Genomic DNA, 72,089 nt, shown 5'->3' on the forward strand with positions numbered 1-72,089 from the left:
ATGAGACAGAAATTTGGAGAAAACATCGAAAAGTTGGCTTATCTGTGTTCCACAATGTCTGGGCCTTATCTAGGGAGACTCAAATGGTCCTACACTAGAACTATCAAAAAAAAAAAAAAAAAAGGATCTAAACATAACGTGTTCATGTAGCTTCAGTTCCCTCAAAGCATGGCGGCCTCAAGGTAATTGGATTACTTACATGGCAATGCAGCATTAAGCATAACTATTCTAGTGAACAAGTGAGAGGTACATAGCCTAATATGTACCTCACAAATCAAGCACCATCACTTCTCCATACTCTGAAAGAGTATGGAGACAGGAGATAGTGTTGTGGCCAAATTCAGAAACTAAAATCCTCTCTGTCAGTTTATCTAGAAATGAGTGATGAAAACAAAGTACTACAGGCAATACACACAATGACAGGAGGGAACACGAATGCTTGTAACACATGTGTTTTTTCTGTCTCTCAAAATCCTATTAAAATAACATGGAAAAAAATAACATGGGAAAAAAAGCCACTTTGGGTTCCTCATGCACTGAACAAAGAAGAAGAGTTGTATATATTGACTGAGGCGCCTGATCCAGCTTCTACTAGAGAACTAGGGTAGAAATTAAACAAGAGATGAGAAGACTATTCCCAGAATCCAAATGACTGCCTGTATTACCTCCAAGTGCTTCCTTATTGAATGGTAGAAGTTTAATGACAAACTAGGGAAGTCTTGTCTTGGCTGCAAAAGTAACTGCCCTATGATAAACAACTGGACACAAAACCTAGAGAACATATAAAACTGTTTGCAGGCGTTGCACAGCACCCATGGAAGGGCTACAATCCTTGAGAAAGGTAACATGCGTGATTCGTCCAAAATTATTTGAACCATGGGCAGGAAGTGAGGTCAAGCATGGAGCAGTTTTACTGAATTAAGGATGCAGAAATCAAAGGTCAAGCCTATTTATAGCAACTGGGATTTGTGTGCCACAGTTAGAGCCACAGAGGACGAAACTCAGAAGCCCGCATGGTAATTCTCCAGGTCCTCAGTGAACTCCTAGTCCACAAAGCTACAGGGCAAGACTCCATAGTTAGTGTAGCTATGTTAAGAGGTTGAAAGCTAAGAAGAGATTCTGGAGGCAACAGAGTGCTTGGGAGATTTTGCAGTTTGGGCCAAGCCAGAATAGAAGCACCCTGGAAAAACCACCCAGGCATTCAGTGGAGACCCCAGAAAAGTTATGCCATAGAAGATACAAAAAGCATGAAAACAAAATTAAATATATGTGCCCTTAAACTAGATCTTGATAAAATCCAAGTGATCCATTAGCAATTTAACCACCTACCAGAACAAAAATTTTAAATCTTAAGAGGATAACATAATCCAAAACTACAATATACATACACAGTGTCTTCCATGTAATTAAAAACCAGGGGAAGAAAGAGGAAAAAGCGACAGATAACCAAGAGAAATTATTAAAGTAGACATTAATGATAAAAACTCTCAAACTTGGACTAGAAAATATCTTCCTCAACCTGATTAAAGGTTAAAACACCTATCACAAATATCATACTTAATGGTGTAAGACAGAAGGCCTTTCTCCTAACATGGATGAGACATGGATGCCTGCTTTCACCACTTTTCAACGTTATACTGGAGTACTCTCTGCCAAGAAAAAAAAGGGGGAAAGGATCCAAATGGAAAGGGAAAACTTAAATTTTACTTGCATACAACATTCTATATGCAGAAAATCCAAAGAACTATACTCATACACATATAAATTAGAATAAACAAGTACAGAAAGGTTACAGAACACAAGGTTAAAATTCAAAATCAATTGTATTCCAGTAAACAATGAATTAGAGAATTAAATTAACAATATATTTCATGCAACAAAGGAAGAAAATATCTAGAAATAAAGAGTAAGAGTTTCAAGACTTGTGCACTAAAACTTACAAACATTGTAGATGGAAATTAAAGATAAACACACAGATATTCCCTGTTCATGGATTGGAAGATTCAATATTGTTAAGATAGCAAGTATCCCCTAAAGAATCTATAGATTGAATCAACTGCTGTAAAATCTAGCTTTTTTGTTTTTTTTAGAAATAAAAAATGATCCTCACATTCATGTGGAAATGTAATAGACCCAAAACAGCAAAAGCAATCCGGAAAAAAAGAGAGAGAGAGAGAGAGAGAGAGAGAGAGAGAGAGAACTTACCCTTTGATTTCAAAAATATTCCAAAGCTATAGTAATCACAACAGTGAAGTACAGGCAAGAGACTAGTCCCATACATCAACGGAAGAGAATTAAGAGTCCATAAATAAATCATTTTGGGTCAAGTGATTTTGCCAAAGGTTCCACAACAACTCAGTGAACACAAAATAGCCTTTTAAAATAAGTGGTGATGCCAAGAAGAATAAATTACCTAGGGATAAATCTAACCAAAGATGTAAAAGATCTGTATGCTGAAAACTATAGAAAGCTTATGAAGGTAATTGAAGAAGATATAAAGAAATGGAAAAACAGTCCGTGCTCATGGATTGGAAGAATAAATATTGTCAAAATGTCAATACTACCCAAAGCTATCTACACATTCAATGCAATCCCAATCAAAATTGCACCAGCATTCTTCTCAAAGCTAGAACAAGCAATCCTAAAATTCATATGGAACCACAAAAGGCCCCGAATAGCCAAAGTAATTTTGAAGAAGACCAAAGCAGGAGGCATCACAATCCCAGGCTTTAGCCTCTACTACAAAGCTGTAATCAAGACAGCATGGTATTGGCACAAAAACAGACACACAGACCAATGGAATAGAATAGAAACCCCAGAACTAGACCCACAAACATATGGCCAACTAATCTTGGACAAAGCAGGAAAGAACATCCAATGGAAAAAAGACAGTCTCTTTAACAAATGGTGCTGGGAGAACTGGACAGCAACATGCGGAAGATTGAAACTAGACCACTTTCTCACACCATTCACAAAAATAAACTTAAAATGGATAAAGGACTTGAATGTGAGACAGGAAACCATCAAAACCCTAGAGGAGAAAGCAGGACAAGACCTCTCTGACCTCAGCCATAGCAATTTCTTACTCGACACATCCCCAAAGGCAAGGGAATTAAAAGCAAAAATGAATTACTGGGACCTTATGAAGATAAAAAGCTTCTGCACAGCAAAGGAAACAACCAACAAAACTAAAAGGCAACCAACGGAATGAGAAAAGATATTTGCAAATGACATATCGGACAAAGGGCTAGTATCTAAAATCTATAAAGAGCTCACCAAACTCCACACCCGAAAAACAAATAACCCAGTGAAGAAATGGGCAGAAAACACGAATAGACACTTCTCTAAAGAAGACATCCAGGGGCGCCTGGGTGGCGCAGTCGGTTAAGCGTCCGACTTCAGCCAGGTCACGATCTCGCGGTCCGTGGGTTCGTGCCCCGCGTCGGGCTCTGGGCTGATGGCTTGGAGCCTGGAGCCTGTTTCTGATTCTGTGTCTCCCTCTCTCTCTGCCCCTCCCCTGTTCATGCTCTGTCTCTCTCTGTCCCAAAAATAAATAAACGTTGAAAAAAAAAAAAAAAAAGACATCCAGATGGCCAACAGGCACATGAAAAGATGCTCAACGTCGCTCCTCATCAGGGAAATACAAATCAAAACCACACTCAGGTATCACCTCAGGCTGGTCAGAGTCGCCAAAATGAACAAATCAGGAGACTATAGATGCTGGAGAGGATGTGGAGAAACGGGAACCCTCTTGCACTGTTGGTGGGAATGCAAACTTGTGCAGCCACTCTGGAAAACAGTGTGGAGGTTCCTCAGAAAATTAAAAATAGACCTACCCTATGACCCAGCAGTAGCACTGCTAGGAATTTACCCAAGGGATACAGGAGTACTGATGCATAGGGGCACTTGTATCCCAATGTTTACAGCAGCACTCTCAACAATAGCCAAATTATGGAAAGAGCCTAAATGTCCATCAACTGATGAATGGATAAAGAAATTGTGGTTTATATACACAATGGAGTACTACGTGGCAATGAGAAAGAATGAAATACGGTCCTTAGTAGTAACGTGGATGGAACTGGAGAGTGTTATGCTAAGTGAAATAAGCCACACAGAGAAAGACAGATACCATATGGTTTCACTCTTATGTGGATCCTGAGAAACTTAACAGAAACCCATGGGGGAGGGCAAGGAAAAAAAAAGGTTAGAGTGATAGAGAGCCAAAGCATAAGAGACTCTTAAAAACTGAGAACAAACTGAGGGTTGATGGGGGGTGGGAGGGAGGGGAGGGTGGGTGATGGGTATTGAGGAGGGCACCTTTTGGGATGAGCATTGGGTGTTGTATGGAAACCAATTTGACAATAAATTTCATATATTGAAAAAATAAAAATAAAATAAATGGTGATGTAAAAACTGGAAATCCACCTGCAAAAAAATAAAGTTATATCCCACCTCATACCACATACAAAAATTAACTCCAAATAGATCAGAGACCTAAATATAAGTTAAGATTTTAAAACTCTTAGGAAAAACTTTTATAAATATTCGCCATCTTGGATTAGGTAATGACTTCCTATGTATGACACCAAAAGCAAATGCAAAAGCAATAAAAATATGGATACACACTGGACTCCATCAAAATTAAATAATTTGTGTTTCAAAGGGAGATCAAAGTGAAAAGACAACCCAAAGTGGGGGAAAATATTTGTAAACCATATACAGGATAAGGGGCCTGTATCCAGAAACAAACTCTTACTACTCAACAATAAAGAGACAAAAAAAATATTAATGGTAACAATTTTTGAAAACTTCTATTTAAGGAAGATATACAAATGGCTAAGAAGCACATGGAAAGATACTCAATATCATTAGTGAAATGCAAACTAAAACCAAAAGATACATTTTCACATCCACTAGGATGGCAAGAATGAAAATGACAGATGAAGAACCAAGAGATGGTTCTTTGAAAATATAAGCAAAACTGATAAATCTTTAGCCAGACTCATCAAGAAAAAAGAGAACTCAAATGAAATGATAAATGGAGAAATAACAAACTACACCACAGAAATAAAAGGTAAGACTATTATGCCAACAAATTGGACAACCTAGAAGAAATGGATAGATTCCTAGAAGCATAACCTTCCAAAATTGAATCAGGAAGCAACAGTAAATTTGAACAGACCAGTTACTAGCAATGAAATAGAATCAGTAGTCAAAAAATCTCCCAACAAACAAAATCCAGGACCAGACAGCTTCACAGGTGAATTCTACTAAACATTTACATGATTTAAAGGATTTAAATTTAAAGAAGAATCAGTACCCATTCCTCTCAAATATTCCAAAAAAACAGAAGAGGAAGAAAGCTTTTAAATTCATTCTAGCAGGGCAACATTACCCTGAGACCAAACCAAACACAAACACTACAAAAAAAGAAAACTACAGGTCAGTATCTGTGATAAACGTAAAAAATTCCTCAACAAAATATTAGCAAACCAAATATAATACATTAAACAAAATCATTCACATCAAGTGCAATTTATTCCATATATGCAAAGGTAGCTCAGTATTCATAAATATATTCAAAATGATATACCACATTAAGAAGAGAGAATCTCAACAGATTCAGAAAAAACATTTGATAAAGTACAACATCCATTCATGATAAAAAATGTTCAACAAAGTCGATGTAGAATGAACACACCTCAACATAATAAAGGCCATATATGAAACATGCACAGCTAACATCATACTCAATGGTGAAAACTGGGACCATTTCCTCTAAGATCATGAACAAGGATGGTCACTCTCACCATTTTTATTTGACATAGAAGTCTGTGCACAGCATTTAGACAAGAAAAAGAAAAAGCATCCAAATTGGTAATGAAGAAGTAAAACTTTACTATTTGCAGATTATATTAAAATGTGTATAAGAAACCCCTAAAGACTCCAGGAAAAAAAAAACTACTAGAACTGTTAAATGAATTCAGTAAAGTCACAGTATACAAAATATATAGAAATCTACTTAATTACTATACACTAATAATGAAATAGCACAGGGAAATTAAGAAAACAATCCCACTTACAATTGTACCAAAAATACCTAGGAATAAACTTAACCAAGGAGGTGAAAGACCTATATTCCAAAAACTATAAAATGTTGATGGAAGAAATTGAAGACACAAACAAATGGAAAGATGTTCCATGCTCATGGATTAGAAGAGCCAACATGGTTAAAATGTTCATACTACCTAAAGCAGTCTATGGATTTACTGCAATCCCTATCAAAATAATCAACATTTTTTACATAACTAGAATAAATAATCCTAAAATGTGTATGGAACCACAAAAGACCCCAAATAGCCAAAGCAATCTTCAGAAAGAACAAAGCTGGAGTATTATAATCCTAGATTTCAATGTATGCTACAAAGCTATAGTAATTAAAACAGTATGGTATTGGCACAAAAACAAACACACAGATCAATGAAACAGAATAGAGAGCCCAGAAACAGACCCACACTTATATGTTCAATGAATCTACAATGCAGAAGGCAAGAATATATAATGGGGAAAAGACAGTCTCTTCAACAAACGGTGCTGGGAAAACTGGAGAGCTACATGAAAAATAATAAAACTGGGTCATTTTCTTACACCATACAGAAAAATAAACTCAAAATGGATTAAGGACCCAAATGTGAAACTTTGAAACCATAAAACCCCTTGAAGAAAACATAGGCAGTAATTTGATATCAGCCATAGAAATATTTTTCTAGATAGGTCACCTTGGGCAAGGGCAACAAAAGCAAAATTAAACTACTAGGACTACCCCAAAATAAAAAGCTTTTGCACAGCAAAGGAAACCATCACAAAGCAGACCACCGCCTATTTACTGAATGGGAGAAAATATTTATAAATGACATATCTGATAGGGGCTAATAACCTAAATACATAAAGGACTTCTATAACTCAACACCAAAAAACAAACAATCAAATTACAAATGAGTGGAGGACTTGAATAGAGTTTTTCTAAAGACAACATACAGATGGCCAACACACGAAAAGATGATTAACATCACTAATCAGCTGGGAAATGCAAATTAAAATCACAATGAGATATTACCTCACATCTGTCAGCTAACATCAAAAACAGAATAAATAACAAGTGTAAACAAGGATGTGGAGAAAAAGGAACCCTCATGCACTGTTGAAGGGTATGTAAATTGGTTCCACTACTAGGGAAAATAGTATGTAGGTTTCTTACATTAAAAACAGAATTACCATATGATCCAATGATTTCAGTACCAGGTATTTACCCAAAGAAAATAAAAACGCTAATTTGAAAAAGATACATGCACTCCTATGTTTATTTCAGCATGATTTATAATAGCCAAGAAATGGAAGCAACCCAAGAGTCCATCCATAGACGAATGGATGAAGAAAATCTGGTACATGTATCTGCAATGAAATATCAGTCACTCAAGAAAAAAAAAGGCAGCAATCTTCCCAGGTACACAACACAAATGGACCTAGAGGCTATAATGCTAAGTGAAATAGGTCAGAGATTAAGCCAAAATGAATTAAAAAAAAAAAAAAAAAAGACCTTAAATGGAGAGAAACAGTGGTTGCCGGTGCAGGGTGCGTGGATTTTAAAGAAAGACACAACATATTGACAAGGATATAAGGATACAGAGAATCAGCAAAACCTCCATATAGTCAATAGGAATATAAAAATGGTACAGTCACTTTGAAAAACAGTTTGGATTTTTTAAACATTAAACATGACTTTACCAAAAGACCCAGTAATTCCACTCTTAGGTATATATCCAAGAGAAATGAACACATTCACATAAAGGTTTGTACATATATATTTTTAGCAGCATTAATCCTAACAGTCAAAACTTAGAAATATGTATATTTATTCAATGAAATACTATTAAGCAATAAGAAAGGATGAACTACTGATACACACTATGATATGGATGTAGCTCAAAAACATTTTACTCAGTGAAAGAAGCCAGACACAAGAGACCAAATATCACGATTCCATTTATATAAAAAGTCCAGAAAAGAGAAGTGTTAAGGACAGAAATTAATGTTTGCCTGAAACAGGGAGTGGGGGTAGAAAAGGATATGGGAATTAACAGTAAATGTATGTAGGAATATTGAATAATAAGATGTTGTAAAAGTTTTTAATGGGGATAGTTGCACAACTTGTGACAAATACCAAACACTGAATTGTACATCTGAAAAGAGCTTATCAAAAAAGAAAAGAGCTTATCATATGATATGAAAATATGCCTAAAGTTAAAGATATTCAGAGGAAAACAAAAGCTGAGAAAATCACTGTTATTGGATCCAAATTAATATAAATAAAGGGGCATTAAAAAATAACCTAAAAAATGGACACACTTCAAAATATATGGGCTGCACCTGAAGAACACTTAAAAAGTTGTTTCTGTGGGTGCCTGGGTGGCCCAATTAGTTAAGTGTCCGATGCTTGGTTCTGCCTCAGGTCATGATCTCACGGTTCATGGGTTTGAGCCTGCATCAGGCTCTGTGCTAACAGTACGGAGCCTGCTTGGGATTCTCTCTCTCCCTCTATCTCCACCCCTTCCCTACTCTTCGTCCTCTCTCTCACTCTCTCTCTCTCTCTCAACATATAAACTTTAAAGCAGTTTCTGGCATTAAGCACTTCTACTACAAAAGACAAAGATCTAAAATAATAGCTACTTTAAGAAGCTAGAAAAAGCAAATCAAACACAGTAAAAGTCAAAGCAGAAATGAAACAGAAAATGGAAGAACCATGGGGAAAAAATGGAATTTCTTTCAAAGGAGAAATATAATCCTACATAAAAATTTTCAGATGATAGAGGAGACCTTTCCCAACTCATTCTGTTCCCCTGATACCAAATCCAGAGAAGGCATAACAAAGTGGGGAAAAAAGAACCATAGACCAATATTCCTTATAAACAAAATTCCTTTAATAACACTAGCACCAAATATAGCAAGACATTAAAAAGATTGCATAACATGCCTACATGAGACATCACAGAAATGCAAGGGTGTTTTAACATTCAAAAATCATATTTTGGTCTTCCCAGGAAGGTTTCCTATGACCAGCTGACAGAGGATATTTTAACAATCAAGTATGATCCATAAATTGGTCAACACAGTATGCCACTGCAAGCCAGCATGCACTACTGCCTGACTACATGCTCATTCAGGGACATCCCTGAAGGAACAATGCTAAGAAGAAACTTTCCCTTTGGGCACACCCTACATCCTTTCTGAATGGAAATGGAAGAAACCTAAGGTAACCACATATATACTGCCACACAGTGGTAACTGGTTAAGTTGGTTGGCTGGGGCTCAGAAGGTACAAGTATGGAAGACAAAGATAAGGAAACCTGCAGAAGAGGCATTTGGATGAGCCACTGGTAATGACCATGTGAATCTTGGCATATCAATCTTGGTGATTCATCTCAATGCTTATCATAGGCATCCTCCACAGGAGTAACACGCAACCAGATGAAGAGAACTACCCATCCAGAGGGTTTCATCCTACCTCTATTCTCTACCTCTAGTGTACAATGACCCAACAATTCCAGCAATGAAACCCAGACACATCCAACAGAAATGCACATACATGTTCATGAAATGGCACGCAGTTATTTCCCTTATTATTTGCAATAGTTGAAAACTAGAAAAATTGTCAAGAGTAGAATGAATAAATTTATACCCTACAATAAAAATTATTTATTCAGAAATGAAAACGAATGGGGTGCCTGTGTGGCTCAATTGGTTAAGTGTCTGACTCAGTTTCAGCTCAGATCATGATCTCTTGGTTCATAAGTTCAAGCCCACATAGGGCTCTGAACTGACAGCACAGAGCCTGCTTGGGATTCTCTCTCTCCACCCCTCCCCTTTTTGCTTGTGTTATAAATAAATACATAAATACCTAATTTTAAGAAATTAAAATAAATGAACCATAACTACACACACAAAAAAAATGGATAAATCTCGTACTTAAAAATTGTGCAAAAAGAAACAAAAACATACTACTGGAGTGCCTGGGTGGCTCAGTTAAGTGTCTAACTCTTGGTTTTGGCTCAGCTAAAAACTTAAATAAAAAAAAAACAGCATACTATCAGTTCCATATATAACCATTAAAAGAAAAAAGCATTATTTCTTGGTTGTTGGCAAAATTAGGTGGTAAAACTACTTTAAAGATACAAAAAAAGGAACATAGTGCCCCAAAAGTCAGGGTAGTAGTTCCTTTGGAGAGGAGGGCATATTTGAGAGGACAGGAAAAGAGCTTCTGGAGTCCTGGTAATGATCCATTTTTGCACTGTGTAGCAGTTACACAGGTGTTTTATCAGAAAGCCTGTAGCTATATATCTTGGTTTTGTACACTTTTAGGTCTACACTTAAAAATAACAAGGTTTAGGGGTGCCTAAGGTGGCTCAGTCGGTTAAGCATCCCACTTGGGCTCGGGTCATGATTTCACGGTTTGTTAGTTTGAGCCCAGTGTCAGGCTCTGAGCTGTCAGCACAGAGGCTCAAAGCCTGGAGCCTGCTTCAGATTCTGTGCCTCGCTATCTTTCTGCCCTCTCCCGCTCACACTATGTCTGTCTAACATAAACATTAAAAACATTTTTTAAGAAAATAACAAGGTTTAGGGGTGCCTGGGTGGCTCAGTCAGTTAGGTGTCCAACTTTGGCTCAGGTCATGATCTTACAGTCCATGAATTCAAGCACCACATCTGGTTCTACGCTGACAGCTCAGAGCCTGGTGCCTGCTTCAGATTCTGTCTCCCTCTTTCTCTACCACTCCCCCACTTGCACTCTGTCTCCTGCTCTCTCTCAAAACTAAACATTAAAAAAACTTTTTTTAAATAACAAAGGTTTAAAAATGCTAATAGCTAGTAATAGCTATTATTATGACCAATAGCTAATAATGACATGCATAGAATGATCTAGACTAAGGATGCCATTCTCCCCACCCTAGCGATCTCCTTTTTCATTTATTTTTTGGTTCTTGAGGTTTGAGATTTTATTCCCTTTAATTTTGAAATCCCTAAAGTAGATATCAGAATTTCATTACATTTCTCTGTTCTTCTCTAAACAGTCTCAAGGAATAGCTTATTGAATTCATAAGCTATACATAAGCTTCATACATGTAATTTTTAAGAAGCTTTACTGAAATATTCAGGGGTCATAAAATTCACCTTGTTCAAGTGTACAGATCAATAAGTTTTAGTATATTTAAAGAATTGTGTAACTACTGTCACCATTTAACTTCTGAACATTTTCAGAGCCCCAAAGAGAAACTCCACACCCATGAGTAGTCACTTTCTATATTCCCAACTCCCCTCAGGCCTTGGCGATCAAAACAAAATAGGGTGATTGTACTGAGTCAGTTGTGCGTGGCTGTACCATGTGGCCTCTAATTTCCTTCCTTGTAGGTCTAAGTTCCCTAGCATATCTTTGAAGAATCAGGCTTACAGGTCATTTTTTAAAATTGTTTTAGTGTATATTTATTTCTGAGAGAGAGACAGAGCACAAGCAAAGGAGGAGCAGAGAGAGGAGGAGACACAGAATCTGAAGCAGGCTCCAGGCTCTGAGCTGTCAGCACAGAGCCTGACGTGGGGCTCAAACCCAGGAACTGTGAGATCATGACCAGAGCTGAAGTTGGATGCTTAACCTACTGAGCCACCCAAGCGCCCCATCACAGGTCATATTTTTTATTTTTAAAGTCTTTTTCCAACTGGTCCCCCAATGCCAGGAAGTAAAGTGCACGGTCTTCTGTGGTCCTAAAGCACCTTATTATATACCTTTATTACATACCATGTACCATTCTTTGTTATAATTACTAATGTGCTTCCACCACTATAATGTAAGTATCTTAAAAACCAGAATTTGACTCATTTTTGTATCTCCTATATCTAACACAGTTTGATGAATGAATGTACCATATAGAAGACTGTAACAAGATTATAAAAGATAAGGTTTTAGTACTAAGGAGAAGATTTTCAGAGATTATCAATATGTTCAAGGACACAGAGACAAATATATTATGAAATAGCATTATAACATTAGTCAATAACTGATCACTTTGTGATTAATGAAAAATTATGAGAAAACTAAGAAAATACATTAAAACCATTACATAAGATGTTAATGTATCATCAAAGGGAACTTCTATAAGAATCTTAAATACTCTTAGTATGGCTATCATGATATAACCTAAGAAAAATTCTGGAAGTCAAATGTAGAAAATAAATATAATGCGGGAGACTCTTAAAAAGTTGAGAAATATATCCAAATTATAGGCCAAATAAAAAGATTTATAATTTTTAAAACTCCAGCATTCCTTCAAAAGTGAAAAAAAATGAGGGGCGCCTGGGTGGCGCAGTCGGTTAAGCGTCCAACTTCAGCCAGGTCACGATCTCGCGGTCCGTGAGTTCGAGCCCCGCGTCAGGCTCTGGGCTGATGGCTCGGAGCCTGGAGCCTGTTTCCAATTCTGTGCCTCCCTCTCTCTCTGCCCCTACCCCGTTCATGCTCTGTCTCTCTCTGTCCCAAAAAAAAATAAATAAACGTTGAAAAAAAAATTTTTTTTTAAAAAGTGAAAAAAATGAAAAATTAAAAACTGTTTTGAGAATTAGAAATACCTTTAAAGAGAAAAAAAATTGTGCCGAGTGTCTGAGTAAGGACTAATTTTGGTTAAAGGAAATGTTAAAGTGAATTCAATTTTTCATCACTATATGCACAAGGTATGATTCTGTTAATGCTATATTGCCCTTTTAAAACGTACTCATTGAGATTTTAGCAAACTATATTTATAATGTTTTACTGTGAAAAAGTAACTCAAAATACTCAATATACAAAACAAAAATAATTTCCCTTGAGCGTACACAACTAGAACAAAAGAAGTTTTTAAGCAATAGCAGAGTTAAATACACATATAAAAGTCAGAAAAAGTTATAGGGGTGTCCGGGTGGCTCAGCTATTAAGTGTCCAACTCTTGATTTCAGCTTAGGTCATGATGTCACAGTTCATGAAGAGTTCGAGCTCCACATCGGGCTTCGCACTGACAGCATGGAACCTGCTTGAGATTCTCTCTGTCCCCCCACCTCTTTCTGCCCCTCCGCCACGCTCAAAAGAAATAAACTTAAAAAAAATAAAAGGGGGGCATCCGGGTGGCTCAGCAGGTTGAGCGTCCCGCTTCAGCTCAGGTCACAATCTCGTGGTCTGAGTTTGAGCCCCACATCAGGCTCTGTGCTGACAGCTTGGAGCCTGGAGACCCTTCAGATTCTTTGTCTCTGTCTCTCTCTGCCCCTTCCCCACTCATGCTCTCTCTCACTGTCAAAAATGAATAAATGTTTTAAAAAAATTGAATACACACACATATTTGAATAATGCATACATGAATATTTTTTAAAAACCAAATCAATTATCATTTCTAAAGAATACTTTTTCTATTCTTATAAAATTTTACATGAGTTCAAAAAAATAACATTTTTTAATTTATAGGAGGTAAAGCAAAATTACAAATGAATTTAGGGGTGCAGTCAGTTAAACATCTGACTGGATCTCAGCTCAGGTCATGATCTCATGGTTCATGGAATCGAGCCCCACACAGGGCTCTATGCTGATATCATGGAGCCTGCTTGGGATCCTCTTTCCCTCTTTCTCTATCCCTTCCCTGCTTGAGCATGCACAAGTGCTCTCTCTCAAAATAAACTTAAAAAAATTATCAAGTATGTTTCTGAGAAAAATTTTTAAAAAATAAATTTAAAAAGTAAAGCTTAGCAATCCTCAACTTTGAAATATTTTAATCTAAAAATGTAAATGTGCTACTACTTCCCAAATTTTGAATCAATAGTCTATTGCCAACATTCATAAAATAACAGCTTCTACTAACTTAAATTCATACAAGTGTTTTAGAGTAGGAAAAAGCATTATTTTAATATTGACTTATCTGTAAAATCTAATAAAACTTAATCCTAAGAAAATATAAATTTTAAGATGAATACGCTATTTGTTTTTGCTTGAAAGTACTCTGAATAACTATATTACTATACATCCTCCATGTTGTAATTTTACAGTATAACAAACTAGCTAATGTAGAACAAAAATAATAATGTAGCTCCATAAAAAAGAGGAAAATGGTTTTAAATTAAGCTCTTTTTATCTTAAAAGGAAACAATTTTAATCCTTTCTTCAGTTACTTTCTAGATTGGGCTTCTGTCTAATAAAAAATCAGTTAGGAATTAACTGAAACGTAGTCTTGTAAAAACATTTTCTACAGTATTTAATAACATAAATGCTATAAATAAATTTGTGAAGTTTGTCTATTTCTAAACATAAAATACTGTACCTCAAGACACATAAATGAAATTAACAGAACTCTGAAAAACTGAAGAGGTATGAGGCCCTTCATGATAAAACTGGTACCAAAAAACACCCATTAATACTACTTTATCTTACTTTATTCATTTCTTTTGTTTAATTATCCAAATCATTAACTTTGCCATGTTTTATGGTAACAAAACAACAAAAGCAACCCAGTATTAAATAGTCACAGAAGTTGTATAAAGTGAATTCATTTTCTAATAGAAGTACTTTTCTAAATTGCACAAAATAATCTGTGAGATCTGGTGAAGTTTGGAGGAAAATGACACAAAAGTATTCAAAGAAATTCGATTGCAAAGAGTAAATATTAAATTCTCTGCTCTAAAATAATCACAAGCCACAGATTAATTTGGAGCGTAAAAATATGAAGCCTCCCTGCACTGAATAAACTTTCAAGATACCCAACTTAAACTCCTATATATTCATAAACAACAGCATTTCTGGAAATTACTTCCTAACCTCAAAAAAATGACAGTATTAATACATTCAATATACATGTACAATGATAAACTGGATTCTCCATACCTAGCTTAGGAAATTTCTAAATTTCCCCAAATGTTCTCTAAATCACCAAATCTCTATATGCATGCATAATAGAAAATAGATTATTAAAATGAAAACACACAAAAATAGTTGCTGTATTTTTACTCAGTTTTCTCCATATCATTCTGTATGTAGTCATTAGAAAGGCTAATGAAATTATTTATTTGTCCTATATTAATTTTAAAATATAACACAAAAGGTGAATAAAATATTATTTACTACAAAAAAAAATAAAAAAAAAAATAATAAATCACCAAATCTCTAGTTCTTCAAAACTATTTGGTGGACACTGACTCTTAAGTACATTTGCATGATTTTATGGTTCTATCCTGGCACCAAAACAATACTCTAAATTTGCTCAATAAATGTTTACTTGAAAAATAAATTCTAATTCACAGTTAAATACACTGACAAAATATCTACCCCCCCCCAACCAAACAGCAGTGTTCTTGAATGGCACAAATATCTACAACTAATGAACAACCAAAAGTGTAAAACCAAATTTAAAAAAAGGTATGACTGCAAAATAAAATGCAAGAAAAATCCCACTGTATGATCTAAAGAAAGGGAAGAATAGGATTAACTCTGACTTCTCTTCCATATCCTATTAATAAGTGCCAGTCCTAAAAGCACCCATATTTTCCTGGGAATGCAGTCCTATAGCCTTAACTCTCTATATATTTTCCATGATTTCAATGATGTCCCTACAAAGCAGCAACTGAAACAAAGGTTTCAGTCAGGAAAGACACTTGAAAAATACAGATAATGGTAAAATATTATCTAATGACTGTGGAAACACAAGCAAAGAATGGTTTATCAAATGTTTAAAATACTTTAGGAGTGAACCACATTTCCTAAGTAATCTACAAACAAATCATCACAATTCCTGGTCACATAGAATTTCTGTAGTATTCTAATCATTGTCTTCTAGGGAAATAATTTGAACAATCTAGATGCCTTGAAGATACCTTTAATATTAGAAATTGTCATATGCTTACCACTTTTATTATATATTTGGAGCATCTACAACAAAACAGTAATTATTCGGTATCCTATGTATTATTTGTTGCCAGACTGATACATAGAGGATCTGAGCTTTCATCTCCCTTCACTGAAACACAAGCAAAAAAAGTAATAATTAATATGCTGTAATATAATTTTCCAAGCATTATGGGTCTAATTCATAGTCAAGATTTTATTTTGAAAATACCTTCTATGAACAGAATTTTTTTAGTTAACAATTTCTAAAAGTCACAATTGAAAAAGGTAAAGGAGGAGTGAAGTATGGCATAATCAGATTACACATATACTATAATATATACATATAATTGTACATAACAACTGAAAAGATCTTTTCTTAAACAATCACTAATATATACCCATTTTGGAAAAAATACATATAGCCTGTTCTAATCTTTATTTAGAACTATAATTATCTCTATCATAGATCCTATCTTCCAAATAGAAATTTAACTGTTAATCTAACCATTGTACTATAAATATAGATATATAGATATAGATATAAATATAGATATAGATATAGATATATACACACACACACACACACACACTGCCCTACATATTTCAGTTTCTTGCAGAGCAGCATCAGCAATTTTTCAAATTGCAATTTCACAAAAGATTTACAAAACAAATACATTAGAGCTTTATTGGGATGGCTGATATTTCTAAAATTTCTGAGCACTTACTCTGCACCAGATACTAGTGAAAAGGTTTCACACATTTTAACTTATTCAGTCCTCACAAGAAGCCAAATGCATAGTTATTATTTCCATATTCCAGATGAAAAAACTGAGGCACAGCCATGTTAAAAAGCTTACCTACAGTTTCACAGTTAAGAAAGGATGAAGCAGGAATTCAAACTCAAGGAGCAAGGGGCCTCACTGACCTTACTTTTAAATACCATGCTACATCCGATGCAAGTGATTCATAAGTGTGTATCACCTACAAGTCTCGTATTTTCAAAATTCAGTCTAACATTTTACATGCCTGTCAGCCATTCCCCTTGGATGTCTAGGTGTATTATTTCAAATGTAAAATGTCAGACAAAATTCTCCTCTAAAGTTGGTTGCCATTCCAAATTTCTTTCAAAGGTGTCCTCCAGTTAAATAAGGAAGCATAGGAAGGTAGCACAAATCAACATAACGCAGTACTTCATTACCAAAGAGTGACTAGATACTTCTGTGCTTTTTGAAGGGTTGTTACATTCTTTAGTTCCCATAATTATCTATTCAAGGACTTCCAGGAAAAACAAACAAGCAACAACAAAAACCTGCAAAAACATCCTGGGAAAAGACTAGTAAGTTTTAAGAAAACAATCTGCAAACAAAACAACTAGTTTGAATATTTTAATACTGATATGTTACAGTAGGGTGAAACTAGGGGAAAGTTAAGCCAATTTTCTAAACATAAGAGGCAGCAACTTCTATAATTAAAACAATACCTGGGCAAGGCAAAATAAATGTATTATACTTTGAGGTCATTTCTAACATCGTGGCATTTTTACTATATTTATTTCAAATTAAGTTTAGCACAGAATTGCTGTAATTCACTATGTATAGTCTGGCCTCCAAATACAGGAGGAATAGATTTTAAGACTTTTCACAAAGTCCAGAATTGTTTTCTCTCACAAAATAATTCAGAAAGTTATCCACAATCGTCTCTAAAACAGTGGTTCTCAACCTTCTCTGTACATTACAATCACCCAGGGGGTTTTAAAATCCTCATGGAGGCGGTAGCCTGACCAATTAAAACAATCTCAAAGTGAGACCCAGGCATCAGAATTTTTTAAAGCTTTCTTTCTTAATGTCAGTGCAAAGTATAAATTCAACAGCATGGCCATTAGAGCCACTTTTCCAGTTTCCTTAATAGGCAACAATTTCAAATATTGCTAACTTCAACCAAGAACTAATACCATTTTGCCCTAGATTCAAAGCGCGTGCAGGCAATAGTAACAAACAGCAGTGGCTACTACACTACCACTGTTGGACGGGTAATCGGGGCTAGGAGTTTGGACAGTACACAAGGCAATGAAACCATTTGATGTTTTCTTATTTTTTTGTTTTACATGGATCATGGCAAGTGTATTAGAAAATTCTTAGTCCATGAAACCATGGTTCTTGTATTTGTCTCACTCAAATTTATGATTTTTCCCTAGTGAAGATTTTTTAATTTAATGTTTGGTTCTTTGTTTTCATAATAGCTACTTTTACTTAATTCACTTACTGGTTCACTCTGTACTAGGAATGCAGGAGGTAGGATAGAGATGGGGACCAAGAGTGGGTTCTTAAGGAAAAACAAAGACGGTGGAAATAAACACATGTAAAGTAACAACAGAAGGTACAGAAATGCCAAAGTGTATGGGCTGATGGTCAAAAGCTTATAGAAAACTCTTCCTCAAATATCTAACTCCTTTCCAAAAGGCAGTATCAGTAATTAATAAAAGACTTTGGATGTGGAAACATCAGAGTTGCTAGTAAACAAGGAACTGAGATTTTTCTCTTTAGAGCCATTGGCAATTTACTTAATTTCCCTGAGCATCATTCATAAAATAGTGATAATAATTTGGGGGAGGGGTGCTTCTTCCCATTCCTGGGGTTTCCTTCCATGTACAAGTATTCACGGGTGAGGTATTCTCCTAGCCTAATACTCTGGTTTGTTCACTCCCTTACTTAGACTTGGAGTAGGGCCATGCAGAAGGACAAAGGTATAGGTCAGTTTAGTCTCTTCCTCCTTCCCTCCCTTTCTTTTTTGGAGATAAACGCCTCAACCTGTAAGTTTTACATGGGTAGACCCCCAATATGAAGAAATTCGCCTCTGTGGGTAAGTCTAAATTGTTGACTTGGTGTTGGTAAACCCCTTTCCCATTGATACAAACCCACATCCATCAATACTGGTTTGGGGTGGGTTTTTTTAACATTTTATTTTTTGAGAGACAGAGGCAGAGCACGAGCAGGGGAGAGGCAGAGAGAGAGGGAGACACAGAATCCAAAGCAGGCTCCAGGCTCTAAGCTGTCAGCACAGAGCCCAATGTGGGGCTCAAACTCACGAATCGCGAGATCACGACCTGAGCCAAAGTCGGAAGCTGAACTGACTGAGCCACCCAGGTGCCCATTGGCTGTTTTGTTTTGTTTTTAATGTGATATTTTGCTCATCAATGGTTTCTCTCCTTGTCCATCTCTAAAATGGTTTAGAATTCAGGCAAAGAAATGGGTACTAGTTATTGGACTCCATTTAAACCTTAATATCCACCTACTTCATAGAATTTGGTAAGCTTTAAAAGACATCATACATCAAAAAATCTTAGCACAGTACCTAGAACATAGTAAGCACTCTACCATAACTGCTAATAACAAAATACTCAAAAATAAGAGGACCAATTTTACAGCCTTTATCAATTAACTATAAAACACCTCAATACGAATTCAAATGAAATACTCCTTCTAAAATACATCAATAAAAACAAGATCCCTCCCCTCATTGAAAGAATGTAACCGGCTATAATACTAGAGATAATATGGAATAATAGATTTATAGTCAGAACAAACATTCATTAAAAGCAGGGAACATTTATAGCCTATGAAATCCTCAGTAACTAATCCATACAGAAAATAAAATACAATGTGCATAAGCAAAATCAGATAACATAAAATATTAAAATTTATTATAGAATCAGTTTGACATCTAAAAAATTTAAGAGGAAATATGTTCAAGTCAGTTTATACTATAAATTTAACTTTATTAGCAATATGCTAAAAGTACACTCAAAAAATCTAAATAAAGATATATTTCATCTGATAAACACATAACAGAAAATTGGTTCTCCAAAATGAGCCCAGGAGCTCACTAATAGCAAGATTTATTAACTAGAGATCTATGGGCCTTTAGTTTTGTGAAACCCTTGAAACTATCTATAAAATGTCATGTATGTGTACATGCACATATGGTTAAAAATTCTCTCCACTTTCATTACATTCTCAAAGGTTACCATTCAAAACAGGAAAATATCCTCAAGTATCATTTTATAATTAAGTAATCACTCCCCGTTTATCCATTTATTGATTGTCTAGTGAGCTTCTTGCACTATGATTTTTTCAATTTGGATAATCTTAGCATATAATAAACTTTCAAGGAATAAAAAACAATATACAAAAAAAAGCTGCTTTTTTTAAATAGGTACCTACCTTTTAAGTGTTCCTCAGATATAATTTTTTCATTAACACGCAGTGCTTTTATCCTTGTTCTCAAATCCACTGTGTTATTTTCTTGTATTTCTTCAGTTGGTAGTTTTTCAAAAATGTTTTCAATGAAATTAGTGTTATTCTTCAAATCATTCAGTAGTTCCCAAAATGAAGCTGCTGTACATGTATCAAATGTGATGGTACTTCGGGGATTATGTTTTCCAATGTCAGCCTTCCTCAGAGTTAAATTTCTAGAATATAATCGCATACTGATATTGCTTTTCCTTAAGTTCTTATAGACCTCTTTCTTTATGGTTTTCTCTTTTAGTTTTTGTTTCTCAGTGCATATACAGCTTGTATTTTCTCTTTTGTAACAATTTTGATCTAACAATGGGAAAACAGGCTTACTCTGTAATTGATACTGGATTTCAGTAGATCCACTAGTACTAACTCCATCATTAAGATGATCTGAATCTTTAGAATATACTGCAAAACCAGATACAACCAATATATCTGCCAAACTGTTTTTCTCATGAATGACATCTACTTCCAGTTTTGTTTCAAAATTATACCTCCTCAACTGAAAAACTAAGCCTGGTTTACTTAGCTGATCTTGAAAAAAGCTTTTGGCTTCTTCACTCCAATGCTTCCCCTTAGCAGGTAAGATACCACCTAAGATACAAGGATAACTTAACCTTGGTAAATTCAGAAGTTCCACAGGAACAACTTTGAGATTTTTTGTATCTGAATAAGGTATGTAAACAGAAAATCCATAGTCGATCAACACAAGTAGTAAAGACTGATTAGAGACTTCAGAAATTTCTACTCGATTCCACTGATCTTCCAGTTCATATTTGAACAAACAACTAGCACCAGGAAATATGCACTCTTGAGGCACTGTTTGTAAGTTTTCTGGTAGATCAGAAAGCAACACAAAGAGAGATTTCATTGTGTCAAAGAAATCTTCTAACTGAACACAGAAATCTGATGGATCAGAAATAGCAGTGGCAATACCAGAATACCGCTTTCCATTTTGGAGTTGGGCCCAAGTATATGATCTTATTGTACATGACACAGGAGACTTAGATTCCATATTAAAAATCGTTTCTGAAGATCTAAGTTTGTTTTCAACACGAACTGTATTTAAATTTAAATATTCAAAAAGTAACAGGCCATCTACCAAAATGTCTACTTCCCACACAGAGTCTAAATATTTCAGGAAAAGAATATTTATTTCCAGATGACCAAATAAACACACAATAGACTCAAATGACCTGTTTCTAAAATTTTCAAACCAAATCCATTTACAAGCCACAGCTTGTCTTGGAATATTTCTTATTTCATTACTAAGCACCTTGGTATTACCTAAAGGTACTATTTCATACCTACCACGATCTACTAAAAAAACAAGCACTTTATCATCAACACACTTCTTTTCTACTTTTGATCGATACCATTTCAAGGTTTTTTTAGATTTTGCCAAGCACTCTAGGCCTTTTTTAATAGTTCCCATTGATAAAGGTTCTTTTACTTCTTTAGTGATTAATACTGTTAAATCTGATAAGATTTTTTTATTTTTTGATAACTTCACATAAAATGTCCCACTTTTTGAGACATAAAGTATTTCAGCCTTTTCCAGTTGGCCAGGTTTTAACTCTTCAAAAGGAATATTACCCAGCTGTTGGTAGGGTGGTTGAAGGATCATAGAACCTTCATATTCATTTGATCTTCCTTTCTTAATTTCATTATCCTCACCAGAACTCACTTTTTGAGAGAAAACCACTGGCATCTGCAATCCTGTTTGCTGAAGTTTTGAACATGCTGTCCATTTCAGTAGTTCATTAATAACAGATGTTCCATCACAAATGATATTTACTTCCCATTTCTGCTCATGCTTTTTCAAAAATTCACATGCAACTGTTTTGTTACTTACTCTTGATGCAAAATAATCCACAGTTTTACTGTCCCATATTTCATCAGGCTCATTCCACTTGACTCCACTAAGAAAAGAATGGATTCCTAGCTGAGGAATTGTTAAGAATTCCCTCTGAAATTCATAAATTTTTGATGTGCTTATTACCGCAGTGTTACCATAGTCAATAAATTCCACTTCAAAAGAATTTCCTGGCAAATTTTTCTTAATGACTGCTCTGTAAATGGCATGGTCACCAGAGTATTCGGCAACTACAAGGTCTCCCACCACAGGCTTAACTGATTTTCTCTCTTTCACTATCTTTGTTCTTCTTTCATTTAGAGCATCTGCAAGTCTGATGATTACATTTTCATTATCAACAAGCTGAATATGGAAACTTGCTGGATTACTGACACTAGAAACATATCCTTTAACTTTGGCATTCAAGTAAATTTTGGGTTGAGGAAGATCCTTGATCTGTGGTCTAGTAAGATTATATGGGTTTTGAAAGTCTGCTTGATTTAATTCTTGGATAAAAGATGGTGATACAACCCTTACTGATTTCTGGCCCACATCATTTTCATCAAGAGTATGTGCAGATCCAGGGACAATTTTTACACCTTTATTTTTGAATCCATCACTCAAAGACTTCACTTTGTTTTTTGACACAGGTTCAATTTTAAAACAGGCCGATGGTTTCAAAAGCTTGGCATATGTACTTCTGGGATTCATTAACTGATCTGTTTTGCTTTCAGAATATGTTACTACATGAGTCTTATTTATATTATTGGGATAGTGGTTTTCTGTTTTGCCTTTCAAAGAAATAGTAAGTCTCTTATTCTCACTTATTTTATGACCCTTTTCCACACAGCGTGCTTGATCACAATGTTTTTTTCCATAAGCATGAAGCAACATTTTAATTTTCTGATTTATATGTTGATATCCATCATATAATTCTACACCAAGCTGGCCATCTGACTCCCTGGACAATATTATTGCCCTTAATCGTTTTCCCAAAAAATTATCTTTAAACCAGCTATTGATTTCTGCTGGAACATCTACATCTCTAAGATCTGACAAAAAACACTTAATAGCTTGCATAGGTGTGAACAGCAACTCTGGAAACTGATCTGAAATAGCCTTCAATGTACTTCCTTCTACTAATTGCTTATTTCCAAAGTCCACAAAATAGACCAGAAAGTCAGTTAATGAATCTGTTGGCATTGTTAAAGCTCGATAAAAGAGACCATCCTCTACATACTTAGATATGCACAGTCTCATTTTACTAGGATCATATTTTGGACAATTTTTGAGATTACTAATCTCTGTGATTTTTGTTTCTATCATCTCCAGGTCTTTATTATTTCTACTAAGTTGGCAATAAAACCTTCTGGGACTATATATGTGAGATATGTATATTTCTTCCTCACTTCCAATTTTTATGTTAAAGGAAGAATAACAGTAACTGTAAAGACTAACTGAAGATGGGAATGGCTTTGATAATGTAGTATACTGTGCAGAGCCATGATTCATAAGAAATTCTTTCGCACTAGTAAGTGGAGATTGCAAATCCACTAAGTGACATAAAGAGTTTGGATGTGTAAGAACTAAGGCATAAATGGTGCAAGTCAATCCTTTAGATGAAGAAATAAAATTCCCAAAGTCTCTGCATGCTTCTCTTGTCCAACTGAATGATTTACAACTAATGGGTTCAACTAAATGATTAAGACTACATCTGAAGGCTTGGCTTTCTAACATAAGAAAATGTGGGTTAATAGCACAAAGATCTTTAATTAAAACTCTTTGCTGGTAACCATAATCAACAAATACTATGTCAAATTCTTTTCGTGATACTCGAGTCAAAACAGCAGCTCTATACCACTTCCCATCTTTGGAATACTTAGCAACACAAGCAATCTGCCCAATCTGATAAGGATCTGAATGAATGCTATAGTAATTCTGAATTTGTTCCATTAGTAATTTTAGGTCTTCTAACTTACATTGAAGCTGGCATGAGAAGTCACCTGGGCCACAATAAGAAGAACACTTAACTTCAAGGACTGTTCCTGGTTTAAACATATATTCTTTATAAGGTCGTGGTGACTCAGTCCCCACAGACAAGGTGAAAGGACTTTTTAAGTCTGAGAAATTAACAGCTGGGGTTTTTACCAAAGACAAGCTACTTTCTTTTAGCTTATTTGAATGGTAAAGTTTAGGTCTTTCAAGAAAGGCAGATAGGACTTTAATATTAACTTTGTTTTTAAATTTTAAATTTAACACTGAATATTCACTTGCAGATTTGGGATAACACTCTGGCTCTACTTCCCAATATTCTGCATATCCAGCTTGTAACATAAGAGGGACAACATCAATAATTTCTGAGGCTTCAATACTCTGAATATTTACAATGTATTTGTCATCTTTTTTTGCTAGAACCTGCAGCAAAATTTCTTTGTTCAAGACAATTTTTTTAAAATAGTCAATTGCTGCCTTCACCCATAAATCTTCAATAGGAAATATATGTGCAAGTGAACAGCACATGGCTAAGGCAGGCAACTCACAAAACTCTGGAAGCAAAACTTTTACATCAAAAAATGGTATGGAATCAGTATTTCCATAATCTAAAAAATAAACATTAATCTTACAGCCATTAATTTCAGTGATGACAGCTCTGTAAAAATGTCCATCCTTGCTGTATCTAGCACAACAAAATAATCCAGGTTCTGGATTTCTTAGAATCAGTTCACTATTTTCACACAAATCATAAAATTTGTTTATATTTTTCATTATATCTTGAAGTTCATTCTGATGTTCATTAGTACGTACCCAGAAATTTGATGGGTTTAATACATATACTACAAAAGCTATATAGGCAGCCTCTATCTCCATCTCTACAGTTTTAATAGGAAAACCTACTTTCAAAGAGTTTTTATTTAGATAGTCTATTGACAATTCAGTATTTCCAACAAAACGCTCAACTGCAAAGCCATTTACATCAGCAGCACTATTCTCTTTAAACATACTAGAAATTTTTGATTCAGACACTGGACAGATTACTTGTGTGCCTATAGTCTTCAGCAGACACTTAGAATTAATTGTAGACTCCTGAGTTTGTAGTGTTACATAAAACAAATGTTCATCTTTATTGAACCAATCGATGTGTGCATATACTGTTTGTCCTAACAAGGCTTGTTTAAATACACTCAATTGAGATTTTCTGGCATCTCTATCTGGACTGTTTAAATATGTCAGAGAACATGGAAATGAAAATAATGGTACTAAAATAAAATCCTGTTTAAGTTTCTTTACGTGGATTGAAGGTATAGCCTCAGTACTGCCATAATCCATGAACCAAATTTTCACCTGATTATTGGGCAAGAGCTGCTGAAGAATTCCTCTATACCACTGTCCATTTCTTCTTTTGGCAACACAAAGTAGTCCAAAGTTATCACATGTGGGACTACTTACTTGACCGGTAGCATCATAATGCAAAGTCATACACGCTGTTAAATTTTCTAACTCTGGAATCCATTTAATTAGTTGACAATAAAATTTACTTGGGCTCAATGCAGAGGATACCTTTATACTTTCAATACTGCCTACTGACAAAGATGGCTGCAAATTATCCAGAACATGTTGAACATCAACTGGAGGATCATTCTTACTTAACAATTCAGGTCTTCTATGTTGTAGTAAATCGGGCATTTCTTGTGGGAATTCTTTTAACATTTCCACAATAAGACGAAATGAATCCCCATCAATAAGTCTGCCTAATTGTAACTCAAGAACCTGGGATATAATTTTTGGTACTTCTAGAAGAGTCCTTTGAAGAGGCAACACAGCTTGCACACAACCTTTCACTTGTAGTCCAACTAATGACTTAAAATAATTCAAAGCTTTAAGAGGCCATCTTTCCCCATTTGGTAGTATGTTGGCAAAAATACCAAATATTACCCGTGGTGGTAGCTCAAATAAGTTGCCACAGGCTGAAGCAACCTGTGTACTATCAACTCTTAGTTCTTCTCCGTGATCTATGAGGAGCACTGTATAGAGTTCATTTTTCTTTTGCATGACTCTTCCTCTCTGCCATTCTCCAGATACTCTTTCTTCCACCAAACAAAATTCATCAATGTCCACATTAGCTTTTACTTTTGGAATATGCTGAATTTCCCTCTGTAATATGTGGTAGTCAAACTCACATTCAGTATTATTTCTGCCTTGAAATTTCACTAGAACGTCCTTAGGAAAACATTCTATATGTGATATTGTCAGATCCATGTCTAAAAACATTGGTAACAGAGATGTGGAATCCATTTTCTAAAAAGCAAATAATAAGTACTAATTAGCTTCTGCACAGGCAACTATCACAACTAAATGAAATTTGCCACATAGAGACCTGAAACTAGCCTTATATAAATTTGGTATGTAGACATAAACCTTAAAATCATTATATGCCTGTATTTATCAAGTTGAACATGTTGGTTAAAAAAAAATTTCGTTAGACAAGATGGAGACAAAACATAACTTCACTGCCTTCTGCTTTTAAAAAAGTCTACTGAAATAACTGAGAACATGAAAAAATAGGAAATATGTATATATATAATATATATTATAAATATATTTATTTTTATATATTTTATATGTAATATATAATATATATTATATAGCATACTATATATGCTATGTATGTTATATATTTCATATATATTATATATTATATAGCATACTATATATGCTATGTATGTTATATATTTTATATATATTATATATTATATATACATATTATACATATATATATATACACACGCATACATACAATCACTGGAAAAGACAGGAGTGCAATGTTTATTTTCTAGAAACTTAAGTTTCTACTAGATATTGGATAGATGTGGTGTAATAGAAGGAAGCCAAATAAAGTCCTCCTTCTACTCCTGTGAGAAAACTACCTTCCCTCATGCAGACTTCTTCTAACAACACAGAACTCAAAGGGGTGAATGCCACCAGCAAGGGCAGATGGTGAACCCACAGGACACATGATGTTTGCACTCCCCATTCTATCAATTAGTAACATTTGGACCCTATCAGTATCATTATACAACTCCCGTATACTTCTTTGATGGAGGGCAATAGGCTAAGTCCTAGACACCATTAAAGAAAGCCAGGCCTATTAAGACCCTAAGGCAGGTTAAGTAAATCCAGACCTTTTCCCTGGCATGGCTGGCCACAAAAAGTGTGGAAGGAAAAGAAATCTTTAGCCCAGAGGTAAAGCTGTTAACTATGGCTCCAGCTAATTTTCTCTAGATTGTTACAATTCTAAAAATAGTAAAACAAATATTCAGGGATAAAATATTCCCCAAATTCAGGCAAGAACCAACACTTATTGTGATAGGTCACAGCTCAGTTCATCTTCTACTTGACTTGGAGTTAACACTTCACAACTATCAATTTCTTTCCATGATGAGAAAAACATTGGACCTAACAAAAAAGAGAGCGAGAAAACCACTTAAAAGAAACCAAGGAAATGCTCCCCTAAGGAATAAATATGCTGAAGGAAACAGAAAAAAATTGCTTTTCAAAAGTCTGGTTTGTTTTCAAAAGGCCAAAAGAGAGCACTACACTTTTATAGGACTAAGTAGTCATTAAGATGCAACAACTAAGATTACAAAGAAATACATGTAAGAAATTTAAGACTGCAATGGGGAAAGTGAACACACAATAAAGATAAATGGACTAGAATTTTGAAAGAAAGCCCAAAACTCAGAGGAAAAAGGTAAAAACATGAAAGAGAAACATATAGGACAAAAAAATAAAACTTATCCAAGTATAAATATGATCTCAAAGATAAACAGACCCTTTCTAACCTTTAAAACCCAAGTCCAAAAATTGAAACAGGCCACTACAAGGCTAGAGAAAGAGTTAAGATTTAGGAACATCTGGGTACAACTATGGTTTTTATTTCCTCCTAAATAATTAATTTGGAGGTAATCATCACGGTCTGATCTATAAATTATAGCCTATGCTTATTTGATCCTGGAGTGTCTAGGAATAAAAGAATCAATGGGCAATACATTAAAGAGTTTCATTAGAATTAACCAATAACAAGAATAAACTTTGTCTTCAGGACAAGAAAGGCCTTAAACCACCTTAAACCTTTAAAGTCACAGGCCTTTACCCAATTCCCAGACTTAAGTCAATTTATAGGCTTATTATTCCTTACATAAAGGGAAGACCAAGTACTCAAGAAAGGATCCTGTGCTAGAACACAAGAACATTCTTCCTGGCATGCACCCAAAGGGTGATGTGACCACTCACCTGAGAACATAGGAAAAGGAAAAAAATACTTGTCTTTCAGGAAACATACCACTCTTCAGGTATAAGAAGCAGATTTGCCAGGATGCCTTCATTAAATGAAGGCGTATATACAGTATAAGCCAAAGAAAGCCCAAACACACAAAGAAGTTGAATAGAATAAACTACCAGAAGCCTAACCCTCGCTCAAACAATACAAATGGCCTCATGTGGAGTTTCACAGCAGAAGGGAGGAGATAAAAAAAAAAAAAATCTGAGCCTGGTTTGCATATGCTCTCACCCAATGCCAGGAACATCTAGAAACAGATTGCTGAAGCACTTGGGGAGGCCTTGTCTGAGAAACAGATAGTCACAGTTGACAGAACTAACAGTACATCTACTTTGTCTGAAGAAATTGATGGCCATAAGAATCTATGCTAATTCTGCAGGAGAAGACAGGATTTATTATAAAGAAATCTCAAGAGGAAAAAGGTGTTTGGGCCCCAAAGAACTGACACGTAAATTCGTAGGTCCTGTGTGATGATTACCAAAGTGCACTACTTTGGGAAAGATTCTTGATCACGTAGACAGAATAACCTGTTCTGGGTGTGTCAGTCTCTTTCACCTGCCTCTTCAATACTTGCTCAACAGGATCATGAAGAAAGTTTCCAATGTCACGGATAAAGCTCCTACCCTTGTGTTTCTGAAGGTCAAACTGTAACAATTCAGAGAAAATTACATGATTGGTTTTAAACAATGGTTCCATAGAATGGACCTTTAAAGACCTAATTTAAATTAAGAAGTTCTACATCCAACAATCTTTACTCAATATTCTATTCTTTAGACTATTACCATATTCATGGAAAGTACTTTTGCGTATACAAGATTAAGACATCAGGAAAGGAGTTTTATGAGATTCAATTGTGTGAGATTTGGGGAACTGTTTCTTAGAATCATACCAAATCTTTAAAGTGAGAGGGTTGAATTAGGACTTTCAAACTTTTTTTTTTGGCAGCAACAGCAGCAAAAATCCTTCTTAACCTAATATAAGATGCAGGAATAGAAAACATAAAACTTCCATAAACTGGATTCATAAGTGGTTTTCTAATAATTTCATAAATTGATACAATTATAAAACCAACAAATGATAACATTATCACTTGTCTTATAAGGCTATATGTACATATAAAATAATTTGCCTTATTATCGTGTTTGATAGCACTGTACTGAGAAAATCAAGCTCAGACATATGTAATAGTTCCACAACATATGATCAGATACAGACAGGCTCAGATAAAGAAATCTACACCTTAAATAATCAAATTTATCTGATGATGCTAATTAGTGCTTGTATCTGCTTTTAAATTTATCGTATTTTAATGTTTTCTTTTTTAAAAAGGCTATTTTTAAAAACTAAATTCAAAAGTTCAAACTTCTGAATTAAATTTAAAAATTCACAGCATCACAATTCCCGTAGGGTTTGTGGAAAATACTATCTATAAACACTAAGAAAATAGATATGGAAAGCACTTTCCACACTAGAATTCCCCAATTCTATAGAATAGATCTTACAGATGTCACTCTGACCATTTTGGCAACTGTCTTCTAGGAGTTCACATCCAGAAAGTCTAGACCAGTGGAACCTGATAGAAATATAGTTGATCCATATATGTAACTTTACATTTTTAAGTTTTAAATCTTCTAAAAGAAATGTAAATGTCTTTCTTTGTATTAATAGCTCCTTATTATAACACTTTAATATTTTTAGAGGTTTTCAGTACATTAGTTTAACCAAGATTGTCACTTTTCATTTCAAAACAGTGAAGTCAACCTGGGTGCCTAGGTGGCTCAATCAGTTGAGCATCTGACTTCAGCTCAGGCCATGATCTCACAGTCTGGGTTCGAGCCCCATGTTGGGCTCTGTGCTCACAGCTTAGAGCCTGGACCCTGTTTTGGATTCTGTCTCCCTCTCTCTCTGCCCCTCTTCAGCTTGCACACGTGCTCCCTCTCTCTAAGTAAACTTAAAAAAAAAAAAACAGTGAAGATAAAAGGGATTCAGGAGCTTGAATTTAGGTTTTGATTCAGTCCAGTTCTCTACATACACAACTCCCACTGTTTCACACTCCTCTTTCAACTAAATCACATAATTATGTACAAGAACTAAAAGTGAAAGACACAAATGCAAAAACATACAAATAAAAATAGGTAAAGCACCCTTGTGATAGAATCAGCTTACTAATTGTCCCTTTTTCAAAATTTAAGATCATTCTGATAAAACTCTGACTAGTACCCTGGCAAAGTTACCGTGTTGCAAAAGACTGGTTCAGATTAAGCATCTGTGCCCTGGTTCTCCTCCTCTCTTTTCAGATTGATTTCTAGATTCAGGTCTTTTAGGACACAGATGCAGTGGAAATAAAACAGTATTTTTTTAAACAGTTTTTTTTTTCAACGTTTATTTATTTTTGGGACAGAGAGAGACAGAGCATGAACAGGGGAGGGGCACAGAGAGAGGGAGACACAGAATCGGAAACAGGCTCCAGGCTCCGAGCCATCAGCCCAGAGCCTGACGCGGGGCTCGAACTCCCGGACCGCGAGATCGTGACCTGGCTGAAGTCGGACGCTTAACCGACTGCGCCACCCAGGCGCCCCAAACAGTATTTTTTTAATCTGCATATTTCAAACTCAGAGTTTCCATTTAACATTCTTTATTGAATTAGTCCTCAACCATGGCCCTTTTTTGTCCTACAGTAAATAAACATTTGGCAACGTCTAGAGATAGATTTGCTTGTCATAACTGGGCAGGGATGAGGGCAGGGGTAGCTACTGGCATGTAGCACATGTAAACCAGGTGCTAGGCATTATCACAGAATGCACAGAAGAGCCCCCCACAAAAAAGAACTCAGTTCCAGCCCAAAATGTCAATAGTGGGAAGGCTATGAAACATGGCTTTACTAAAAGCAAAACTACCAGACAGATAAAAGAATTTGTTAAAACTACCTAAAAGAATTAAGAGGAAATAGAAATTTTGTTTTGCTAAAGAAGGCTTTCAAGAGACAAAACCTAGTTAAACATGTATAAAGTCACTGGCAAAAAAAAATGAAGCTTGAACAAAAGTAAAATCAATATAATCTACCACATGTAAGATTTGCTCAGGCCAACTATCTTCAATCATCCTAGATTCCACTTTTTTGCATCCAACACACAACCCACCAGAAAATCCTACTGGGTTTATGTCCAAAGCACATTTAAAAAATTATACACACACACACACATACACACACTTTCTTCCATCTCTGCAGATACAGCCTAGATTCCTAACTTGTCTTCCTGCTTCTATCCTTAACCCTACCCATCCATGATGATTCTCAGTATTGTAACCAGAATGACCTTTTTAAATCACTTAATCCTCACATCAACCTTGTGAGGTAAAGTGACATTTTTTTCTCTTTATTTTTGTTTTGAGAGAAAGGAACACACAAGAGAGCAGGGAAGAGGGGCAGAGGGAAAGAGAGACAGACAATCTTAACCAGGCTACACGCTCAGCGCAGAGCCTGGATGAAGACCTGAGCCGAAATCAAGAGTCAGACATTCAGCTGACTGAGCTACCCAGGTGCCCCTTCCTTTTTAATTTAAATTCTGGTTAGTTAATATACACTGCAATATTGGTTTCAGGAGAATTTAGTGATTCATCACGTACATACAATACCCAGTGCTCATCACAAGTGCGCTCCTTAGTACCTGTTACCCATCTAGCCCATTTCGCACCCCACTCCCTCCATCAACTCATAGTTTGTTCTCTATCGTTAAAAGTCTCTTGTGGTTTGCTTCCATCCCTTCTCTCCCCCCCCCCATATGTTCATCTGTTTTGTTTCTTAAATTCTACATGAGTGGGATCATAGGACCTGTCTAAAATATAGGATGCCGCATGCACTACTATGTTCAAAAACTTCAGTAGCTATTTTCAAAGTGAAAACTAAAGCCATCAGAATGGCTTAGAAGTCCTACAACATGTAACCACTACCACCAGGACTCCCCTTCTCCCTCCACACACGTTTTTCTGTTACCTTATTCCTACTACACTCATTACACCTGTTACAGTGCCTTTCCATTCCTTGAACTTCCCGAGTCTGGGTTTTGGGTTTATTGCTCTCAGAGCTCAGTGTGCTTCCTAATGGCCTTCAAGTTTTTGTCAGACATTTCCTTTTAGGTGAAGCATTCCCTGGCCACTCCATTTAAACTATAGCCTTCCCCTAATTTAGAAGTTTCTAGACTCCTCCCTAACCTCTCTTTCTCAAACACCAAAAACAGTTCTATTAAACCAATGGTTTTCAAATATTTGGTCTCAGAATGCTTACATTCCTAAAAATGAGGACCTTCTTACGGACTGAGTTTTTGTGCCCCCCCCCAGTTATATTGAAACTCTATCTCCCATTGTGATGGTATCAGAACATGGGGTTGGGAGATAATCAGGATTAGAGGGCATGAGTATGGAGCCTTTGGGAATGTGATTAATGCCTCTATAGGAGTCATAAGAGAACTTCTCTCTGCCATATGAGGAGATCACAAGAACATGGGCATCTGAGATCTGTTAAGTCAGGAAGTGCTCACCAGATCTGCTAACACCTTGATCTTGGACTTCCCAGCACACAGGACTGTGAGAAAGAAGTTTCTGGTGTTTACTAGGTCATCCAGCCTAAGGTGTTTTGTTAGAGCTGCCCAAGACAAGACAGACCCCAAAGAGTGTTTATGTAGCTTCTGACAATGTTTACCATATTAAGAAAACATTTTTAACTTAACAGGAACCCATGGGGGAGGGGAAGGAAAAAAAAAAAAAGTTAGAGTGGAAGAGAGCCAAAGCAGAAGAGTCTCTTAAAAACTGAGAACTGAGGGCTGATGGGGGGTGGGAGGGAGGGGAGAGTGGGTGATGGGCATTGAGGAGGGCACCTTTTGGGATGAGCACTGGGTGTCATATAGAAACCAATTTGACAATAAATTTCATATATTTAAAAAAAACATTTTGAAAGTATTTATTCATTTCAAAGCATAATAAACCCGTTAAATATTAATGTTTTCATGAAGGATATTTTTCAAAACCAAAAAATATAGTGAGAAGAGGGTCATGCCTTTACAGTTTTTCAAGTCCTGATGTCGGTATAACAGAAAAATAGCTGGATTCTCACAGCTGCTTCTATAATGTGTGTAGCAATAGGCTGCTTTGGGTAAAGTATGTGAATAAAATCTGGCCACACACAGATGCCTAATTAGAGAAGCGAGTAGTATTTTAATAGCTTTTTCACATAGCCGAAGAGACTCTTCTTTGATAGTCACAAAAACTCAATGAGGGGTGACTTCTTAGACATTACCTACAGTATGGAAATACAATACAGAAAACCATGTAAGTGAACTTTTTGTAATTTTACTTTAAAATCCTTTAATCTCGGGGGCGCCTGGGTGGCTCAGTCGGTTAAGCATCCTACTTCAGCTCAGGTCACGATCTCACAGTTTGTGAGTTCGAGCCCCGCGTCGGGCTCTGGGCTGATGGCTCAGAGCCTGGAGCCTGCTTCCGATTCTGTGTCTCCCTCTCTCTCTGCCCCTCCCCCGTTCATGCTCTGTCTCTGTCTCAAAAATAAATAAACGTTAAAAAAAATTTTTTTTTAAATCCTTTAATCTCGAACTTTGAATGGAACTTTAAAACACGAATGATTTTAAAGGTACTACATTGATTTGTTTGAAAATACTGGTTCAGAATTATGCAGAACTTCTGCATACTGACATACCGCAATTACCCAACATTTCAAAAATCAAATATCACAACAAACCTCATCAGAAAACAGATATTGGGAAGCTCTAAAGGTTGCAGTGACAGGCACAAGTTTTCCAAATTTATAATTTTGGCTTTAAAGCATGAATTTTATCATCAATAAATATTGTCCATTTTCCTTAACATATCAAGCTTGTTTCACTCACTTTTGCAGAAATGTCTATAAAATACTCAAATCTGAATAACCACAGTTTGTCTCTTATCAAAGTGGAACCATACAATGGTCGTAGGACACACAATGGAAAACGATCACCAATGAAAGGGGACAAAGTATTGATACATACAACATAGACGAATCTCAAAATAATTATTCTGACCAGAGAAAGAGAATGTATACTGTATTCCATTTATATGCAATTCTAGAAAATACAAACTATAGTGACAGAAAGCAGATCAGTGCGCCTAGGGGCAGGGACCAGAAGAAACTGTGGGGGATAACGGAAAGGTTTATCTTCCTGATTACAGTGGTTTCATGAGTACCTGTTTCAAATATCATCAAATTGCATACTTCATGGGTGGTTTGTACCACAATTATACTTCAGTAAAGCTATAAAACACACACACCACACAACCTAAACGTATATTAATGGTGGAATAATTATAGAACACCTCTTATCCTTTCAATTATTATTTTAAAAATAAATCTACCTTCATTGGCTCTGGTGAATAGGTCTTAGGAATCCTGTAAAGTTGGGGGGGCGGGGAGGAGGGTCAGAGTAACATGTAGAGAATACTAACACGATATCCTACAGGGGTACATGAGTAAGTGCTTGCAGGTGCCCAAAAGGCATGAAGGGTAAACGAGGTGAGTGGCATGGAAGAACAGAAGGGGGGGTTAATTTTACCTTCTACTTAGCTGACACGCTGCAAAGGGTCTGCATTTGTTTTTCAAAATTCCAAAAGGTAAAGTTATTTCTGAATGTGTATTAACGTATTACAATTACGTGACTCTAAAAATAAGCTTCTTCAAGAGAGCACTTCCATGCTCTTGGCGTCTTTCCGGCTCCACAAGTAAAAACCCCTGGCCATAGTCTCAGCCATTATGGAAACGACCCTGAGAGACACCCTCCCTGAAAACGGCATTTTGTCATGGCAAGCTGAACAGCTGACGCCATTAGAGGACAGGGAGGGCAGGGGGGACTGAAAGATCCCCCACAGGAGGCAGGGGGCCACTGCTCACTCCTCTGGGACCAAAGCCCCGACAGTTCAAAGGAAAAAGGTGAGGTGAGTGTCAGCAGGCTAACAATAAAATGCAGACTTACAAAGAAGCGCCAGCCAGGCCGTTCCTCCCACGGCTCTTAGAAGAGCGCCAGAGCGCAAGATGGCACCAAACTTGACGCCTGGCGTCCCCCTCCCCGCCCCCGCCTTATAGGTCTCAGGGCGCATGTGCAGAGCGTGGACGCTACCAGGGGAGGAGGGGTGGGAGACCTACAGGTGGGTACAATTCCTCCCGCCCCAGGGCAAGGCAGAGACTGCTGCGTGGGGCCCAGGAAGGGCAGTGCCCAATCTGAGCTACAAGCTCCACGTGGACGACCTCCCAGCTTTATTTATCTGGGATAGGCTAAAGCCTCCATGACAGCCTTGTAGGGGGTCTCAGAGCCAGACTAAGGTGGTGTAGAGAATGTAAATTTGTCATGAGGGTGTGGCACATTGGGGTAGGATCACCCCACTTCTCTAGTTGTGTAAGGACTGTGGAGTACGTGGGCAGACCTACCCTGTGGCTCCCCAAGAAAGACACTCAGGAGCCCCTAATGAATTTACAGATTAGTGAAAGTAATGGCCATTTATTGAGCACCTATTAATCACTTACTTAGGTATATTATTGCATTTAATTATGTATCTCTGTTTTGGAGAAACTTGAATTGGATCTCTGATTAACTAGATAGTAGTATTCTATAGTGTTAATTTCCTGATCTCAATGAATGTATGGGGTGATGCAAGGAAACATCCTTGCTGGTAATAAATAAATGCTAAAGTATTAGGGGTGATTGGGTTATGATGTCAGCAATATACTTTCAGGTTATTGGGTGGGGAGCATGTTCTTTCTATTCTTCTTGTATCTTTTCTGCAAATTTGAAATTATTTCAAAAGAAAAAGAAAAATCTAATTTAAAAAATTATACTAACTTCATAAAATGAGCTATGCAACTGTCATTATTTTTCTGTATTCTGTACCACTTTATATTACACAATAATTAACAGTTCCTTGAAAGAATAGGAACTCAGCTATAAAATCATTTAGGTATGGGTATTTGGGGGAAGACAAAATCTTGAGTTCCGTATAAATTCTTTTCTGCAGGTTTAGTCAAGTTTTCTATTCCTTGCATGAATTTTGTCATTTTATTTTTCTATCAATTTTTCCATTTCCCCTAGATTTTCTAAGTTATTAACATAGTCTTTGAATTTTTTTAATGTTTATTTATTTTTGAGAGAGAGACAGAGAGACAAAGTGAGAGTGGGGGAGGTGCAGAGAGAGAGGGAGACCCGAATTCCCAAGCAGGCTCCAGGCTCAGAGCTGTCAGCACAGAGCCCGTTGAGGGGGCTCGAACCCACGGACTGTGAGATCATAACCTGAGCTGAAGTCAGATGCTCAACTGACTGAGCCACCCAGGCACCCCTAACATATAGTCTTAATAATACAACCACATTATTTTAAAATCTGTGTCTGTCTTTTCTCCAAAGAAGACGTACAGACGGCCAATAGCATATGAAAAGATGCTCATCATCACTTGTATCAAGGGAAATGCCACTCGAAAGTACAATGAGCTATCACCTCACACCTGTCAAAATGGCTAAAATCAACAACACAAGAAACAAGAAGTGTTGGTGGGGATGTGGGGAAAGAGGAACCCTCACGCACTGTTGGTGGGAATGACAACTGGTGTAGCCCCTGTGGAAGACAGTATGGATGTTCCTCAAAAAAATAAAAATAGAAATATTATATGATCCAGTAATTCCACTACTGGGTATTTACCCAAAGAATACAAAAACCCCAATTTGAAGGGATTACGTGGACCCTTATGTGTTCCAGTTAGTTAACATACAGTGCGATGAGCACCTTGTGATATATGGAATTGTTAAATCACTATATTACACACCTGAAACTATCATAACGCTGTATGTTAACTAACTAGAATCAAAATAAAAGCTTTAAAAAAGAGAAAAAATAATAATATAAAATCTGTGTCTGTGACCATTTCCTCTTTTATTCTGTATTTATATCTTCTCACTTTTTTTCTTGACAGATCTTGTTAATCTTTCTTGGATTTTCTTGTTCTAATTATTCTCTAGTTCATATTTCTTTTCTATATCATATTCTTTCCCTTTTAAAAATTTCTTTGAGTTTGTTCTATTAATTATTTTAGCTTCTTGTGTTGAATGTTTAGTGGCTTTATTTTAACCTCTCATTTCCTAAAAAATGTACTTAAGCTATAGAATTTTCCTGTAACAGCTGTTTTAGTTATATCCCTTAAGTTTTTACAGTAATAATATATGGTAATGATAAAATATGATAATTTCATTATTCTGTTTAAAATTTTTCTAATTCCTATTGAGACTTATTTTGTAATCTATGGGGCAAAGATACTTTTTTTTAAATTTCTAGATAACATGAGGTATATTGTTATCTTTTTGATATAAATTTATAACTTGTATTAATTGCATTGTGATCAGAGACTATGGTCTATATAATACTGATTACTTAAAATTTCTTGGTACTTGTTTTATGGCCTAGTGTCTGGTCATTTTTAAAACATATATCCATTAGAATAGTTGTTAATTTTGCCCAAGTATAAAGTACAGAAAGTGATTTTTTTTGTCAGCTTCTTGTAAATCTGCCAGTATTTTCTTTCTATATTTTGAATATATTTTATAAAGTACATAAACGTGTAAAATTTCTTTCTGATGAATCTACCATTTTATCAATTTTAATATACTTCTTCAAGTCCAGAAAGTTTTGCCTTAAAGTTCATTTTGCATGGTATTGATTTAGTCATGCCAGCTTTCATTTAGTTGTTATTGCTTTGGTTTGTTTATTGTTTTCTCTCCTTTTTCCTATTAATCTTCTGTGTCTTATGTTTTAAGTGTCTCTTGTAAATAACATGTAGCCCAATGTTTACTCGTTTTCTGTTTGTTCAATGTTTATTCAGACTTAGAAGTTTCTTTTCACCTTTGGTCTTTTGACATTGATTGTGATTTCTAATATTATGTGATTCATTCCTACCATTTTAAGTGTTAAGGTTTTTATACTTTTTCTAGGTTTCTCCATTAATGTTTTCTTTGAGATTGGTTGAAAAAAAATTAACTTATCCTTCTCTACCCCACCCACACCCACACCTGCCGTTTTCTTCTCTACTACTTTGGCAGTTATTCACTCTGGTACTATCTGTTAGTGTTTGTCCTACATTTTGTAACATTTATTTAATGGAATGAATTCTGAAATGAGTCAATTCCTTCATCCTCCTCTTAAATGATACAAAGACCTGGGGGCATTGTAACTTCAATTATCACCTTTCCCTTTCTAACTTACATGATTTTTCCTGAGATCTGCTGGGAGGAATTTCTGTGAACATCTGACAGACTATCTACCCCCTGTACTTAAATTACTCCTACTCATCCTTCATTTCTCAGCTTCCTCTCAGACTTCCCTGGAGTCTGGGTCAGTAGTCATCAAACTGGACTACTCTGTATTTAGAAATACCCAAAGACTTCCCAAGGGGCACTGTCATAATAGTTTTAGAGGATTCAATTTCTGGATCGTCACCTTTTATATATAGTCTTCCCTAATATTTACCTGCCTGAGAAACAAGCTACCCACAAGCCTGAATCAGATAGTTAGTTCCTATATCTCTATTAAAAAAAAGGTATGTCTCTATTACCTTTATTTACCATAGTGTTTGGTTTGGCCCTTGAGTATAAATTCCTCTCAAGGGCACCTGGGTGGCTCGGTTTAAGTGTCTGACTTTGGCTCAGGTCATGATCCCACACTTTGTGGGTTCTGGCCCTACATCAGGCTCCATGCTAACAGTGTGGAGCCTGCTTGGGATTCTCTCTCTCTCTCTCTCTCTCTCTCTGCCTCTCCCCCGCCCTACAACTCACGCTTTCTCTCTCTCTCAAATATAAATAAACTTTAAAAAAATAAATTCCTCTCAAACACCAGTCAGTAGTTCAAAATATTAGCATCAGCGAAACTTCCATGTTTGTCTTTCCCTGTGTTATTCATATTTTTCTGAAAGGCAAAGCATTAGAAATGGAGTGTTTTGGTGCATGTTATGTTGTTAATTAGCAGATATAATATGGAGTAAAACAAGAGTAGAGTTGCCAGATTTAGGAATTAAAAATACAGAAACCTAGTTACATTTGAATTTCAAATAACAAAATTTTTTTAATATACAGATTACCCAGATATACTAAAACACTGAAAAATTATTAGTCTCTGAAATTCAAATTTAACTGCACATCCTGTATTTTACCCAACAACTGTAGCTAGTATTAAGAACAACTCTCATTTTTTAGTTCATCTCTTTGACATTTTTAAATAATACAATGTTCCCAAGAGAGAGTTCTATTAGAGCAAAACCAACCCAAAAATGTAGGTAAGAAGTTTTAAAGCAGAGGCACTTTGGGGCGCTTGGGTGGCGCAGTTGGTTAAGCGTCCGACTTCAGCCAGGTCACGATCTCACGGTCCGGGAGTTCGAGCCCCGCGTCAGGCTCTGGGCTGATGGCTCAGAGCCTGGAGCCTGTTTCCGATTCTGTGTCTCCCTCTCTCTCTCTGCCCCTCCCCCGTTCATGCTCTGTCTCTGTCTCCAAAAAAATAAATAAACGTTGAAAAAAAAAATTAAAAAAAAAAAAAAAGCAGAGGCACTTTATTTCAACCAGACTACAAACTCGTGGCAAGGGTCTTTTCCTTATTTAGCAATCTGTCTTACAATTAGAATTACAAAGTAAGATGGTTATCATAGTGATGCTTACTAATATGTTGATTTGAAATGAAAAATAAAGTCAGACTTGTTCTGATGGAAAAGAAGGCAGATTTGGCTAAATGATTTGAAAATGAGAACTCACTTTGGCAACTAGGTTACGTGTGGGAACTTTTCAGATATTGAATTCACCAAATCTTCAACTCCAGGGTTTTATAGAAACTAACACATTATAAAAATAAATGTTATCAAAGATTTCATGGCTACCTGTGTCTTCATGTTAAAAGTTCATTGACCTGGGGGTGTCTAGGTGGCTCGTCCAACTTCAGCTCAGCTTATGATTTTGCGGTCCGTGAGTTCAAGCCCCGAGTCAGGCTCTGTGTTAACAGGTCAGATTCCGTGTCTCCCTCCCTCTCTTCCCCTCCCCTGGTCATGTGCGCGCTCTCTCTCTCTCTCCTCTCTCCTCTCTCTCTTTCTCTCTCTCTCTCTCTCTCTCAAAGATAAATAAACATTAAACAAATTTTTTTTTATTTTAATTTTTTTTTCCACGTTTTTATTTATTTTTGGGACAGAGAGAGACAGAGCATGAACGGGGGAGGGGCAGAGAGAGAGGGAGACACAGAATCGGAAACAGGCTCCAGGCTCTGAGCCATCAGCCCAGAGCCCGACGCGGGGCTCGAACTCACAGACCGCGAGATCGTGACCTGGCTGAAGTCGGACGCTTAACCGACTGCGCCACCCAGGCGCCCTAAACAAATTTTTTTAAGTTCATTGATCTTTACAATTAAGACGAATGCACTTTATATATGTTATACCTCAATGAAAAAAGAAGAAAAAGCCTTTGGAAAGCAATGTTAACATTAACAATGTATTTTCTAAATATGTTTGCTAAATGGTGTGCCTGGGTGGCTCAGACAGGTGTGTCTGGCTTTTGGTTTAGGCTCAGGTCATGATCTCATGGTTCATGAGTTCGAGCCCCACATTGGGCTCTGCACTGTCAGCTTCTTTCTCCTCCTCTCTCTCCGCTTCTCTCTCAAAGACAGAGTCTCTCAAAATAAATAAACTTTTTAAAATGTTTTAAATAAAATAAAATAAAAATTTAAAAATATAAAAAATAAATATATCTGCTAAGTCACATTTAAATGAAAGAATAACACATATAATTTGGTAATTTATGATAAGGCCTTTTTGTTAAACTTCCCAGAAATTCAGAAAGTAGATAATTCTGAGAAGGCTAGGTAGGAAATCTTTTTTCAAGTCAAGTGGTCTCTAATTTTAGCACTAAAAATAAAAAGGACGAGGGGCGCCTGGGTGGCGCAGTCGGTTAAGCGTCCGACTTCAGCCAGGTCACGATCTCGCGGTCCGGGAGTTCGAGCCCCGCGTCAGGCTCTGGGCTGATGGCTCGGAGCCTGGAGCCTGTTTCCGATTCTGTGTCTCCCTCTCTCTCTGCCCCTCCCCCATTCATGCTCTGTCTCTCTCTGTCCCAAAAATAAATAAACGTTGAAAAAAAAAATTAAAAAAAATAAAAAGGACGGACAAGGAGGAAGAGGAGGGGAAGGAGACTGAAGAATCTAGTCAGCCCCTCAATCAATCGTTGTAGATATGAGAGCATTAAGAATATAAGAGCAATAAAGTTTAAATACCACTAACACCAAGTTATATTTTGTTATAGCAACATGGACTTTTTCCTTTGCTTATCATAATATATGAATATATATTCATTTGTGTGACTATTTGATGTCTGTTTATCCTACAACATCAAGTCTCATAGGAGACATACTGAGCAAATTGCTTTTCCTTAGTGAATCTTTTTTTTAGGTTTATTTATTTTGAGAGAGAGGGTACATGCATGTGCTCAGACACCAGTGAGCAGGGGAGGGGCAGAGAGAGAGGGAGAGAGAATTCCAAGCAGGGCTCAGGGCTCAAACTCACAAACCATGAGATCATGGTCTAAACCGAAATCAAGACTCAGACTAAGGAACTGAGCCACCCAGGCACCCCTTCCTCAGTGAATCTTAAGGGAAAGATTAAATGGGCAAATGCATTACTGTACAGGTGGTATTTGAATTCCCCAGGCATGGATGTGATTACCCAGAATGTGTGTGCAGAGCAGAGGATGAAACTCTGGAAAACAGAAGTAGGTTAGCAACTCCTTTTAGGGCCACACCTGTGTCATCTGCATTTTCAACTCTTCCTTGTCCTTTCCTCCTTCATCCCTAATAAGGAGCATAGTGTCTTGCATACAGGAACAATACAAAAGTAAAAATGACCCTGCTTTGCTAAACCAATCTAAGATCCAGAGTAGACAACTACCATTAAGAGCGTTCTTTGGGGCGCCTGGGTGGCGCAGTCGGTTGAGCGTCCGACTTCAGCCAGGTCACGATCTCGCGGTCCGTGAGTTCAAGCCCCGCGTCGGGCTCTGGGCTGATGGCTCAGAGCCTGGAGCCTGTTTCCGATTCTGTGTCTCCCTCTCTCTCTGCCCCTCCCCCGTTCATGCTCTGTCTCTCTCTGTCTCAAAAATAAATAAACGTTTAAAAAAAAAAAAAAGAGCGTTCTTTTAGTGAAACAATTACCTTAGAAGACTATGGCACTGGGCAAATTTCTCAATCCCTTTGATCTTTATTGTCTTCACCATCCTATAGGAGAAATGGATGTTAAATGCATAAAATATACGGGCGCCTGGGTGGCTCAGTTGGTTGAGCATCCAACTTAGACTCAGGTCATGATCTTGCAATCTGTGAGTTCGAGCCCCACATCTGGCTCTGTGCTGACAGCTCAGAGCCAGGATCCTGCTTTGGATTCTGTTTCTCCCTCTCTCTATGCCCCTCTCCTGCTCATGCTCTGTCTCTCTCTCTGTCAAAAATAAATAAAACATAAAAAAAATTTTAATGCATAAAATATAGTAGCTCCCTCCTCCCCTTTAAGGAAGCTGCACAAAATGCCCCCTGAGAACTTGCCATTTATTTTTTTTAACGTTTTATTTATGTTTGAAAGAGAGAGTGCAAGCAGGGAGGAGCAGAGAGCGGGAGACATAGGATCCAAAACCAGCTCCACACTGACAGCAGTGAGCTTTTGTGGGGCTCCAGCTCACGAACCACAAGATCCTGACCTGAGCTGAAGTTGGATGCTCAACCAACTGAGCCACCCAGGCACCCCAGCAACTAGCCATTTAAACATTAATTTTCTTCTTCTATCATTCTTTTTAGCAAAGCATCTCTGAGTGCCTCCTGCGCATCAGACCACATGCTATATCATGTGGGTAAGAATTTTCTCCTCTGGTTTCCGTATCCTCCAATATCCTAGAGTCAGGTCCATTTTTTTTCTATGTGTCTATTACCCACTTTCTATTACTTTAGCCCTAGATTAATTAACAATGATGGGTTGTTCAGATAGTTCAGTTTGACTGGGTTTTTTGCCTTGTCCAGGTCTCTCAGGTGCCACCAGAAGGCAGCACGAACATAGTTAGTAAAGATCTCATATCTATATTCTGCCACTTCTTAAAGGAAGATGTCTTTTTATTTAATATACAATTAAACCTGACCTTTTTATTTTTCAAATAATACCCAATGTTAATGAGGACATGGGGGGAGGAGACACTGCTAAGTACTTTCAATGGAAGTGATCTTTGGGACGATTTGAAAACTCCATAGTTAAAGTCTTAAAATTGTTAATATCCTTTGCTCTAGCATTCTCCTTTCCCACAACCACTCTCCCACCCCCTGTCATTTCATTTAAGGAGATTATTGTGGCTGGGAGCAATTTTAGCTACTGGGACATTCAGGACAGCATTGCTTAAAATAACATAAACTAGAAACCATGTAAAGGTCTATCAATAAGGGATTCAGATTGTATAATGGATTACTATATGGCTGTTAAAAAGGATATCATCGAAATGTTTTCCAAATAAGTGGTATATATATCACAAGATGTGGTACATGGGACAATGTCAATGGTGTGTGGAAGGACACTGTTTCCATTTCGCTGTATCTGCTCCCATTTCCCAGAACCATCCTGGTTCATCATGGCCTCCTCCTAAACAGCTAGAAGGCTAAGAATTCCCACACCAACCCACACTCTTCTTTTCTCCATCATCCTTAGGAGCTCTCTGTCCTGTTCCTGTTCCAAAGCCCGGGTTTCATCCTGCCATCATGGCTCCAGAATCATTTCCTTCCTGCCCAGACCTTCCTCAGTCTAGCTGCCAGCTCTACCCTCATTGCCTTCAAGTCCCTTTTCACAATATTTCCTGAAGCCTCCACTCTGCCCCTTCTTCTAAGCTCCAGGAGGTGGCAGTGAAGTAAGCCTCAAAGGATAGGGAGGAGTTGGCCTGGCAGAGAGAGAGGACATGGAGGTATGTCTGAATAATAGAGACCAGGGCAAAAAAGAGAAACGTAGCAGGAAATGCACAGAGAGCTAAGATCAGGTCAGTGGCACACAAGAGTAAATTGAGAAGCTTGTTCAGAGATACAGCCTATGGGTAGCAGGGACTTGATTACGAAGGACAGAGCATGATGTTCTATAGAGTTTAAATTTCACCCTGGAACTAAGTTTAAGAACTGATGAAGTCAAATCACAAAGTTTTGTAGAAAATGGATTTGTAGGGAGAGAGGTTGTTGAACCAACAGATATGAGACATAAGGGCTTGAGCTAGACTAGAGCAGAGGTAGGAAATAGAGAGGGGTCAGATTCAACGTTATGTAGAACATCAAACTGACAGGACCTTGTGACTATGGACTATAGACCCACTGTAGGTTAGGTAAGGACCAGAATCACATCTGTCTCACAGCTGGTATCTCTTGTACCTGATACAGTGTATTGCACACAGATACTCAATGCATATTTCTTAATGAAGGAGTAATGTCTTCATGAACACTTAATGAAGTGAGCTAAGTTGGCATTACTGTGTATGTAGCAAACTCATTTTTAAAACACCATCAATTTTAAGACATACCAGTGATTTCTAACCTTTTGAGGACAAGTAAGTATCAGAAGAGTTAAAATGCACAAAGACTGCAGATCTTACCACCAAGTGGGAGAATTTTTTCCCTTCCCCTTAAATATTGGTTGGCATTGTGATTTGATCCATGTTAGCCAACAGAATTCCTGATACCAGAAGGATTAAATGAGAAGAAAAGAATATCTGCTAATTCAATAATTAGCATAAATTTAAATAATCACTGATGACACATCTGTGAAATAATATGTAATTGAGGATTCCTCAAAATAAAAGTAGAACACTATTTAAACAAATTTAATGATTATGTAGAATTAACACTGTTGACAATGTCAACATGATTTGGAAGAAAAGATTTAGCATAGCTAAATATGAAGTTAAAATCAATTAAAAGAATTATCTTATTTGGTATAATGAGACTATAAAATTGATTAGTTTCAGACAAAGTAAGAATATATAAGTACAAATAGGTTTATTGACTGATTTAGAATGTAAAGTTACAGACCATAGCTATAGGCAATATAAAAGAATAATATAAAATAAAATCCAGCTATATGAGACTTATAAAATACATACAAAAGGAGCACCATATGCACAGATTGAAATTGAAGAGATAAAAAATATATACCTTGTGAATCATGGGGCCAGCCCTGATTCAAGGGGAAGGAAAATAAACTCTTCCACTTGATGGCTAGATCTTCACAGTCATTTTGCAAAGTGTGTGGTATGGGAACGCATAAAGACAAGAAAGGGTTTTTGTAATTAATCTACCACACCATGAAAATTCTAATTGAAATAAGTAGGTAAATAGGAAGAAAAAAAACCAGGAAAATAGGGAGAAAAAAAAACATATGGAACATAAGAAGCAAATAGCAGATGGTTAGATATAAACCTAGCCATATCAATAAACACGTTGAGTATAAATGGTCTAAACATTCCAATTAAATGCACAGGTTGTAAGATTGGATAAAAAAAACAAGAATCGATTATATGTTGTCTAAGAGAAACCCACTTTAAATATAAAAACGCAGGTTAAAAGTGAAGCGGAAAATATATACTATGCTTAACAATCTAAAGAAAACTAAAGTGGCATAGGAATATGAGAGGAATCAGATTTCAGAACAAAGAACGTTACTAAGGATAAAGAGGGTAACTGCGTAATGATATAAGGGTCAATTCGGTAAGAGGACATAATATTCTTTAATGTGTATGCAAATAACAACAGTGTTTCAAAATACCTGAAGCAAAAACTGTGAGAAATGAAAGGACAAATGGACAAATTCACAATTTTATTTGGAGATTTTAACATTAATAGACAAAGTAAAAAGAAAATCAGTGAAGGTGTAGAATACTTGACCATTATCATCAATCAATTTGACCTATTTGCCATTTAATAAAAATTCCACCTAGCAACAGCAGAATGCAGTATCTTTTCAAGTGCACACAAAACAGTTACCAAGATAAGCCATATTCTAGAACACAAAACAAGTCTCTACAAATTTTAAAGAATAAATCATAAAAAGTATGTGTTATGACCGCAGTAGAATTAAATTAGAAATCAACAAACAGATATTTGGAAAAGCTCTAAGCATTTGGAAATTAAACACATGCTTCCAAATAAGAGTTAAGAAGAAACTATGGGGGAAATTAGAAAATACATTGAACTAAATGAAAATTATGAAGCAGCATATAATATATCATATAATATATATGATATATAGCATATAATATATGTAATATAATATAGCACATTATATATATGATACATAGCATATTATATATAGCATATAATATAGCATGTATAGCATATAATATATATGATAATAGCATATAATATATCAAAATTTATGAATCAAAGCTACAGCAGTGCTTTGAAGGAAATTTATATCATTAAATGCTTTCAATTTAATATTATAAACCTTTACTTTAAGATAATAAAAAAGTGAATTAAATGAATTAAATTCATAGGTATTAGGAAGGAAATAGTAAACATCAGAGCAGAAATCAATAAAACAGAAAATAAATAACAAAGAATAAGCAGTGAAACTAAAACCTGGTTCATTGAAAAGACCAATAAAACTGACAAAACTCCCACAAGTCTGACTCTTGATCAGTCAGACTGATCAAGTATATAAGAAAGAAGATACAAATAAGAAAGGATAAATGTGACAACACTACAAATACTACATAGTTTAAAATAAAGGAATACTAGGAACAATTTGTGCCATTTATATGAAATTGACAAATTCCTTGAAAGACAAACTACCAAAGATCACTCAAGAGAAACTGATAGCATGACTAGCCCTAGGCCATGTAAATAAATTGCATTTGTAGATTAAAACTTCCCCCAAAAGAAAATTCTAGATCCATAAGTTTCCCATGGTGGATGATACCAAACATTTTAGTAAGAAATAATATCAATCTTGGGGCACCTGCGTGGCTCAGCTGGTTAAGCCTCAGACATTGTCTTAGGTCATGATCTCCTGGTTTGTGAGTTCTCTGCTATCAGCAGCAAGCCTCCTTTGGACAGGGGTGTCCTTGTCTCTCTGCCTCTCCCCTGCCCATGCTCACTGTCTCTCTCAAAAATGAATAAACATTTAAAAAAAATACCAATCTTATGTAAAATCTTCCCCCAAATAGAAGAGAATATGCTTAACAACTTATTTTATGAGGTAAGCATTACCTTAATACCAAAATGAGATAAAGCCATTAGAAAACAACTACAAATCCAAATCCTTCACAAACATGAATGCAAAAATCCCTAACAAAATATTAGCATATCAAGTCCAGAAATATATAAAGGGAAACTGCCACATGAGATTTATCTTGGGAATGCAAAGTTGGTTTTAAAAGTTAAAAATCTATTGAGGCACCTAGGTGGCTGAGTCAGTTGATTGTCTGGCTCTTGATTGCTGCTCAAGACACAATCTCATGGTTGGTGAGATCGAGCCCCACATTGGGCTCTCTGCTGACAGCCCTGGAGGCTGCTTGAGATTCTCTGTCTCCCTCTCTCTCTGCCCCTCCCCCGCTCATGCACATACATGCTCTATCTCTCTCTCTCAAAATAAATAAATAAACATTAAAAATAAGTAAATATCAATGTATTTCACCAAATCAAAAACTTAAGGTAGAAAAACCATATAATCATTTTAATAAAGGCAGAAAATCCATTGACAAAATTCACCTCCCATTCATGATGAAAACTCCAAATCAGGAATAGAGTGGAACTTCCTCAATTTGATAAAAAGCATCTGCAGCTAATATCATACTTGATGATAAAAGACTGAATATATTCTTCATAAGGTCAGAAAAAAAGGCAGAGACATTCATGCTTCCCATTTTTATTCATGATTGTACTGCAGGTTCTACCCAGCTTAATAGAGCAAGAAAAAGAAATAAATGCATCCATATATGGAAAAAAAGAAGTAAAGCTGTCTGTGGAATCCACAAATGAACCATTAGAATTTAAAAAATCAAGTTTGGTGCTTCCACCACAGGAGCCATTAAGGACTAGCAACCATGGCTCTGCACTATCCTATGGCCCTGGGCCTCACCAAGGGCCACAAGGTGACCAAGAACGTGAGCAAGCTGAGGCATAGCCACCACCACCAGAGCCTTACCAAGCACTTCAAGTTCCAGCAGCACAGGATCTTAGAGGTGTGCAGCAAGCCCCGTATGAGCGGCCATAGAGCCATGGAGCCATGGCCATGGAGCCATGGTGATCCATGAATCAGCTCAAGGTCTCCAAGGACAGGCTCTCTCTCAAGTTCATCAAGAAAAGGGTGGGGACACACATCCCTGCCAAGAGCAAGAGAGATTTGCTGTGCAAAGTCCTGGTAGCCATGCAGAAAGTTGCAGCTAAGAAGGACTGAACCCCTCCCCTCTGTATGTAATAAAGCCTTTTTGGAAAAAAAAGAACAATCAAGTTTGGCAAATATCAGAATACAAAGTCAGTATAAAAAATAAATTCTGTGTATTAGCACTGAACAATTAGAAACTGAAAATTTAAGTATTTATAGTAGCATCAATAATATGAAATACTTAGAGATAAGTTTAACAAAATATATGTAATACCTGTATACTAGAAATTATAAAACTGTTTCTGAAAGAAATTAAAGACCTAAATAAATGATGAGGGGCGCCTGGGTGGCTCAGTTGGTTAAGGGTCTGACTTTTGGTTTTGGCTCAGGTCATGATCTCATGGTTCATGAGATCCAGGCCCGCTGTGCTCTGCGCTGACAGTGTGCTCTGTGCTGAGAGCAATCAAAAAGAATGAAATCTTGCCATTTGCAACAACATGGATGAAACTAGAGTGTATTATACTAAGCAAAATAAGTCAAATAGCATATGATTTCACTCGTGTGGAATTTAAGAAACACAACAGATGAACATAGGGAAAGGGAACAATAAGAGACTCTTAAACACAGAGAACAAACTGAGGGTTGCTGGAGGGGAGGTTGGGGGGGATGGGCTAAACAGGTGATGAGCATTAAGGAGGACATTTGTTGGGATGAGCACTGGGTAATCTATGTAAGTGATGAATCACTGCGTTCTACTCCTGAAACCAAGACTAAACTGTATGTTAACTAACTTGAATTGAAATGAATTAATTAAAAAAAAAAAAAAAGAGGGTCACTTTTGACAATGGAATACTATTTAGCACTAAAAACAAACTACTGGTAACATGTAATAACATGGCTCATCTTAATTGAAAGCATCATCCTAACTGAAAGCAGACAAGCACAAAATATTATATATTGTTTATATTTACATGAAATTTTAGAAGAAGTAGAGCTGTAATAACAGAAAGCAGATGAGTAATTGACAGGGCTTATGGGTAGGAGGGAATAAATTGACTGCAAAATGTCATGAGAATACTTTTGGGGGTGATAGAAATGTTCTTGATCATGTTTGTGGTTACACCACTGCATGTGTTTGTCAAAATTCATTGAACTATACATTTGAAACCAGTGAATCTTACTGTATGTGAATTGTACTTCAAAAAAACTGACAAAAAAATAAAGATGGAACCTTTTAAGACATTCAAAACTAATAAAGAACAAGAAGTAATGAAATAGAAAATATAAATTGCTACAAATAAATAAAGAAATAAATACCTATCTGAAAAAACTAATAATGCGGACAGATCTCTTGCAGGACTGATCTAGAAAAGAAAAGAAAACCCATATAAAGAATATTCCAGGGAAAAGAGACCTAAAGGTGGAATGGATGGATTCCTGTCCAGCAGTGAAAAGGAATGAACTGAAGCTACATATACCTAAATATGTTGAAAAATATAACTTTGAATCAAAATAAGTTGCCAAAGGCTATGTACGATATTGTACACTTATATAAACACTAAACAAAGAACAGTATATATTGTTTATTCATGCCTACATATATATAAAACTTTCAATTTTTCAGCTAAAAATTTTATTTTAAATTCTCACTTAATACATGAGAATTAGAATGCTAATTGATCAGCTTCAAGTTATTGGTCTCCTTGGGCAGGAAGAAAGCCTGAGGGAATGGGGGGGGGTGCAAGGGGAGACTTTAGCTACATCTTTAATGTTTTATTTCATTTGTGTCCCAGAGAAACTGACAGAGACGGAACTGAAGGCAAAAAAAAAAAAAAAAATGTTGTGATCTTTTAGGCATTATAGGGAGTATCTATAGGTATCTGTTATATTAATTTTGGTACTTTTGATGTTTGAAATGTTTTATAATTTCATATTATTTTGACATTGAATAAAGCCAGCACTACAAAGTGTCCAATATGGTAATCATATTCCTGAAATTATCTCACAATTGACACAGATTTCAGATTTACAGACAAGTCAATACATATTAGTTCTCTCAGAAACTTCATCAGAAGTATTAACAAACTGAGGATCAGTTCATTAGTTTCTTTTTTTTTTTTTTCATTTCAGAGAAAGAGAGAGAGAGAGAGATTGAGAGAGTGTGAGCAGGGGACAGGAACAGAGGGAGAGAGATAATCCCAAGCAGGCTCCACACTAGGCGTGGAGCCTGACGTAGGGCTCCATCTGAGAACACAGGGATCATGACCTGGGTTGAAACCAAGAGTTGGACCCTTAACCGACTGAGCCACCCAGCACCCAGGTCAGTAGTTTCTTAATTACACTTCTTTACTGATTCCTTGGAGGATGCCAGTCAACCCTAGTGATCCACCAGATCCTGGCAGAATGTTATTAAATATCTGCTGCTGCGTGATTAAATTATCACTGAGGGTGAGTGAGCGCCCTATGATACTGGCCTTGCAAGTGAGGTCAGAGATATGTCTGTACTTAGAAAGGAGGATTCAGTGTGATAAAAATCCAACCCATAATTAATTGTACCGTGTCCTTCCTTAACACTGATCACTTGGAATCATCATCACCTGTCTGTATGTTTGGCTCACAGTAGGGACACAATAAATAATTGTTGGCTGACTTATTAGCCTCCAGGAAATGAAACTCCATAAACAGATGGATTGTGCCTACTTATCCCTAGCTCTTAATATGGTGGACCCAGCATGAGGTAGGAATCCACAAACATATTGAATAAGTGAAGGGAAAGCTAAAGGTGCTGCTACTTCCATGAAAACTCCCCAGCTCTCTCCAGCCAGAAGGATCTCTTCCTCTCAAACTTGTATCCTCTTACAATATTTAACATCTATTCTTACAGATACTTGTGCTGATGTTTCATTTTCACTGCTACCTTTTAGGTTTAAGAGCAAGGACTGTTCCCTTTTTGTAATTTATTACAGAATGATGGAAAATAGAAAAAAAAAAGTCTTACAACTAAAATTAATTTATTTTTATACTTTTGTAAGTTCAGCAGAATTATATTGACCTTAAAGTATACCACTTCAAACTGTTTAAAATGAAGCCCCACTTCCATGTATTTAGTCAGTTGGTAGCAAAGCAATGGGCCATGACACATTGTACCGGACCGCCCACACGGCCAGTGTGCGTGTTTGCTCAGCTATTTTCCATTAAACACCAGTGAACAAAGACAGCTGCCAAACATTTTCTAGGTCATTTGTTCTGTTTGTAAACAGAAAGTGTACAATAATTAACAAGATGTAATCATTTGCAACCTGGATTTACACAGAATGAAGGAATTTTTTTAAAGAAGGGAAATTAATGCAAGTCTTAAGTGCTTAATGACCCCATTAATTGAGAGATAGGTAATTGAAGAAATTAAACAGAAGAGGTAATGGCCTTGGAGCCATTAATCTATTGTGGGAGTATTGCTAATGTTTACCGGTGATTTTCATCTGAACTAAGAGCTGAGAGCCAGTCTACTTTCACGCAATGGTTCTTGGATCTGGCCAATCAGAAGAATCACTTGGAAAGCTTTGAACAACACAGATCCCTGGATTCTCTTCACACATCCTTAATCAGAATCTTAGGGGTACAGCTCATGCACATGGATTTCTTAAAAGCTAAACAGGTAATTCTTTTGATTACTTTTATAAAAGGTATTTGAATGTACGGTGCAGAATAGGGTTTCTCAACCTAGACACTACCGATATTTGTGGAAGGTTAATTGTTGTGGATGCTGCCCTTAGCATTATAGGATACTTAGCATTATCCCTGGCCTCTACTCAGTAGATACCAGTCACACCCTCCCTTCCATAAGTTGTAAAATAACCATATGTCTCCAGAAATTGCCATATTTCTCTGGGGGCTGAAATCACCATCCATTTAAGAACCACTGCTTTAGAATAGCCCTGTCTAATAGAACTTTCTACAATGAGAGAAACATCCAAGATGGTAGCCACAAGCCACATGTGGTTATTGAGCACTTGAAATGTGGCTGGTACAACTAAGGACCTGAATTTTAAGTGTTATTTTATTTTAACTAATGTAATTATAAAAGCCACATATAACCACATTGGACAGCACAACTTTACAAGATTCAGATCAACTCTGGGCAGTGAAATCTATATACAATGTCACCCTAAGTGCTTCTGAAACATACCATGTAGAAATAATTTACAAGAATAGAAAAATCTACTTACCTTCCTGTCTGAACCGGAAGAACTCTTGGGATTTTATGACTAATAGAAAGTTTACTTGCAGCTTTGCTTTCTAAGTATTGTCTATGTAATATTTTCTGTTACTACCTTTCATATCTGTATTATGAGACTTAAAGCAGTCTGGTGAGATAGCCCCCTTCAGTCCCAATCTTGATCTCCTTTTATTATCAGTCCTTAACATTTTCTTAGGACAAATTCCCATTGCTGTCTGGTGTTCTCAGTTCTTAGCAGGTTAAACATAGAGTTACCATATGACCCAGCAATTCCACTCCTAGATGTATACCCAAAAGAGATGAATACGTGTATGTCCATGCAAACACTTGAACATGAGTGTTATAGCTGCTTTGTTTTTTTCCAGTTTTATTGAGATATAACTGACATACAGCACTGTATAAGTTTAAGGTATAGAGTACAATGATTTGACTTACATATGTGGTTAAATGGTTACCATTATAAGCTTAGTTAACATTCATTGTCTCATATAATCACAAAAAAAAAAAAACATGAGAAAGAAAAAAGTGTTTTCCTTGTGATGGGAACTCTTAGCATTTATTCTCTTAACCACTTCCATATATACTATACATTAGTGTTAATGATAGTCATCATGTTGTACATTACATCCCTAGTACTTACTTATCTTATAACTGGAAGTTTGTACCTTTTGACCTTCTTTCGATCCCCCTTCCACCTCTGGTAACCAACAAATCTTTCCTTTTCCTATGAGTTTCTTTTTGCTTTTTCAGATTCCACATGTATCTGAGATCATACAGTATTTATTTTTCTCTGTCCGACTTATTTTACTTAGCATAATGTCCTTGGTTCATCCATGTTGTTGCAAATGACAGGATTTCCTTTTTTATGGCTGAATAAGATTACATTGTAGATTTACCACATCGTCATTACCCATTCATCTGTCCATGGACAGTCAGATTGTTTTCATGTATTGGCTTTTGTAAACAACACTGCCTAGCTGCATTATTCATAATGGCCACAAAGTGGAAACAATCCAAATGTCTAACAAAAGATGAATGAATAAACAAATGTATATGCATCAATGGAATATTATCTGGCAATAACAAGGAATGAAGACCTGATATATTCTACAACAGGATGAACCTTAAAAACATTATGCTAAATTAAATAAGCCAGTCACAGAAGACCACATACTATATGATTCCACTTACATGAAATGTCTGTAACAGACGCATCTATAGATACAGAAAGTAGTTTAGCAGTTATCTAGGGCTGGCATGAAATGAGGACATTGGTTGGTTATAGCTAATGATTATGGGGTTTCTTTTTGGTGTGATGAAAATGTTTTAAAAGTAGATTGTGGTGATGACTATACAATTCTGTGATTATACTAAATCTATTGAATTATACACTTTAATTGGGTGAATTGCATGGTATGGGAATTGTATTTCAACAATGTTGTTAAAACCTCTGTTGGTGTAATTCACTCCATAAGCAGATCTAACAAGAAAATCTGCACCATTATATCAATCAGTACATGATATTTATTATCAAACTGGAAGTGGCTTTAGATAATGTTATTATCTTATTCCAAAATAGTCTCTACACTGGTTACCAGCACTCTCATTTCCAAGGTAATTGAAGTGACCCTGCATTGCATCCAAACGCGGGCTGGAAAACTTTAAGCATGGCCCTTACTCAGTAACAAATCATTCCACACCCTGAGACCCACTGTAGGACAGTGAATGCATTCAGAGGATACACTACAAAATCCTAGCCAGCCACTAACCAAAAGGGCCCATCCTTGTCATTCCTGAGTTCCTCTCTAGTCCGTAGGAATAATGGACTCATGGACATTGCCAATGAGAAAAGACAAATGGATAAGAGGCTTTCAAAACTAACTTTGTCATTAAGTCAGGCTGGTCAGACCCTGTCCAGGATGTAAAACGCTAAGTCATGGATGTTAAATAGCTCTGTCAGGCAATTAGAAGAGAACATTCACTTTTAGGGCCTTGAGTTTTCCCGGAAGCCCCAGAAAGAGCCCGTTCTCTGATTTTCAGCTCACCTGACTCAGCTAACTTTACAGGAAATAAAAATGTGCCTAGGTTTTTCGTTATTAGGTGAGACTTGGTACTGAAAATAACTGTCAGTCTTCTTTAGCTTAAGCATGGACTATTCAGGAGGCCTCCTGGAAGAATGCAGAAGATGGGAAAAGGAAAACAGCAAATAGCAAGTGGGGTAAAATTTTTCATGATGTAAAACCAAAAAAAATCTATCTAAGGCAATTTTGCTTTACTCTTCCAGAAAAAATAATGTCAAATGAAGTTAAACAGTTTGTCTAAGTGGTTAGATAGAGATCTGTGAAGAATTATGTACAGAGAAGTAGGGGCTCAGACTGCAAGGCAGGAAAGGACAGACTTTTTAAAGAAAAATTTGTGTAGGGAGGAATATTAATTCAGTAACTCATTCAGTAGACAAGGCAGAAGACCTTAGGTTACAAAGCAGTGACACATTTCTGACCTTTCTTCCATTCACTGAGGATGGAGATGAATAAATACATAGAGCATTTATGGGAAGAGCTAAGTCCTTTGGAATGGTTCTGGGAAGAGTCTGAGTTATTTGGAGGACAAGTGTCACCTTCAAGACAAGATGCATTAACTGTACTCTGAACTTCTTATAACTAGATATAGTGGCAACCTTCCCTGGTCCTCATTGTCTGGCTGGATAAGTGTGTCCCTCTTCTGTGTTCTGACAGTGCCCTGGATATACCCTTAGTATACCACTTAAATTATTTAAGATTGGTATTTTTTATCTGCTTTTATTACTAGACAGTGAACTTCACAGGAACCAAGACATTGTTGGCATTTGTGTCGTTTTCAGTTTTCAAGAGTGTCTTAACAGTTTTGAAGGTGGATATACTTCCCCATCTCTGGTAGACAGTGTTTCATTTTCAGGTATTCCATAGGCCAGTTGGCTCCTTCCCAGATTAGGTAATGCCAAGATTACCCTACCTGGACTCTGCCGCCAGACCTTGTGGTAAATCAGACTGTAATGTAATACTGAGTTCTACTAGCATTGGGTCTGGGCTCCAAAATGGATGCCTTATACAAAAATGTGCACTAGAGTGGGTTTAGTGTCATTACACTGGCTTCAAGTCACATGTTTTTCAGATAACATTGTCACATGGATTGGAGATATTTGAACTACACTTCCCCAGTCTGGCACCCAGGTGAGCTTTGTGTGTTATACCAGCCATCTGTATGTGAGATACCAAAGAAGTAAATTGCTCAGTGACAACCATAGGCCCTGAAAGAATTTAAACACCTTCCCTGTTGCCTATCTTCATGGGAGGGGATGTGGTGGGGGCAGGGTAATAATAGCCATCGACGAGTCTCATTTATATCTCAGATCATATACCCACATCCCAGATACCGAATCCGAAATTTTATTATGTTCTTTGCCTGTTCCAGGTCGTTAAACTTAATCCCAGATCTTGTCCTTCTTCTTTTTTTTTTTTAAATCTCTTTCTGTGAGTAGAACTTTTTAATTGAAACATTACAATGGATTGTCTGGATAAGAAGTGTGTTTTCAACAAATCTTTGCGTTATGATCTTTCCACTTATACCACTTAAGTAAAAGTTATAACAGACACAGTTTCTTTTTTCTGGACTGGGTATGTCAGTGCAGACACTATGTCAGCCTGAAAAAAAAAGAGACAGAGAGAGATAAATAAAGTCTATGGGTGTCCCCACACGGCGCCAGCTTGTTTGAGCCAGTCATTATCTCCAGAGTTATAAGAAGACCTTTTGGAACTCCCCCAGCCTCTGCTGCTAAGGCTCCTGGGATTAGAGACCAGAAGACAGAAATGCTCTGTTCTTTATTTCAGGAAGCACACATAGATGGACTTTGGAGTAAAGAAATAGTATTTGTTGAAACCTTTGCTCAGAGTTATAAATCTCTGTGCCGCGTGGCAGGGATGTCTCTGACTCTGGAACAAAGAACAAAGAGCATTTTAGTTAGTCACACTGAGGAAAATACCCAAGAAGCAGAAACCACAAGGGAGTTCATAACACACACACCCCCTCCCCTCCTGAAGGACCACCTGCTTTCCCTTTAACTCAAGTAGAGATTTCTTGGCACATTCCAGCTCCAAATCCCAGGTTTTGAAACAATAAAGCTAGTATCAGAATCATCCCCCAGGCTCTACAGATCCATGTTAAATGATGACGAATTTAGGCCTTTCATACAGCCATAAAACCTCAACGTAGCCAACAACCTGGAAGTCATAGTGTTTCACTTCATCATAGAAGTGATGGAATGACTAAGATCCAATGTCACAAAACCCCTCAGAGGTCCCACAACGCCCACTACACCTGGAAAGATTCTTTAAAACATTGATCTGATTCATAAATATAATAAATTTTCATTGTATAAATTTTTTTAAGTTTTCATTTAAATTCCCTTTAGTTAACATACAGTATAATATTAGTTTCAGGTGTACAATATAGGGAAAAAGAAAAATATTTTCATAATCCACCACAATACATTTTGTTCACCATGCTCTGTTGTGATTAAAGAAAAATGAGCATGCTAAATCTTACAGAATAAAAAAGAAAAGTGTGGATTTCTACTTTTGATGTTTAAATCCTGAATTCTGCAACTTATTACATAAAACATCAAAGCATACTTGGACAGGGACCTTGTTCGAGATAGGGTTACATCACAATAGGTGTGAAAAATTGTGAAATCGAGCCAGCTTCAGGGGAGTGTGCATAGCATGACATTCTCTATAAAGATCCTGGCAGTGCTGAGAGAACCCTGTACTCATAACTGGCCAAATCCTGCTATCCTCACTTGCAGGGCACAGCCCATAATCGGTGGAGAGATTCCAGAGGTGTGTGATATTACCCCTGAGTTCTTATCACAGACACTGAAATTCAAGCAATTAAATTAGAGAGAAAGCAATCTAGAGTGGGTGAAAACAGAGTGATTGAGGTTCATGGATTTGTGTTGATCTTGCACTGATCAGGGATCCCTAGAGAAGCTGCCAACTGCTCTCAGAGGAAAAGAGGCAGATCAAGGAAGTTGTTTCCTAACATTATGTGAAGTTATCTGGGCCTTGAAGGTGACAAGGAGGATAAGCTAAGTACTAAGCCAGGTTCTGTTGGCCTTAATTGCATGTGTTTATTGAGATTATATTTGGTCTCGAGTGTTCTTAAATTGTTCTGTAAACTCTACAGACCCTATGGGGCATCTGAAGGCACGGCTACTCAGAAGGAATGTCTCCCTGCATCTGGGATTGATGGGTACACACCCCTGCCTTTTTCTTGTTGTTTTCCATTGCATTCTTCAATTTCCAAATCTGAAATGTAAAAGAAAAATAATTGATACCTCTCCTTTTTCATCTTTTCATCTTTCTGCTTTTTCATCTGCACAGTGACAGAGTTGGTTGCATGGGGTCATCACCAGCAACTGTCACCTGCTCTGCATTCTCTGCTCCGTGGTTCTAAAGACTAAATGTCCTGCATCAGGCAGGGAGCAGTGTGATTACTACTCCATGTCAACAGTGCTGGCCCGTTGGAAAAGCTAGGCTATTTACTGTCTTAAACCAGCTACCTTGTCTCTTCTTTATCCTACAACACTGACAAGCCATAAACCCACTGAAACTGTCCCCTTTAATCTCAGGGCAAAAATTTCATCTTCTTCAAATCTCCCTGGGGAGCAGAGTGAACCCAAACCAACAGTGGTGTAGAAAGTTAACTGCCCCAGTAGTAGCTCAAGACTCCAGGTGAGTCAGGTCATATCAGACTTCTCCCCAGAGGACTGAATGAATGAAGGTTCTGAAACGGAATTGAGTGAGGGAGCCTGCATTCTCCAGAGAGCAAGGATGAAGGGGTCAAGAAAACAAAGATCTATCCCCAAACACCAAAGAACACCACTCCTGAGTAGTACAGATGCATTCAGTAGAATCTTTGCTGTAGAATCAGAGAATTCACTCAAAGAAACTATGTGAAGACAGCCAGTTTATCCCCCTGCTTTCAAATAATTAACAAGGATTCACTGAATCACTTCCTGCACCCTCAGGCACATACTGGGATGGAATCCAATGCGCATAGCATTTTTCAGGACTTTAATTATCTCAAAGTATCTTTTGGTAATCTTTTTCAATGTCTCACCAACATCAGCCACCCAGTTAATATCTAACCTAAATCCTTTCTGCCACTTATTTAAGCCATTTATTTTCTTTAATACCTTAGGACATAGAGGAGAATAGTAGGTATCCTTTTTGGGAATATTTTCTCAATGTGTGAGTTTTCCTTTTGCTTTGATTTCAGTGAACAGAGTATTGTCTGTTTAATTCTCCAAATAATAAAAAGAATCAGGAATAAAAAGTTCATATTTTTGACTTTTCCACATATTAGTTTTGTGACCTTGGGTGATCTTGAAACACCTCCAAACATCAATTTCTATATAATTATATAGAAATTATATATATTTATATAATTATATATGACTTATATATAATTATACAGATATAATACTTACACCAAAGATTATTATAAAGGTTCAAAGTCTCATATATGCAAAAACAAATTGTGAAGTACAATAAAGATTCCAGATAGAGTAATTGTTATTCACCTGTCATGAGGATTAAATCAGAATAATGGTAAAATAATGTTGGGAGGATGTAGAGAAATCAGAAAGAAACCTGTGTTTTGCTGGTGAGGATGTAAAATGGTGCCACATCGTGGAAAATAGCATAGAGCCTCCTCAAAAAAATTAAACACAGAATTACCATATGATCGAACAATTCTGCTACTGGTCATATACCCCCAAAGAACTGAATGCAAGGGTTCAACGGACACTTACTTGCACACAAACATTTATAGCAGTGTTATTCCCCATAGTCAAAAGTGGGAAAAAAACCCCAAATGTCCACCATGGATGAATGGACAAGCAAAATACAGTGTATACACATAATGGAATATTATTTATCCTTAAAAAGGAAGGAAGTCCTGACACATGCTACAACATGGGTGAACCCCAAAGACATTATGCAAAGTGAAAGAAGGCAGACACAAAAGGACAAAGATCGCATGACTGGCGCCACTTGCATATGTATAGTCAAACTAATGGAAACAGAAAGTAGAATGCTGACTGCAGGGATGGGGGAGGGGGATCCTGGGGAGTTGTCGTTTAAAGCGTACAGAGTTTCATTCTGGGATAACGAACAAGTTCTTGAGATGGATGGTGGTGATTAGTTGCGCAGTAGTGTAAATGTACTTAATGCCACTGAACTGTATACTGAAAAATGGTTAAAAGGTTAAGTTTTATGTTATGTATATTTTAGCATAATGAAAAAAAAGAAGATAATGGTCACTACGCGGTCCCCACTTGGCAGAGGATATGGGGGATACTATTGTGTTGGAGAGACTGGACAATACATAACACAATCCAGTCCAATGGGCAGCACTGTGTAATGGTGTAATGGGAGGCTGCTCTGAGAGGTGGAAGGAGGCACTAGTGAGCACGTGGGATCAGAAGGGCCAGAGAATGCTGGCTTGTCATGGAGGTGCCGACGTAGTCTGGGCGTAGGTTTTTGAATGGCCACAATCAAAGCCTTAATTATTTTCAGGCCTAGGACGCATTTTCCCAGCAACTACCTCTCCTATCTCTCCCTCAGAAAGCACCCATTATCCTCCTGTTCCTACATGAACTCCAGGAACCCGTGTGATATTGTGTAGTGCCTTCCTGCCAAGAGACTGCCCAGAGAGTTAGAGACAGGCAATCTTCAACACCCATTTGAAACCAGGGGCTGGGAGAGTTATGACATAGAGAAAATCAAAAGGCTAGATACTGATTGACAAATTATCTGGGGTTAACTAAGATAAGCAGCAGTAAACCATTAATGTCTGCATTCTCCTCTCTGTGGTTCTAAAGAGTGAATGTCCTTCATCAGGCAGAGCTAGTGTGAGCACTACTCCAGGTCAACAGTGCTGGGCTATCTACTGTCTTAAAAGAACTACAGACATACTACCTTGGTGCTATAAGTACAAACTTTTTGGCATACCAAAAAAGATGAAGCTCTGGTTTGGTAATGACAGGAAAAGTTTATGGTGCTGGATTTTATAGACAGTGGTCACATCAGGCTGAGTGTTATAATGCGAAGCGTGTGGACTTCAGTGACAGACATAAGTTCAAATCCCAATACCGTCACGTTTTACCATGTGAACCTCAAAATTATTTCACACTCTTAGCTTCTCATATAGCACAACAATACCTAAATCCTGGGTTTGTGATAAGATTGTGACAGTTTATATAATTTCCCTTAAACTTAAAGGGCACTTTAATAATGAGAGTATTAGCAAAAAAAAAAAAAAAGTTTTTAGAGAAGCTAGCTGTGATTGCTTCTAGATTATAATAAAAATAGCTAACGTACATAGAACTAACATCATCCCCAGGACTATTCTAAGAACTTTAAATTTTGAACTCTTAACCCTTGGGAAAATCCTATGAGGCAGAGACCCTGGTTATCCCCACTTTATATCTGAGGAAACGGAAGCACAGAGAGAATAAGAAACTTGCCAGATGTCACAGAGCTGATAAATGTTAGCACTGGAGTCCATATTCTAAAATGCAGTAATATAGACCAAAGATGAATCTTGATAGTCCCCTAAGGAACAAATTCACTATGCATAAAAAGATGTTACTTTGATTTTAATAAGGAGGTGATTAGAGGGGACAAAAGAAAATGCATCTTTAAATCCCCATAGCAAATCATGTAAAGGTTACTTTATGGTCATACTAAGTTTCCACCCAGCAACTAATTCTAAAGATAAACATAATAAAGAAACCTAAATCACCATGTCATATTAATAAGATACTTAATTTTCACCTATAGGCATTAAAATATTTAAGGACAGAAATATACCAATTTTCATAGCTTAAGGCTTTCATATTTTTTATTATTTTAGAATTCAAAAGTTTTAATACAGCTATTGTTCAATATGTACATTTTTCCAATTAATACTGAAAAAGAAATAGATTACTTATAAAGAGACTTGCATGGGTAAAACCCTACCTCAAAAATACCAAACATATTATAGAGGAATGTGGGATTGCTTTGGCTCCTCATTCATTACCCTGATATCAGTTACAAAAAGTAAAGTATGGCCCAGAACACTCCAAAATCCTGCTGGTCAGTGACAGGTATAAGGCACACAATTTCAGTGTTTATTACAGAAATCACTTAATGGAGAACTTTAAGAATTAACACACCAGTTAGCAAATAATAAAAGAATATTATGAATCAGTACTCATGGAATATAGGAAACTTCTTACCCCTGAATACCTTTCTAATTAAACAAACAAAAAATTAACAACAATCAAGATACTAGAAAAAGAAAACAAAATAAAACCAAGTAGAAGGAATTCATAAAAATAAAAGCAAATATAAATAAATTAGAAAATGGTGACATTGTTAAATCAAAACTCAACAAAATAATTATAATTTATTACACTGGGGGATTTAAGCATAATAATATTTCTATGATACTCTGGAGTAACCATCAGTTTTTTCTCTAGAGTTAAGTAGTTGTCAGATTTTTTTAAATAAAACAACAGGGGTGCCTGGGTGGCTTAGTCAGGTAGGCATACAACTTTGGCTCAGGTCATGATCTTGTGGTCCATGAGTTCGAGCCCAGCATCCGGCTCTGTGCTGACAGCCTGGAGCCTGGAGCCTGCTTCAGATTCTGTATCTCCCTCTCTCTCTACCCCTCCAATCTCTCTCTCTCTCTCTCTCTGTCTCTCTCTCTCTCTCTGTCTCTCTCTCTCTCTCTGTCTCTCTCAAAAATAAATAAACCTTAAAAAAATAAAATAAAATAAGGGGCACCTGGGTGGCTCAGTCAGTTAAGCATCCAACTTCAGCTCAGGTCATGATCTCGCCATCTGTGAGTTCAAGCTCCGCATCAGGCTCTGTGCTGACAGCTCGGAGCCTGGAGCCTGCTTCGGATTCTGTGTTTCCCCCTCTCTGCCCCTCCCCCACTCACACTGTCTCTCTCTCTCAAAAAAAATGAATAAACGTTAAAAAAATAAAAATAAGAAATAAAATAAATCAGTACCCTCTCCTGATTAAAACAACAGTAAGTCAAGAATGGAAGGAAACTTCCCTAACTCAATACAGCATATCTTCCAGAAACTTAAGTCCCCTCTCTTATTTGGGCAGATACCAAAGTAGCTTATTTCTCACTTCAGTATTAGTCCAAGGAGAATGTTTCTGGCCAGGAGGCAACTCTCCTCCACACGGCCTTGTCCGTATTTAAAATCCTTTCATCTTGTGGCCCCATCTCCTAGAACCTCATCACCTATATATCCAGGCTTCAAAAAGGAGTACAAATGAGAGGTTTTTATGGGCTTGGCATGAAGACTGTTCACACTGTACTGGAGAGAACTTAGTCACCCGGTTATGTAGAGACAGGGGCAGGGAGATGAACTCTAGTTATGTGTCCAAGGGGAAAACCGGAAAATCATTTCAGTGGATGGTGCTCTCTGCCACAGTCAGCTTCTCTGGCTTCATGTACCTACATTTCTTCACACTCGTCTCCTCCCCAAATTCCAGGCAGGTACTACATTCATCTCAAAGTTCAAGAACTCTGAGTGTTGTACAGTCCATCCATCAAATACCAGTTTGGTTCATTATGGTTTGATGACCTATGCACTAAAAAATGTTATGCCCCTGCACACCCACCCAGCCAAAACAAGGTAACGGAGCAAGGAAGGAAATTAGCAATAAAACTTTCATCTTAGAAAAGAGGGAATGGGACACACATCAGATCTCACACGAAACACAAAATTAAAACCCTGATGAATCCATACCTAAACATGAAATATCTAATCACAAAAGATTGAACCATGAAATATTAAAAGGCACTATAATAAAAATAGGTTTCAATTATGTATTAGGAAGGCCTCCTGAGCATTACACAACATCCAGAAATCTTAGAGTAAAAAATGGACAGGTTTGTCCTCATAAAAACATAAAATTTCTGTATCTCAGAAGTGACCATAAGCAAAATTAAAAGGCATTTGTAACAAATATTTACAATATAAGTGACAATTGCTTACTGTCTCTAGTATAGATGAGAAAAAGGCAAACAACCCAAAGTAAAAGTGGAAGCTTTGCCTTCCAGATAGGAAACTAATTGCAGACAGCGATGTTCTCTCCTTCCCCAATGCTCTCTATATTTCTCCTCTAAGCCTTACATTTCTTTTTTGAGTATGAGAATACATACCTTACTCTGTAAATTCAAAGATAAATTTTTAGCTAATCAAAATTATGAAAAATTCCTGAGGGTCTAAAAATACACCAGATTAGTTTGAAGAAGGTAACAGCAGCCTAGAATTTGTTCTGAAGCTTTTTGGAAAGTATGCCACAGAAGATAGGGGCATCACCAAGCCCATCTCATGCCTCCAGGTGGTGGAAGCCAGGCTCCGAGAGGAGGCATTCGATGCAAATGACAGGGAAAGGAGTTGGGTACCCACACTGGTTGTGCCTGGTGCAGCCCGCTGTCCTCCTCCGCATCCATTCAGGCCTATTCTTGGGCAGGGGCCATGCTCAAGGAGAGTAGAACCTGAAAATGCCCAGATGGAATGACTAAGCCCAGAATATTGGCTTCTAAGACATCCTACCCAGCACACACACAGCCTTTCTCCTATTCTCACAGAAAACATTATGGAGCACAAACCTCAGTAGCTACCCCAATACCTCCCTGATGGCTGGCCATGGGACTAGAAGTATAGATGCCAACAGGGTATCCAAACCACAAAGATGAGCCCATAGCCAAAATCACCAACATCTGACATGAGGCCACCATGAAAAATAGATAACAAGCCAACAGAAGAATTACGATTATGAAAAATTAATAGAGTGATAAGCAGTGACAATCAGGAACAGTCTGGTGTAAAACAAACCAAACATAAACCTTAGAAATAAAAAAAAATGTAATTACTGAAATAAAAAATTCAGTAGATAGGATTAGAAGACTGGACCCAGCTGAGAAGGAAATGAGATATCTGGAATGAAGCACAAGGTGAAGAAAAGTTGAAAACTTGAAGATATATGGAGGAAAGTTCTGTATGTCATAGCATCTATCTAATAGAGAATAATGAGGATAAAAGAGAGATAAAATCTAAAAAAAATAATGGAATTTCTTCTTACAGTTGAAGAAGCATAAATCTTCAGATTGAAATGGTCCTTCAAATATAGAGCAGGATTAAAATAAACACACACACACACACACACACACAAAAGCCAATTACAAAGGTAGTGACAATTCAGAATATTAGCCAACATTCTAAGCTATGAGGATAGCTACGAGGGTGAAGAGAAGTTGCCGAAGCTTCCAGAGAGGGTGATAAAGCGACTATTCACAGTCATTCTCATCAGATTTGACATTAGGTGTTTCATCAACAGTATTGGATGAAGAAAAGACATTTGATAATATCTTCACTGAAAGAAAAGAAGTTCAAATCTAAATTTCTATATTCAGACAGAATATTAATCAAATGTGAGAACAATATAAGATTTTTTTCAAATACCCAGGAAGTCAGAGTTTTAATAACTCAATAGATCCTGTCTGAAAGCTAAGAGAACTATTAGAGACTCTACAGGAAAATGAATCCAAGATTTAACAACGAGCTGCAGTAGTTGCAGGAAAATAATACAACTACTTTTTCTATGAGACATAATTATAATTTTTTTTTATTTTTTAATTAATTTATTTGGTGGGGGAAGGTCAGAGAGAGAGAAGGAGAGAGAATCCCAAGCAGGCTCCATGTTCAGCGTGGATCCCAACATAGGGCTCAATCCCACGACCCTGTGATTATGACCTAAGCCGAAATCAAGAGTCGGATGGATGCTTAACTGGCTGAGCGACCCAGGTTCCCCTAAAATTATTTTTTAAAAACAAAATTCTGGTGTCAAAATTCAGATTATGTCAACATGGGATATAGAAGATGGAAGCGGGGATGCTAATGAAGAATTCAGGAAAATAAAAGTATTTGAAGATTTGTCAAAAGCTATTAGTAGGTATGGGAATGCAAGCTGGTGCAGCCACTCTGGAAAACATTATGGAGGTTCCTTAGACAACTAAAAATAGAACTATCCTACAACCCAGCAATTGTCCTACTAGGCATTTATCCAGGGATACAGGTGTGCTGTTTCGAAGGAACACATGCACCCCCATGTTTATAGCAGCACTATCTACAATAGCCAAAGTATGGAAAGAGCCCAAATGTCCATTGATGGATGAATGGACAAAGAAGATGTGGTATATATATATATATATATATATATATATATATATATATATATGATGGAGTATTACTCGGCAACCAAAAAGAATGAAATCTTGCCATTTGCAACTACGTGGATGAAACTGGAGGGTATTATGCTAAGTGAAATTAGTCAGTCAAAGAAAAACAAAAATCATATGACTTCACTCATATGAAGACTTTAAGAGACAAACAGATGAACATAAGGGAAGGGAAACAAAAATAATATAAAAACAAGGAGGGGGACAAAACAAAAGAGACTCATAAATATGGAGAACAAACAGAGAGTTACTGGAGGGGTTGTGGGAGGGGGGATGGGCTAAATGGGTAAGGGGCCCTAAGGAATCTACTCCTGAAATCATTGTTGCACTCTATGCTAACTAATTTGGAAGTAAATTTTAAAAAATAAAAAATAAAACAAGTTAAAAGTTAAAAAAAAGAATTAAAAAAAGTTAGTAGGTAGTGAGTAGCCTCACGCTGTTAGAAAAATATAAATTTAAACACTAATGATAAAAATTTAAGTGTAACCTCTTAGAAGCATAAAAATAAAATGTGTATGGTTTTCAAACCAGTAAATGAAAAGAGGAACAAAGGAAATCCCAGCCATCCGTGGAAAGGCTGAAGCGGAAATGAGAGAAAGGATGTTAAACTGCAACACAAAATGACATGGCAGGAATAAGTCTAAATACATCCAAAATAATGATACATATGATCTGGATTAGTCTGTTTTATAAAAGGTAAAATCGGTTGGATTTTAAGAATCCAGCCACGGGGCGCCTGGGTGGCGCAGTCGGTTAAGCGTCCGACTTCAGTCAGGTCACGATCTCGCGGTCCGTGAGTTCGAGCCCCGCGTCAGGCTCTGGGCTGATGGCTCAGAGCCTGGAGCCTGTTTCCCGATTCTGTGTCTCCCTCTCTCTCTGCCCCTCCCCCGTTCATGCTCTGTCTCTCTCTGTCCCAAAAATAAATAAACGTTGGAAAAAAAAAAATTTTTTTTAAAAATAAAAAAATAAAAAAATAAAAAAAAAAGAATCCAGCCACGTGCAGCTTACCAGGAAAAGCCAAAACTGTGATTACTCTAGGCTTGAAAACATATTCCTGGCAACCACGAACGGAAAGTTGCTAACAGCGGCATCAGTATCACACACGACAGAATCGAAAGTCAAAAAGATTACAAGTTTAAAAAAGGATATTTCACATTTTAAATAATTCACCAGGAAGATCTAATAATCATGAACTTAAATGCTCCTAACATCATTTTGGAGTACATGAAAAATTGGTAAAATCACAAAAGGAAATTAGCAAATCCACATCTGAGAGGTCTGTTAAAGTCTCCCACTACGATGTACCGTGAGTAAAAATACAGAGGACTTAAATAATATAGTTAACAAATTGATGCTAATAGATGTGCATAGAACTCATACTCAATAGAGAATACACAATTTGTTCATTTTACTCAGTTAAAATTTATAAAAATTGATCCTATAGAAGGTCAGAAAGGAAATTACAATGATCTTTTTTTAAAAAGACATGTAGAGGGGCACCTGAGTGGCTCAGTCGGTTAAGCATCCAACTTCTGCTCAGGTCATGATCTCACAGTTCTTGAGTTCAAGCCCCACGTTGGGCTCTGTGCTGACAGCTGGAGCCTGGAGCCTGCTTCAGATTCTGTGTTTTGGTCTCTCTCTCTGACCCTCCCCTGCTCACACTCATTCCCTCTCTCTCTCAAAAATAAATAAATGTTAAAAACTTTTAAACAAAGAAGATACATAGAAATATATAGACCACTTAATTGAAAATAGTGTATAAAAACTAGAAAAAAATTTTTTTAAGTTTATTTTTATTTATTTTGAAAGAGATATAGAGAGCAAGCAGGGGAGGGGCAGAGAAAGAGGGAGACAGAATACAAGCAGGCTCCATGCACTGTCAGCACAGAACCTGAAATGAGGGTCAAACTCACAAGCCACGAAATCATGACCTGAGCTGAAATCAAGAGTCAGATGCTGAACTGACCGAGCCATCCAGGTGCCCTGAAACTAGATTTTTTTTTTAATTGAATCCAGGCATCTAGATATTTTAAGTCACTTCCAAATAATTCATTGCTTAAAGAAAATGTCAACGTTGAAATTTCAAATAATTTAGAAATTAAGGAAAATGAAAGCACCCCATATCAGAACCTATATGTTTTGTTCATGGAAAGATATATATGGCTTCACATGCATTACACATTAATCTAAGAGGCTAGGAAATAACTCAAATAAGCCCATAAAAAGTATAAAGAAGAAATAAAAATAATAAAGGCAGAAACAGGTAAAATAGCAAACAACTCCATTTCCTCTGCCTCCTACCTCATTTCTTCCCTTTCCTATAGCAAAACTCTTCAAAATAATCATCTCTTATTGTCTCCAGATGTTTGCCTCCATTTTTGTAAGTCCTTCCAACCAGGGTTCCATCTTCAAAACTCCACCAAAATTTATCTTAAAGCCACCACTGTACATGTCAACTTTAATTTGGCCCAAATTACTGTTGAGAGTAAAAGGGAGTTATATTAATTTTTATACCTGAAATAGGCATAGATTGGGGCATATGGTCACCCCACCTATCAGCAGCATTTAACTAGGATCAGTACATGGCAGAGAGTTCATAAAAATATTTATCAAATAGGTGGCATTTGTCAACTCCCCAAACTCCCCCTATTTTTTCTTTTTCATTGTTAATTGAATATAATAAAAACCTTTCACAAGATTAATCAAGGGAAAAAGAGAAGCCACAAAAAAAAAATTAGGAATGAGTTTTACATATGTAAAAGATAAAATGAAATTACAAGAATATAACAATTTTATACTAATCCGCTGGAAAACCTAGAAGAAATGAATACATTTCCTGTAATACAAGTGATTAAATTTGACCTAAGACGGAATAGAAAATCTGAATAAATCAACTGTTTTAAAAAATATTTCCCAGCTGTGCTGTGGGAAATTAAGAAAATTACCTATATACCAAGTGGGGCCAATGTAACAGGGCAGTAGGAAACCCCTTAGGGTAAAGCAGAAAAATTACATAGTAGAAAGAATATAGTTATTATAATGAAAGAAACCAGATTCAGCTTCATATTTCCTAGTTTCAAAATATATTACAAAGCTATAGTAATCAAAATAGGATAGTATTGGCATGAAAATGGGCACATAGATCAACAGAACAAAGAATCCAAAAATAAACTCCTATCTACAGTAAGGTCATTTAATTTACAACAAAGGAGGGGCACCTGGGTGACTCAGTCGGTTAAGTGTCCAACTTCAGCTCAGGTCATGATCTCAGTTTGTGAGTTTGAGCCCCGCGTCGGGCTCTGTGCTGACAGCTCAGAGCCTGGAGCCTGCTTCAGATTCTGTGTCTCCCTGGCTCTCTGCCCCTCCCCCGCTCATGCTCTGTCTCTCTCAGAAATAAATAAACTTTTTAAAAAATGTTAATTTACAACAAAGGAGCCAAGATATACAGTAAGGAAGGGATAGTCTCTTCAACAAATGGTAATTGAAAAAACTGGACAACCTCATGCAAAAGAATGATACTGGATCCCTATCTTATACCATATACAAAAACCAACTCAAATGGATTAAGGTCTTAAATTTAAGATCTGAAACCATAAAACTCCTAGAAGAAAACATCAGTGGTAAGCTCCTTGATGTTAATATTGGCAGTGATCTTTTGGATTTGACACCAAAAGCAAAGGTAACAAAGGCAAAAACAAGCAAGTGGCACTACACCAAATGAAAAAGCTTCTGCACAGCAAAAGAAATAATCAAAAACTAAAAAGGCAGGGGCACCTGGGTGGCTCAGTCGATTAAGCGTCCGACATCAGCTCAGGTCATGATCTCACAGTTTGTGAGTTCGAGCCCCGCATTGGGCTCTGTGCTGACAGCTCAGAGCCTGGAGCCTGCTTCAGATTCTGTGTCTCCCTCTCTCTGCCCTTCCCCTGCTCACACTCTCTGTCCTTCTTGCAAAAATAAATAAACATTAAAAACAATTTTAAAAACTAAAACTAAAAAGGCAATTCGTAAATCATATATATGGCAAAGTGTTAATATTCAAAATATATGAAGAAATCACACAACTCAATAGCAAAAAACAAACACTGCGATTTTAAAATAGGCAGAAGTGAATATTTTTCCAAAGAAGACATACAAATGGCCAACAGATACATGAAAAGGTGCTCAACATCACTCATCATTGGGTAAATACAAATTAAAGCCACAATAAATCACCTCACACCTGTTGGAATGGCTCTCCTCAAAAAGAAAAGAGCTAACAAGCATTGGCAAGGATGTGGGGAGAAGGGAAACATTTAACACCATTGGTAGGAATATAAATTGGTGCAGCTACTGTGGGTAACAGCATGGAGAGTCCTCAAAAAATTAAAAATAGAATTACTATATGATCCAGCAATCCTACTTCAGGGTACATATCCAAAGGAAATGAAAAAAGGATATATAAGAGATAGGTGCATTCTCGTGTTCATGGCAGCATTATTCACAATAGCAAAGATATGGAAACAACCTAAGTGTTCATAAACAGATGGATAAAGAAGATATGGGATATATATTCAAGGGAGTATTATTCAGCCATGAGAAAGAAGGAAATTCTGCCATTGACAGCAACATGGATGGCATAATGCTAAGTGAATTAAGTTAGACACAGAAAGACAAATACCACATGGCATCACTTATATGTGGAAGCTAAAAAGAAAACCAAACTCGTAGAAACAGAAAGTAGAAAAGCGGTTGCCAGGACTGGGGGTGAGCAGGGGTGGGGGGAAGGAATAGGGAGAGGCTAGTAAATGGGTACAAACTTTCAGCTATAAAATGAGTAAGGATCTAATGTATAACATAGTGACTATAGTTAGTAACACTATATATTTGTTTTATAATTAAAATTTGCTAAGAGGGTAGAACTTAAGTGTTCTCACCATACATAGGTATATATATATGTATATATATGTATAAAATATATATATAACATTACAATATATATTACACATAAAAATATGTGAGGTGATGGATGTGCTAATTAACTAGATGGGAGAAATCTTTTTAAAATGTATATACATATGTCAAATCATCGCAGTGTACACTTTAAATACCTTACAATTTTATGTCAATTATAACTCAATAAATCTGAAAGGGAGAGAAAGAGACTAGGTTCAAATACTAGTTCAGCCTCTTCCCAGCTGTGTAACATTGATATGAACCTATCTTAGTAAAGGCTACCCATCCAAGACGGCCTTCACCATCATGACATTATCCTACTGACTCAGGCCAATGCCACTACTTTCCATATTGAGAAAGCAATAGGGAAGAGATGATACATCCTTGTGTATTCCTTCAGTTGTATTTTTATTTGTTTTGTGTTTTGAGGCCCCTATTTTGTGGGACTCTGCTCCTAAGTTCCTCACCTAGTAAGCAGACTTCAGTCAAAATGTATGTTGTATTAGGGACATACCACTCAATCCCAAAGCAGTCTCAGCTCCCCTAATCTCATCTCTGATCCAAGACCCCCTTAGAACAATGTGGCAATTAAGACAAGACAAAACCAGAATATCCCTCCCTCCAGCTGCCTCCCTAAATGTTGCCCATGGTGCCTTCCCTTGCCAAGGCACCATTGCCTGTCTGTACAAGTACCCAGCCCCCTTCTGTTTCCTTAAGAATCCTCCTG

At 36.8% G+C, this 72,089-nt stretch overlaps 1 protein-coding gene and 1 pseudogene across 1 annotated transcript; one reads left to right on the forward strand and one right to left on the reverse strand.

The window, feature by feature from the left end:
• Nucleotides 1-16,005: 16,005 nt before the first annotated feature.
• Nucleotides 16,006-26,377, reverse strand: TDRD15 (tudor domain containing 15). The gene is made up of 2 exons (XM_047068339.1): nucleotides 20,155-26,377; nucleotides 16,006-16,064 (listed from the first exon to the last, which is right to left on the reverse strand). The coding sequence occupies exons 1-2, from the start codon at nucleotides 26,375-26,377 to the stop codon at nucleotides 16,006-16,008; spliced, it is 6,282 nt and encodes a 2,093-aa protein (XP_046924295.1).
• A 22,182-nt stretch (nucleotides 26,378-48,559) lies between these two features.
• On the forward strand, nucleotides 48,560-48,912 carry LOC124503013 (60S ribosomal protein L36-like; annotated as a pseudogene).
• The last annotated feature ends 23,177 nt before the right edge of the window (nucleotides 48,913-72,089 follow it).

The sequence above is a fragment of the Lynx rufus genome, unplaced genomic scaffold (genome assembly GCF_022079265.1).
Source record: "Lynx rufus isolate CCGP_SWC_20201006 ecotype Redwood Valley unplaced genomic scaffold, mLynRuf1.p SCAF_8, whole genome shotgun sequence".
NCBI lineage: Eukaryota > Metazoa > Chordata > Mammalia > Carnivora > Felidae > Lynx > Lynx rufus.

Excerpts from the sequence above, each read along its gene's own strand:
- TDRD15 (XM_047068339.1), bottom strand. The coding sequence starts at position 26,377 with ATGGATTCCACATCTCTGTTACCAATGTTTTTAGACATGGATCTGACA. Across the intron at positions 16,065-20,154 it reads ATCTGAGGAACACTTAAAAG|TGAAGGGAGATGAAAGCTCA; the intron begins GTAGGTACCTAT and ends CTTGTGTTTCAG.